The sequence below is a fragment of the Vigna unguiculata genome, chromosome 3, assembly GCF_004118075.2.
Source record: "Vigna unguiculata cultivar IT97K-499-35 chromosome 3, ASM411807v1, whole genome shotgun sequence".
NCBI lineage: Eukaryota > Viridiplantae > Streptophyta > Magnoliopsida > Fabales > Fabaceae > Vigna > Vigna unguiculata.
Genome location: NC_040281.1, coordinates 19,173,817 through 19,245,905, shown reverse-complemented (window position 1 = coordinate 19,245,905; position 72,089 = coordinate 19,173,817). Strand labels below are relative to the sequence as shown.

General features: G+C 31.1%; 3 protein-coding genes and 1 non-coding gene across 7 annotated transcripts; 3 read left to right on the top strand and 1 right to left on the bottom strand.

The window, feature by feature from the left end:
* The first annotated feature begins 2,583 nt into the window (after nt 1–2,583).
* On the top strand, nt 2,584–10,541 carry LOC114178028 (histidine kinase 3). The gene is made up of 10 exons (XM_028063702.1): nt 2,584–3,879; nt 4,208–4,489; nt 4,921–5,090; nt 5,438–5,650; nt 5,973–6,159; nt 6,246–6,297; nt 6,413–6,642; nt 6,754–6,852; nt 7,111–8,243; nt 9,495–10,541. Exons 1-10 carry the CDS (start codon nt 3,388–3,390, stop codon nt 9,721–9,723), a joined length of 3,087 nt encoding a protein of 1,028 aa, XP_027919503.1. The 5' UTR covers nt 2,584–3,387; the 3' UTR covers nt 9,724–10,541.
* Nucleotides 10,542–20,397: 9,856 nt separating this feature from the next.
* On the top strand, nt 20,398–20,479 carry TRNAS-UGA. Its single transcript has one exon. It is a non-coding gene; the product is annotated as a tRNA-Ser (tRNA).
* A 26,340-nt stretch (nt 20,480–46,819) lies between these two features.
* On the top strand, nt 46,820–49,313 carry LOC114178183 (nuclear transport factor 2B). The gene is made up of 2 exons (XM_028063942.1): nt 46,820–47,155; nt 48,969–49,313. Exons 1-2 carry the CDS (start codon nt 46,859–46,861, stop codon nt 49,041–49,043), a joined length of 372 nt encoding a protein of 123 aa, XP_027919743.1. The 5' UTR covers nt 46,820–46,858; the 3' UTR covers nt 49,044–49,313.
* A 535-nt stretch (nt 49,314–49,848) lies between these two features.
* Nucleotides 49,849–66,873, bottom strand: LOC114178182 (calmodulin-binding transcription activator 4). 4 transcript variants are annotated; one of them, XM_028063937.1, is made up of 13 exons: nt 66,580–66,873; nt 65,890–66,021; nt 65,639–65,754; nt 64,583–64,671; nt 64,264–64,309; nt 55,053–55,512; nt 53,598–53,746; nt 53,385–53,484; nt 53,075–53,301; nt 51,989–52,665; nt 50,946–51,522; nt 50,491–50,778; nt 49,849–50,172 (listed from the first exon to the last, which is right to left on the bottom strand). In XM_028063937.1, the coding sequence occupies exons 1-13, from the start codon at nt 66,587–66,589 to the stop codon at nt 50,080–50,082; spliced, it is 2,964 nt and encodes a 987-aa protein (XP_027919738.1). In that variant the 5' UTR covers nt 66,590–66,873; the 3' UTR covers nt 49,849–50,079. The 4 variants fall into 4 exon arrangements, with proteins under 4 accessions (XP_027919738.1, XP_027919739.1, XP_027919740.1 ...); XM_028063938.1 differs by having other exon boundaries at nt 53,075–53,298; XM_028063939.1 differs by having other exon boundaries at nt 53,385–53,481.
* Between the last annotated feature and the right edge of the window lie 5,216 nt (nt 66,874–72,089).

Below are 72,089 nucleotides of genomic sequence, written 5' to 3'. Positions count from 1 at the left end.
TTCTCACTCTCCTTTCTTTCAGCATGTTAATAATTTCACCTTAAACAAATTAAATACTTAATTTAATATGTGTGTGTGTTAAATATGAGTTAGAATCCTTAATTATGACTCAATATCTTCTGTGAAAAGTATATGCGTTTTAGTAATAAATTTACTTTTCATGAGACTTTTGGTAAAACTTTAATGAAGATATAATAATTTCTTAATTGGACTTTAAATACTTTTAACTCATTGGATGCTTTGGAAGAAAAAACTAAGCTGAATACAATTTATCTCATCCTAACAATATGTTTTAGATAGAAAACTTCAACATGATAATTTACTTCTATAAAAAATTTGAAACATTTTATAATAAAATATACTATTTTGATAACAAAATTTAAAAAATTGAAATATAATAAATTTATGAGTAATTTAATTACTTAAAACTTTATAAATTCAAGTTCAACTTTTTAGGTAAGAATTTAGAATCATTCAGATTTTATCATTTTTCTTCTCTTTATATTTTTTTTTTCGATTTGACCAGTGTCATTGGTTTATTTTTATTTGGACATCTTTGAATAATTAAGGTTGAAATATCATTAACCTAAAATTTTCTTTTATTGATGTGTCAATAAGAGCTTTATTTATGTTAAACTTGACCAAAACATTTTTCTATCATCATTATTAATATTTGTTATGATATACGTCAATGGTATGTTTCTACTAACTTCAATTAATTAATTTCTTTATCAACATCACTAATGATTTATAAATGATATTAAACATAATATTTACTAACATTAATCAAGTTTTTCTGGACCAATATTGATAGAATTATTTCTAACTAATGTCTTTCAAGGTTCTTTTTATCAATGTCAAAGAAAATAATTGTTTTTCTGGATCTTGAGGTAAGAGAGTTAAGATTTTAATTAAGTGCTTCGAACAAAGAAAGTATAAAACATGAATACACTTTAGATGATACTTTCAAATAGATCATGTGAGGTGCGAGTATTAATATGCCTCATGAAACCTGATAAGTTGATCAATAATTGAACATAGTATCAATATAGACATAAATTTTTTTTTTTAAGTGTGTTTAAATTGCATGCTTATAAAACCCTTATGAAAAGAATGAGAGCTTTTAAAAACTAGAATTTTAAAATCAGTTTTTGACAAATTGTTTAACACGTAAACAATTTACGTCTATCATCACTTACCAAACGCAACAACATTGAGAAAATTTTGAAAAGTTGATACACAATTTAACCTTCAATTTCTTTTTTTGTAGTTGACACATAATAATATCAATGAGGTTATTTTTCAAAGGATAAAACCATATTTTTTATTAAAATTTTCTACGGTTATTTTTTTTATTGATGTTGCAAAACTGATTTTATACCGATGATACTAATGGTATTGTATATAGTAATTTTTTATTTATTGATATAACTAGTAAAATTAAATTCTGTTTTCTAAAAAGTATTTCAAGAATTAAATAATTTAAAAGAAATCAGTTCAAATTTAGTTTATTAAACCTTTTAAAAATATAAAATTCTCTTAAAATAACACGTTAAACTAAACACGGGTACACATTTATGAAGAAAGAATATTGTAATTGGAGATTTTGTCCACGTAAGTTTGCATTGAGTTACAGTTGTGAAGTTTGGTTTCAATATTGGTAATAAAACAAAGCATCTAATTTTGAATGCATACACGTTGACGCCATTTTTGGTGGCCTAATAAGCACCTTTCAAACATACGCATTGCACATAAAGTTAAAAAACTAGGAGAGACCACAATATTAGGAAAGGGGAAAAAGAGAACAAACTCTAATAGGTAAAGTGACAAATGACCTAAATTCTCTCACAGTGCTCCCATTGATTCATTGGAAGAATTAAATATTGGGAGAGGGAAGTGGGAAACACTCACATGCCTAGAGTTTAGTTTGCAAAATTAGATGCGGAAGAGAATTTCAATTTCAATTTCAATTTCAATTTGAGAATTTAATGGTTCAAATATCTGAAAAAATATTGTATATGCAAAGTGTTATTAACCTAATTTTAGAAGTGTAAGAAAAGATGATCTCTCTACAGTTGTTTGTTCTACTACTACCTACTACTCTTTTTTTGACTATGGGTCCTGCAATGGCAATTTTGATAAAGTACGGGGTATCTAATGCCATTCTGAGAAAAAAGGTTATGCTGATTGTTGAAATTTTGGTTCCATGCAGGGGTACTTTTGGAAACACAAAAGTACAGCTAAACAAACAGACGCACGCACGCACACAGCTAACGACTTAGCGTGAGGAAGTTGTCTACTGCCATGGATGGATAGGGATGTGAACACAAAGCAAACCAAAGTTAACAAAGCCTCTCATTTCTGCTCAGTGGAACTATGCCTTTTCTGCACCCATTTATTCATATTGCTATTATAAAATTCTGTTCAAAATATGCAATAACTTACTTTCTTTTTATGTCCATAATAAGCGTCTTAAAATAATCTTTTTATTTTTATTATTATTATTATTATTATTATTATTTTATGAGTGGATAGTTTGGAAAGAGATAATGCCCTATAATAATATAGAAAACATTTGTGCTGTGCTACCGTATTCTTATCATCTCGCCTTGCCAAATTCTCCTATCACAGCTCGATGAACTCGTCCTTTTAAGCCTTTTTAGCTTCTTCCTTTGAGTTTAGTTGTTGCCTTGCTATTTTTTTTTTTTTTTTACAGTGTGCGGTTCTAAGAATAGGAAATCTCTCCAACACATTCACGTGCTTGTGTTGTTCTTGTTTGGTTCTAGGGCCATGAAGTGCAAGCTAGAGCTTCTTTGCTGAGTGATAGTGAAAATCGAATCTTTTGTAGGTTTAGTTTTGGCCCTTCCTTTTTGTTCTGCGTCTTGGTTGGTAGCTGCTGCTAGCTGACAAGATAATAAGGAGTATCAATTTCTGTTTAGAATTAGAAACCCAGAATCTTGTGATTCTTTTATTCTTTAAAGGGTATTTGAATTTTCTTATCTGCCTCAAAATTTCAGTGTTCATTTGCATTTCTGAATTTTAAGCTATTGGGGTGGATAAGACAGCATCTTATCAAGGTCACATCCCTTATTATTATTATTATTATTATTATTATTGTGTCCTTTTTATTTTTTTTCTTCCCCTTCAACCTTCTTGTTTTTAGGAATTGGGTTTGTGCTGTAGTTCTTCAAAATCTTAAATTTCCTTCAGTCACAAGCCTAAAAAGCTTTTAGTGAATAGGGATGCATGTGTGTTAGCGTCGAGGGGATTCTGTGGATTTGACAGTGGTTCTCTCCTCTCACACAAGCCTACCTGGAATCAGCTAGTGTTGACGCCCACAACCTCTTGGAACTGTTTCTTTTTTACTTGTGTTGGTTACTGTTGTGGATGAGTTTGCTCCATGTAGTTGGGTTTGGTCTAAAAGTGGGGCATCTACTTTTGGTGCTATGTTGCTGGGTTGTATCTGTTCTTTACCTTAACTGGTTCATTAGCAGTGGAATTATGGACACCAAGATGGGGTTTCCAGGTGGGGGTGGGGGTGGAAAGATGTGGCACAAATGGTGGGAGAAGATCTCTGGGCAGGGTTGCAAAATCCACCAACAGTACTACCAGTATATTGGCTCTAAGAGAGTGAAGAGAGCGTTGTGGAGGAAGCTTTTGCTGACATGGGTGGTGGGTTGGATTATAGTATCATTGTGGATCTTGTGCTACTTGAGCTTGCAAGGTATTGAGAAGAGGAAAGAAACTCTGGCAAGCTTGTGTGATGAAAGGGCTAGGATGCTTCAGGATCAGTTTAACGTCAGTATGAACCATATCCAAGCCATGTCAATTCTGATCTCCACCTTTCACCATGCCAAGAACCCTTCAGCCATCGATCAGGTACTACTCTTTATTTGCCCTTGGAAATCAGGACCTAATTCCTCACCTTTTACTTTTTGTTCTCGTTTATTATGCTCCAAGGAGATATGTTAGCAGAATTTTTACGCACACGGGGTTATGAGGAGTTGTTTCATTGTCATTAATTAGGGTGTGTAACAGCATTCCCCAACCTCCCCGCCCTCTTTTCTGGAAAATATTGGGATTTTAATTTTATCTTTTGCTGCCAAGGTTGTCGAACTTGTACTGCTAGAAAAGATGGAATAGATACCGATTTCTTTTGACCTATTGTCTCACCTCTGCTAATCAATCCAACTTCCAAAACTTGCAGAAAACTTTTGCGAGGTACACAGAAAGAACAGCTTTTGAGAGGCCTCTTACAAGTGGTGTTGCATATGCTGTAAGGGTGCTCCATTCTGAAAGGGAACAGTTTGAAAAGCAACAAGGTTGGATTATCAAGAGGATGGATACTCTAGAGCAGAACCCGGTTCATAAGGATGATTACGTCCCAGAGGCATTGGAGCCATCCCCCGTCCAGGAAGAATATGCTCCTGTCATCTTTGCACAAGATACAATTGCACATGTGATTTCTGTTAATGTGCTCTCTGGAAAGGTAGGTTTCTTATACTCGTCAAAGTTTAGGTGGAGCTCATCTTATGAGCCATATATAGTGATTTATGAAAATGCTATGCAATTGACTTGGTTGTTTTGATGATAATTTTAATCCATCCATTCTAAGCTCTTTATTCCTGGTTGTACGGTTTTTGACTGCTCTTCTAGTGATCATTCACTATGTTATGCGAGAAAACTTTTGAAGAAGAACTATGTATGCTCCCTGATCGTTGTTTTTGTATCCTTATTCTTCATTTCTCTTGGCTGTCCTGATGGGACCGTTCCTAATGGAGAATAAAATACGTGGATAGTGTCTAATTTGATGAATATCACAAAGCTGAGTTTACACACGTTGTTCCTGTTCCATACCTGAAATCTATTGCAAATTTTCTGAGTTATGGTTGTCTCAGTTATTCACCTGTTTTTCAACAGGAAGACCGTGAAAATGTGCTGCGTGCGAGAGAATCAGGCAAAGGAGTTTTAACTGCACCCTTCAGGCTGCTCAAAACAAATCGTCTGGGGGTAATCCTGACATTTGCCGTCTACAAGAGAGATCTTCCATCAAATGCAACCCCAAATGAAAGAATTCAAGCAACTGATGGGTGTGCCGAAACTTTTAATTTTTTTGCATTACTTTCATTAATTTTCTCTGGTCAGTTTTTTAATCAATCATATAATTTAAATTATTCCCTTCTGGTCATCTAAATCTCTGTAGTAACTAGTCTACTAAGTATCTAATCACTGTAATTAAATTTTCAGAGGGAATATTCATGAACTCTATTAATGTAAGAAAGGTGAACAGTTATTGGTTCTTTCTTGTGATGATTAAAATTTTTAAAGTAACAAATCTACTTTTAAATTCAATAAAGCTGATATCAAAAACAGAAAAAGATTATGAACACAATTAAAATGATAGCATTTTTATGTCTTCACTGCTGCTTGCTGGCAGGTATCTTGGGGGCGTCTTTGATGTTGAGTCATTGGTGGAGAAACTACTTCAGCAACTTGCTAGCAAGCAAACTGTAATTGTTAATGTGTATGATACTACAAATCATACTCATCCAATTGCCATGTATGGTTCAAATGAATCAGGGGATGAGTTCTATCATGTCAGCACTCTTAACTTCGGAGACCCTTTCAGGAAGCACGAGATGCACTGTAGGTAAGAGTAATGCCATAGAAAGAGTCTAACATCTCCGTCATCCTTATTGCTCAGTGTAGTTTGTATGAACAGCGGTGCCACCTTGAAATAGGTAGAATATATATTAAATACAAGGTGTATTAATGTCATATGAATTAATAATTCACAATCTTGTGCTGTGGTTTTTTCTGCTAGCTGTACTTAGTTTAGAGTTCTTTTATCTTGTCACACTTTTTTGGGTGCATTGATTCTAATGGCTTACATAAATATTACAACGATTAAAATTTGCTTGGTGTCAAAAGACTTGAGCTATTCATGAAATTTAAGTTTGATGCTATCACAGGTTCAAGCAGAAACCACCATGGCCATGGTTGGCAATAACTACGTCATTTGGTATTCTTGTTATTGCATTCCTTGTCGGATATATTTTCCATGCCACTGTGAATCATATTGCCAAAGTAGAAGATGATTGCCGTGAGATGATGGAACTTCGGGAACGAGCTGTGGCAGCTGATATTGCAAAATCCCAGGTATGTAACTGTTTTTAAAATATACTCTTTCCTTGTTTTGGCTTAATTTATTTTGGTCATGTGGGCTTAATCAACTATTACTGCAGTTTCTTGCTACTGTTTCCCATGAGATCAGAACACCAATGAACGGTGTTTTAGGTGAGTTGTATTCTATCTATGTTTTAGTCTGCAATATCCAATGTTTAACTATAAGCATTTCACAAAAACGAAGAGCTTGTTCAGCCATGACCCTGCTCTAAATTTGAATTTTCAGGGATGTTGCATATGCTCATGGACACAGATCTAGATGTAACCCAACAGGAATATGTCAGGACTGCACAGGAAAGTGGAAAGGCTCTGGTGTCACTTATAAACGAGGTTTTGGATCAAGCTAAGATTGAATTTGGTAAGCTAGAGCTTGAGGCTGTGCTCTTTGACATACGCGCAATTTTGGATGATGTTTTGTCACTATTTTCTGAGAAGTCTCAAGGAAAAGGAGTAGAGGTAATATATCTCTTGTCTACTGTTGCCTTTTTATTATATGATTGGATTTCCAAAATGTGTGTAGTCTAATTATAGTTAATAGCTTTTTGTAATTTTTTTTGGGAAGCACAGTTGGCAGTTTATGTGTCAGATCAGGTTCCAGAATTTCTAATAGGTGATCCAGGAAGATTTCGACAAATAATTACCAATCTCATGGGTAACTCAATTAAGGTAAGTTTATAGGTAGAGAGAAGAGCATTATGCATAACTGAAGTTGCTTAGTCTGGTGCCCAAGTGTATCATGAAAGTCATTAAGTGATCTTACCTTGTGCTATATCCTTGCCTAATAGGCATGCTACAGTTGTTATAGTCTCATGAAAAAAAAAATCTTCTATTAGTGTTCTAGCAAACCATGACTATTAGTGTAGCAAAAATTGTTGTGTATTTCTTGAAAGTATCATCGAAACTGATTCTGAAATTGTTTTGTAGTTCACTGACAAAGGACATATTTTTGTCACTATCCATCTTGTTGAGGAGGTTGTCCATTCAATAGAGGTTGACAAAGAATCCAACTCAGAAAATACATTGAGTGGCTCCGTTGTAGCTGATAGTCGCAAGAGCTGGGAAGGATTCAGGGCTTTCAGTCAAGAGGGACCTCTTGGTTCCTTTTCATCACCCTCGAATGATCTTGTCAATTTGATTGTATCTGTTGAGGATACAGGTGAAGGCATTCCTCTTGAATCTCAGCCCCGCATCTTCACCCCATTCATGCAGGTAGGTCCATCCATTTCCAGAAAGCATGGAGGAACAGGTATTGGCCTAAGCATTAGCAAGTGTTTGGTTGGTCTCATGAATGGAGAAATTGGATTCGTGAGCATACCCAAGATTGGATCCACATTCACTTTTACTGCCATATTCACCAATGGTCACCGCAGTTCAAACGAGTGTAAAATTCAGCAAACAAACAACCAACCTCGGTCTGCATCTTCAGAATTTGAGGGGATGACTGCATTAATTATTGACCCAAGACCTGTTAGAGCAAAAGTGTCAAGATATCACATCCAACGGCTTGGCATTCATGTTGAGATGGTTTCTGATTTAAACCAAGCTTTGCTAGCCATAAGCAATGGGAATATAGTTATTAATATGGTCTTGATTGAGCAAGAGGTTTGGGATAGAGATTTAGGCTTGTCATCTCACTTTGTCAATAATACAAGGAAAATTGATCACGGGGTTCCCCCAAAGCTGTTCATTCTTGTTAATTCTAGTAGTTCTTTTAAAGCTATTGTAAACCTGGGTGCTGATAATCCTACTGTCATTACTAAACCTCTTAGAGCAAGTATGCTTGCTGCCTCACTACAACGATCCATGGGTGTCCAAAACAAGGGAGCTCCTCGAAATAGAGAACTCCAAAGTTTGTCTCTTCGCCATCTTCTTTGTGGCAGGAAAATTCTAATAGTAGATGACAATGCTGTGAATCGTGCTGTAGCAGCGGGTGCATTGAAAAAGTATGGGGCAGACGTGGTTTGTGTAAGCAGTGGGAAAGATGCCATCTCTTCCCTGAAGCCACCCCATCAGTTTGATGCCTGTTTCATGGATATTCAAATGCCAGAAATGGACGGGTATGTATGCAACTGGAATACTTTCTTTAAGAATCTGATAGAAAAATAGAAAATAGTTTTTAATTCTTTTATAGATCTCAGATAATTGCAGTATTTACTGAACAGTTTACATCAAAGGAAAACATTTTGCGTTACAAAATTGTGAAACAAACTAATTTATATTAGCACACAAGGTTTTTGGAGTCTAACTTGCCACTGCAATATTATAATTCATTTGACATTTTCTGTACAAAAGCCTGTCCCATTTAGTGAGGTCAGGTACACAGATCAAATGATGCCATGTATAATTTCCCTTAATGTGCTTCTAGACCTCCCTCAATCCTTTTTTAAAAGGACTAAAAACCATGCAATGTACTCTCCACATTGTGCCTCTATTGACCTGTACATGCATCCAAACAATCTTAATCGATTTTGTCATTTTCTTCACAGTCTACGAATATCTCCCAGTATACAAGAATTCAGTATCTTGTTCTTTCTTACGTAGTCTCTATCTTCAAGTACTCATTTTTGTTATTCCCACTTTTTTTCTCTTTATGTGCTTTTAAAACTCAACCTTTACTACCATAAAGTATATTGATCATATAATAGTGGACTGAAACTTCTTTTTAAACTTGGTAAGCACATTGCAGTCATAAATAACCCTCAGAGGGCATTTGGTACCAGAGAATAAACCACTGCATTCGATTTCCAATCCTTGACCACAATAATAGCCACAATCATTTCCCCCCACCCTATATACCGAAATATAAATTTATTAGTGTCTAATTCCTTTATTTATTCTTCAACCCATACATGATGCGAATTCTTCGAGACTTATCCTCTAATGTTCCAATATTCCAAGCATGAAGTCTAATCAGGCACCGCAAGAGTAGTTGCTTTTACCCACATTTGTAAAGAAAAATGTGAGAACTCTTGTTTATTGAACATTACATTTGAGAGTTTGATTTAGCAGACATAGTTCATTTGACATTGTACTCAAGTCATACAAAGTGATATTTTCAAGTGATGACCTAGCATAAATAACCCATAGTTAGTGATTTGTGTTTTAACTTTCAACAAATTTCATGTGGGTTGTCAAGGGTCAAACACAACTCTCCTTAGTCCGGGCTTTGGGAGCCATGGACTCATAAAGGGAGATAATTCATTTGACAGTTTAAATAAAAATTATTTGAAGTATTAATTTATCTACTTTTTGTATCTAAATCCTTATCATCGTGTTAGAATATGTCAATGACAATTCTTTTCCAACAGTTTTGTAGCAACAAAGCAAATTAGGGAGATGGAGCAAAGTGTGAACAGAGAAGCATCAATGGATGAGAATGTCAGAAATTGGCATGTACCCATTTTAGCCATGACTGCAGATGTGATACAGGCTACACATGAAAAATGCCTAGGGGGTGGCATGGATGGGTACGTTTCAAAACCTTTTGAAGCTGAACAGCTCTATAGAGAAGTCTCACGGTTTTTCCAGTCATCTTGAAAAGAAAAATACAGTGCTGATCTAAAACAGAGGATTACTGATAATGGAAGCATAGCCGTCTGTACTCCATGACACTCTGAAGTGGATAAATAGGTTCAGAAGTCTCTTGAGAGTGTTTTAATACTTGACCTCAAAGTTTGGTGGTTGGTCACTAGATACCGAAGAATGCTATATTATCTCATCTGAAAGAAAAGGAAAATGGAACAAAGCGGGGAAAATATTGTAGAAGTTCAGAAATGGTTCATTCTACCTTTTTGACCTATTTTGTTGTTATTTCTGCTGTGTTTTAAGGTCCCCGGTTTAAAACATTGTTTTTGTGGCAGGGAGTGTACATAGGAGCCAAGTTTGATTGGTTGCAATTGAGTTGTAATTGGTTGTTAAGGGTAGTATTAAAACCCATTATTCTTCCATGTAAATCAGTCGAAACGATGGAGGCTGATTAGAAGACTAGGGTGTATTGTAATACGGTTCTAGAGTCTCATCCTTGTGTATGTAATAATACAACTTATAGTAATCTAGCCTAGGCACGTTACATTTTATGTGTATTGATGCATGCATCACAAGGGCTTGATTCAGGTGAAAGGAAGAAAATTAGCTTCTTGGCATCAAGGGGAGGAAGTGCACCATCAAATCTTTGTACATGACTCACAATAAAGATGGTGATTGATGTATCACACCAGCTTGCTTCCTTATGTTCTTAACCGTGCTGGAATTAGGCTTGCAAACATGTAACTGATACATTATACTGTAGTGTTTGAATGATCCACCATTTTTTGGCCGATTTGTACAATTTCTAATTCTGAATTTCCTTTGCCTCACTGCTTTGGTTTGCCTTAACACTTCGTGGAATATCTTTTCTTTTATTTTCGATCTTAATTGTAAATTTTAAAGCCCCATGATGTTAGGTATATCACTCACTGGGTTTACAGGTAACAACTTTATTCGTCCTTCAGATTTAACACAAATTCTATTATTCTTCATTCACTGGGAGAAGCACAATTGGGCAAAAACAGTGTTCTTTCTTTTTGGTGGCTATAATCGATGTCTCCCAATTCCAGCTACTCCGTCTGTTTATTGGTCAATCCAGATAACTACACAAAAAATTTAAAAAAAAATATCAATATAAACTTATTTTTAATATATCAAGTTTTGGATAATGACTAAAAAGTAAATAAATAACAAGCCAAAAAGGAAAAGATTCTATGAAAAGGTTTCCATGAGTTGAGTAAGATCAACAGGACATGAACTGTGACTTGTGAGTGAATAGTTTTAACTTGTCGCCTGAAAATTTTCTCTTAGTGAAAAATAAAACAAAATTCCAAAAAGGAATACAAATTGTGAATCTGAATGACTAAAAAGTTGAGAACGAACTGTAACGTCAACGTACATCGGAAGTTGCAACACCTTCACAGTGAATGCAACAGTTTGATACCAATGCCAAATCGTTTGAGTTCGAAATTCGATAAACTAATTGTTAGAAAATAATTCAAGGCATTCGCATCTCCAGAAAGTTACTTGAGTACGTTTCACTGCAATAGAACTGATATTTACATTGACTTTTTCTCCGAATGATGCAAGTTCCAGATACTTGATTCTACAATAATTAACACGCCTACATCGATGAGCAAGTCAGAAGCTTTTCCTCTTTCCAGCAGCAGAGACTCTGACAACATAACACAAATTGTAAAAGTTGCATCCTTTGAACAAATATATGCTAAATTGATTCAATTGTTGAGAATTTGATTTTTTGAAATGTGATGGCATGATAGATATGTAGCAATAATTGGATAATAATTATAAGGGCACTTGATTGTTGGGTGGACAAGACTGGAGACTTACACATTTCAGATATCGTATGTGGGGCTCACTGGTTCTGTCAATTTCGCAATAAATATTTCCACCGGTTTGTAAATACTTATTGGCCAGGAAATGGTTATTTCATTACCTGGAGCAACATGTGACGTCAACGTTGTACACGGGTCACAAGGAAGGGAAATTTGTTCCAACACACATCAAAACCAAATGCAGAACCAATTATCAAAACTTCAATGCTCAAATTCAAAACCACGACTACAAAATCACGTGGTCTTACTTTTACGCTGTATTCCGTGTCAAGGGAGTTTTTATGTATACATCTATTATATTCATTGAGCTTGAATTATCAGATTGTTTCCACTGCACCTGCTTGAAAATGATATTATTATTATTATTATTATTATTATTATTATTATTATTATTATTATTATTACACATTTACCTTTTTAATTCTACATAATTTCTTATATTTGTATCTATATTTTCTACGGTATCATTAATATGGATGATTTATATATCAAGATCGGTGATACAAGATAAATAAAATTGTTATTGTTTTTAGATGAAGGTAAAAGCATTGGACAAAGTGTGGAATGAATGAATTTGTTTTTGGATTTGTGAACTCTTCATTGTAAGTAAAAGTCCATTAAGAAGTCATAGATCAAATGGATGTCTTGCATAATATTCTTTAATGGCTTCGATAGATCTTGGTAGGGTGCTTCTAAGGATTGAAACATAAGGGAAGATTCATCCGCAAAAACTCTATGACGTTCAAGTCAGTAAGAGAGTGAGGATCTTGTATAAAAGAGAATGAGTATATAAGAGTGTGTATTTCTTGGTGAAATACTATGTGTATTTATAGTATCTTTTGGGTCTTGGATCCATGTGATAAAATAGGTAATGTAATATTAATCAATATCAATAAAATAACAACTTACTCTTAAGTAAATAATAATAATCATAATGTGAGACCTTACCCAATATACTAAATATTTTGTATTAAGGGTATCAAGAAGTAATCAAACTACCGAGATTTGTCACAATTGTCGTTAATATGTGAATATTTACCCCAATAGAAGTGTCTTAGTATATTTTGTAGTCTTTCTGGAGATGAGGCTCACTGGGCCTTATTTGGCCACACATTATTTAGCATCATTTATTGAGCTGGGTAGGTACATAAATCCCTAGTCTCGAAAATTTGATTGACATATAAGGCGTGCTTGATGCGACGATGATTGGCATCTTGGTTGAGCTGTATCCAACTTTTACAATCTTGCATGTGGATGGGCCATTTTGCCATATTAGATATGGTTGTCTTTGACTTTACAGGTGGACGAGCCAATTTGTCCTACCAACGGTGAGCAAGACCCGGGAAATTATCATGGAATTATGTAGATGTTTTTGGAGCGTGGCGTCTTTAGGCGGGCTCAACGCTCAAAATTTGTGTTGCCAGGTTGAACAACTTTTGTTAGGCGTTGTCTTGTTGAGTAGGCTTTAAGAGGTGTTGTCGTATTGGGCAGACTTTATGAGTGTTGTTATGTTGGGCAGGCTTTATGAGGTGTTGTCGTGCTGTGTAGTGACATGCTTTATTGCGAATCGTGGAGCATTAATGAGGGATTTTCTTCTGAAGCACCATTAATGAGGGGTATTCTTCTGAAGCGCTACAATGATTGTGTTGTCTTGTCACTCTTAAATATGTGTCACATGGCAGCATTAGAGTAGTTTGAATCCAGGGAACGAAGCGTCGTGGGCTAGTACTATTTTAGGCCCTAAAACTTCTTCTTTGAAATCTTCTTCTTTTGAAATCTTCTTCTTCTGATTCTTCTTAAATCTTCTTCTTCTGAATTCTTCTTCTTCCTCTGAAATCTTCTGATTCTGAAATCTTCTTCTTCTTCTTCTTCTTCTTCTTCTAAAAATTCAACTTATTTCCAAGTCAAATCATGTGTTGGTTTAGATCAGCATCACTCAATCACTCAAAATTGAATCACGAGTTCTTTTAGCAGTGAATAACAAAGAACATGCTGATTAATCAGTTAAAAATGAAAAGAAAACAATGATTTTATATCAAAGAACACGTTCACAACAACTGTAATCATTAACATGAAAGAAGTAACTTACAAACAACTTGAAAAAAATTAAGAATACATGGCAGAAAAGTGCAAAAATGGTGAAAAAATGATGCATAAACAACAACTATGGTGTGGTGAAGAGAGAATGGTTGCGTGATGGAAGAAAGGAATGGTGGTGAGTGTTGTTCGTGATGTGCGTGTGTTGTTTGAATCTATTTTGGCACCTAAATAACACAAAGACCAAACTTGCTACTGCTTCTACGGGTCATTAACTAACTAACTACAATAAATTTGCCTATCTACTTTGCAATTTCCACTTGGAACTTAGGTGGCAAGTTTCCCAATAGTTGTGCCAACTTACTCCAGGTCACTTGCCCATGTTTGGTGATGCTTCCACATCCACAAACTGCTTTCTCTTGGTCAAACTTTGGTCAACACTTGCACCAAAAGTCAACTCTGCTACTTTTGAGCAAATTGGTTTGGTCAACTTTCTCTTTATGGCTTCTTTGAACTCTGAGATAAGACTCTAGGTCTTCCTTATGCATTTCACTCAAAAATTTAAGAAAACAATGTTAGTCATATCAAACTACTTCTAAAAACTCCTAAAACTAGACCAATTCTACTTCTAAGTTTAACTATCAAACTAGAACTTACACTAATATGCCATTGTGGATTTATGAACCTAAATTGCATGCTAAACTTAACCAAACTAATAAGACTTCTAAGGATTACACTAAAAATGAATTAAAAGCACCTAATTAAGCTACTTTTCTAAAACTAGACTAGAAACCTAACTAAACTAATTTTAGACTAATTACTCCTAATTAACCACTTAAACCTACCCAAAATAATGCAATTGCCTAAGAAAAACTCTAAAGATTAGGGACTTATCACTTACCAAGTAACCAAATAGGAACAAGGGAGAGCCATAACTATTCTTCCACACGAGAGAATAGAATAATAGAAAATCAAGAAAAGGTTCAAATTATAAATAAGGACAACAAGAAATGATAGAGTTAATGGACATACTTAAAAGAATAACCAAGGAACGACAATCAAGAATTTGCATCTTTTAAATGCTATATTTTCATTCCTTTCATCTAAATCAAATTCAAAATATTAGGTTTTGAGTATTTTAAACTTGTTCTTGCAAATACTAATTCTAGTATGGAACCATGCTAAAACTTAGAGAATGCATAGTAATCAATTTATCCAAGTGATTACACAATGAGCCTTGGACGGAAAAAACAAGAATCAAATACACTTAACTCAATTTTTGAATTATGATTTAGCTAACCAGTTCTCATGTCTTTTTTTCTTCTTTTCAAGTTTTAAATCACAATTTTGTTCATTTTTTATTCCGTTTACTTGATGTTATTGCTTCAATATGTATTTCATAGTATGCTCTAAAATTTAGATTGAAGTTCCTTCCAATGAAAAAATGACAACTGAACTTAGGTAGTTAAAGTAGGTCTATTTGGTTGTTAGCTTAGATTAGGATTAGATCTTTACTCGTTCTTTTTGTGCAATTCAGCATTCTAAACCTCAATTATTATTGTGTTATATTAGGTTGTAAGGTTGGATTACTATTCAAACCATATTTACACATGTTCTCATGTTTACACACATAGACATCTGTTATTGAGTAAATTTACTATACTAGTCTTATAGGATTTGGTTTTTACTTATGATTTTGATGTTATCTATCAGTTTTAAATACATATTTTGTTTGATTTTAGTATTTGAATCATGTTTGTAGCATTTGCATTCCATATTTTGTATTCATAACTCATATAGGCCTTTTTTTCAAACACATGTTCCTTTAAGGGTTTCTTGTAGGCATTTTATCAAACAGTTATGTAATTCACAGTTTTACAACATTTTAATCTATTACAAAGATAAGAACATGTTATATATCATTCATACATGCTAAATAATTATTCATTCATGAATTCCATATAGTAGCATTTATTCTTAGAGTTAGAGACCATTGCATTCATATTTTTAAGCGTGCATTATGTGTCGTTTAGAATCAGAACTTAGAATAGTTGCATTCATCACATATAGAATTTTATATTAGTTTATATTACACTAGATCAATTTAATACTTTTCCCCATTGTTCTACATTAAAATACAACTATTCATTCTAATTTTGCACTCTCCTTAAATACTTCCGTTGAATTTCTACTATATTAAAAGGAAAATTTAGTTTTTGCATGAACTAATGCGATTAAAATATGTTCGTCAACTACCGCTTCTCTCTTCCATTCCCTTTCTCTTTTTCATTTTTTACTTCATTTTCTAGCTTATGTGTTACTATGTGTTGTTCTTTGTTTCATTGTTTTTGTCTTCCTTTTAGTATCTTGAAACCATCTTCTCTTCTTCTCTTTAAGCTTCTTTTGAAGTAAAGTTTCACATCTAAATAACATTATCTTAATGTCAATGAGAATATTCTTAAGACTTTCTTAAACAACTAGAACCATAACACCTAATCTATAAAAAATTATTAAAATGATTTTTATCATGTGCTCCTATAAATTACTATGAATCTTAATAAGTATTTAAATAGAATACTTTTCTGTCTAAGTACAATTATGAACAATTCCTTTTTTATATTAAATGTTTGAAAATGCAACTAAATAAATAAATAATAAATATTTATTTTTTAGTTGAATTTTATAAAAAATATTTTTAAACAATTATCTATCACTAGCTTTATCATGGATCACTGTTCTGAATTTTGGAATTTGATCTTCGTCAGATAGATTAACTCTTCACTTATTCACTATGAGCAATGAGAAAATAAATATAACTTGTGTGACAAGTAGCAATAAATAAAAGTAACTATCAACCTACATAAACCAAATTCACTGAATTACTTAGTAACAAAATTATTTAAATTTAAAAAAAAAAGTTAAATTAATTTAATTTTTATTTACTACTAAATTAATTAATGAGACCTTCTTTATTTTATTTATCTATATATAAAAATAATTACTACTGTATATAAAATAATTACTTCCTATATATCTTACTTTTCAATATTTCATTTAGTCTTTGTCACTTATTAAGTTTTATTTGTTTTTTATAAGTTTCAAGTTTTTTACTCTCCTATATCCTATTTTTTTTCTCTCTCTAATAAATTACATATAAAATTCCGTTCATATTAAATTTTAATTTTTTAATAATGTCTTCAATTTAAACAAAATAACATAAAATAAATAAATCATATAATTAAATATGTATTCAAAATATATCTAATTTAAAATTAATATACACATTAATATCTAAAATAATGATAACTATTACAAAAATTAAAGACTAACACAAAAAAAAAAATTGTAAGCACACATATTAGTTTCAATAAAACTAATGTATTTGTAAAATATAATTTTTTAAAAATGGCCTATAGTTTCTTTTTTTTATAAAATTACATTAAAATTAAAAGAAAATGGAATATAGCTTGTTTAAAAATATGTGTGAAAATCAATAAAAACATAAGGATAGTGAATGTGTTTTAAAGGCACATATGAGTATTGTGCATTAAGACAATAGGTTTAAGTAAGTGAGACAAAAAAATTTACAAACTAAGTTTTAAAAACTTCAAATTAGGCCAATAGTTATACCATGCACTATAATATATTAAGGAAGAAGTACTTACTCAATTTTTTTATAGTGGTTCATCTGATATGACAAACTATATTTAGTTCTTGACCAACTAGCCAAATTATAGTAAGCAAACTATTATTACAAAGTAAAAACAAGTATCTTTTGGATTGTAGTCACTCCTAACCTCTCAAGTATTCTTTAATACTTAGTACCTCTTACTAAAAACTCATATTCTTTCGACTTGCAACCATTCTTGACTAATCTTGTTCAAGTACTATTCCAACTGGTTACTATTGGCTTAATCCGATTATTCTTCAAACAACAAGTCACTCGTGGCTTGAGACAAGAAAAATGTATTTGTGATCAATAAATCATAATTTACTCTCACTATAAAGAGTAGCTTCTTTCGATGTTTACACCATTAAACTTTTGCTAAAGATAAACACAAATATTATTCTTACAAAGCTTTAGAAAACAAAGAAAAATCAACAAAGTTTTAAAACTAAACTTGCAAATAAAGACTATTCTTATATATTTTTCTTCTTTGAGGAGTGACTTTAAATAAGCAAATGAGAAAGTTGTTGTGATCTTTTTTTTTACCATTGAGTCATTTTGAACATATATTTTTTGTTCTTTTATTGTCGATCAAGCTTGATCATTGAGAAGCATTGAATGTGCATTATGTAACATTAATTGTCTTTCTCTTCTTCACACAACATCCTTAATAACTAACAACATTTATCTTTCTATGTTGCATAGTTTTTGTATTGGGCAAACAACTAAGTCAAGGTTGAAATAAATTTATGCCAAGATAGTTGAAGGACAATGCAACTTTAGCTCAAACATCAATTCAGCGGTAGAGGTTAAAAGAGGCAGGTGGGGGCCACAATCCTCCTTTCCCAAATTTTTTTATCTATTTTTACATTGTTTATATTTTTAAATTTTTTAAATTATATAAATTTTTAACCTTTTTTTAAATTAAGAAATGGTTTATCGAAAATTAATGAAAATTAAATTAAGTATTTTTTCTATTTATTTTATAAAGTACAACATTTAATGTTAATCAATAATAAAACATAAAATCAAATATAATAAAGAAACAAAACTATTAAGATATTTTTTTATTTTCTCTCTCATTGTCTTCTTAGTTATTCATATATTGTACTCATCTCTCACATTTATTTATTTTCTTTTGTTACTAAAATAAAGTTAGACAAAAAACTCATCATTTTTGTCCTCATTTTTTATATCTTCTCTTCCATTCTTAAAGAAATAAAAAAGGTAACTCTTTCTTGTCTTACTTGATAATGAAACATTTGTTTAATATTTAACACTATTTTTTATCTTATGATCTTTTTGTATATTCATTTTTTATGAGTATAGAAAAAGTAATGTAATATGTGATTTTTCATAGCCAATTTTTAATTGTGACTTGATTATCATAGTTTTTTTAAATAATTATGTCTCTCAAATTTTAATTAGATTATGATAAATTATTTTTTACTCTTAAATTTCTTTTTTAAATAGGTAAATTGATGAAAAACAAAAGAATAAATTTATTTTTAAAATTGATAAGAGAGAAACTACCGGTGAAGATAAAAATAGGATAATGTGGTTGCTGCATAACAATGAAATGAAAACTTATGAAAACTTTTGAATCAAATGCATGTTAAAAAAATGGAAGATGAATATTTTGCAAATAATATGGTTTAAATTGAAAAGAAAATAACTGAAAATTTTAATTGTGATTCAATTATCATGAGTTAAAGAATATGAAAAAACATATACATTCCTTTAGATATGTGTAATTCCTTTTGTAATTATAAATATACTATATTATGTATTCATTTTTATTGGATCAGTGACAATAATATTAAATATATAAATTTTGAGTATATTATTTTGGTTCACCCAAAAATTTTGATTCTCCAAAAAAATTTTGGTGTAGATCCATCATTGCCTCAATTCATATATGAATGAAACTTGTATCAGACACAAATATTTTTCAAGATAAATGGTTCTATGCATCATAGAATTAAGCTTAAAGAATATCGTTTACATTGACTTAATGTTTATTTGTAATTTTTTTTTGTATGATTTGTACGTCTATCACATGTATTTTCTTCATGATTTAAACTTTCTTGGATTAAGAACTTAGTAAAAATCATAGGGTGTTGAATTTTGCTCTAACAATTGTAAAACCTTTCAAAAGTTAAGTTAGATCAAAATGAGGGTTATTTGATCATTTTGTAAATATTTTCACAAGCCTTTTATAAGGGAAAAACCATAAGATTATACACGAGTAAAATATAAAAAAAAAAAACAATAATAAGAAATTTATTCTAGTTTGCCTAATCAAGGCTATGTCCAATCATCTAAAACTAAACAACGATAGGTTACATTACTAAATATAAATTGCAAGAATTACTATCACTTATGACTTCATCTAATCATGTAACATTGATCTTCTTTTTTGAAAAGAATAGTCTAATATAATATTATCTTATTTATTTTAGTAACTCATCTAGAACCAAAGATTAACTCTTTATTATGATCATAATAAATATATTTGACACACCAAAATCACTTTATTTATTATCACCAAAACTTAAATATTAAACAAGAAAACTTAATAAACGTAAATATTAAGCAAGAAAACTTAATAAACTTAATCTAAATATCATTTGCTATAATGTTAATGCTACCAATTATTGGAATTAAGATTTCCAATGCATACCCACGATAGAATTCTTTGATATATATATATATATATATATATATATATATATATATATATATATATATATATATATATATATATATATATATATATATATATATATATATATATATATATATATATATATATATATATATATATATATTTCTACAATGACGAAAGCAAGTTTTGATTGGGAGGAAACGGAGTTTGTACAAAATAGTCTCTTTATTTTCTTTTCTAAAGTGTATCAACTATAAAATATTGTATAATGTTTTACGTTATTTTCCGCCTAGTTTTTTGAATAGAAAATAAAATATTAGAAGAAATATGTACACAGACACAGAACTTAGTATAAGTACGTATCTATAAAATTAAAATTACGAGAATAAACTTAAATTTAAACTTACAAAAACGCTTGTTAGAAATTAGTAATTACTAATATGCATTTAAAAACAAAAGTCGATATGTCCGAGTGGTTAAGGAGACAGACTTGAAATCTGTTGGGCTTCGCCCGCGCAGGTTCGAACCCTGCTGTTGACGAAATTTTTTAATTTTTATAAAAAAAAATTTATTCAGAAAAAGATTTCCGAAATTCTTGATCAGATTAATGAATTTGTTGTAACGTGTTAGAATCCTGTTCGTGAAGAACCCAATTTTGAACTTATATTATCTGATTTATTTCCCCTTTTTTTCTTAAACCATTGTCTGAAATTTTAAAACATTTTAAAAAATATTAATTTTAATAATATAAATATTAATTAAAATTTTTAATTTATTATTATTAGTGTTGAAGTATTTGAAGTTGTAAAGTTTTTTTATCAAACAAAAAAACCATTACTAAATAATTGTTAGAATAATTAATTATAACAAAATTTACAACTTTTATAAATAAAACCATCACTAAATAATTGTTAGAATAATTAATTATAACAAAATTTACAACTTTGATAAATAAATTTTAATTAATTATTTAAGTTAATTTCATTTAAACTTTTTCCCAAATATCACATAAAATTCTTCTAGAATTCCACAACTACACCCTTCCTATAATATCACAATTTCTTTTAGAATCCCACTACTACACCCCCCCTTCCTAGTTTATTTACCCAAAATCACCTATTTAATTTATTTAATTTGAAGTAAACCTAAAAATGGTTGTGCATGTGATCAGAATGTTGTCATTTAAATTTCAGTTAGGGTGACAAAATAAAACGGTCCAACTTCATTTAACCCGACTCATTCATGATCTGTCAAAAATAAGTCGAGTTGGGTTAGTTCATCACTAAGAAACAAGCAAGAAATTGCAACTCGGCCCAGTCAAAAGGTGGCTCAACGGGTTGACGGGTAGGTTCGTCACTTTTTTAATTTTTAATTTAATTTTATTTTATTTTTAAATTTATATTTATATAATTATATATATATATATATATATATATGTATATGTATATATATGTATATATATATATAGGTATATGTATATATATATATACATATGTATATATATATATACATATACATATATATATATATATATACATATATATATATATATATATATACTTATAAATGAATATTTTAAGCATATTAAATCATATAACTATTTTCTAAGTTTTTAATTGATTAATTAATATTTTTAATTGGATAAATGAAAATAAATATTACACGTACATGTTAAATTACTCTATTATAACTAATAATAAAATTTAATTTGTAAGTGCTAATGATTTAAATTATAATAGTATTGCAATTTACATCTTTACAAAAATATAATACAAAAAACTTCATCTTTTTAATTATTTTTAATTTTAAAAAATTAAAAGAAAAGTTAAATTATATTTTTGTTGGAAAATATCAATTTGGTCCCTATTTTGAAAACTTTGATGCAATTATGTCATTTTCGTTAGTACTGAACTAACAAGTTAAAGATGTGTAACGTGTTAGTTCGTGATTTTTTTAATTTTTTTTTAATTTTTTAATTTTTATTTATTTAAAAAATATTAAAATAAACTAAAAATTTGTCACTTGTAAAGTTTACGTCATGCCACATGGCAATGGTAGTGTGATGCGGTAGTAAAAGTGGCAATGCCACGTGTCTCTACTACGTCATGTGTCATTGTTTTAGTCTTAATTTGGTTCCTGTATTTTTTAATTTGTCTCAATTTAGTCCTAAATTTTTAAAAATTGAGTAATTTCATCTCCCTCCAACTTGAAACAAAATTTAATTTTTATATAAATGTTATACAAATATTTTTATTAAAATTGATATTTTTATTATATATTTTTAACAAAATTAAATTGATTTAAATTTATATATTTATTAAAAGAGTTGAAAAAGTTGATAAATTTATTTTATTTTATGAAATGCAATTGATAAACAAATTTAACATATTTGTTAGTTGAAATTAATTTTGATTTTTTTTTCCATTAACAACTTAAAAATAATATAATACTATATAAAAATAGAGAACTAACAATCAACAACTTTTTAATAAAATATAATATCTACAAAATTTGCATTCAATTTTTTTCCACTAATAGAAAAAACACTAATGTGTCACTCATTCTAAATTTTGTACCATAGAAAAATAAATCAATAATCAAAATTCAAAACCTCATAACCTAAACCTACCTCTCATCATTCAATCACAAAACCTCATAACCTAAACCTACCTCTCATCATTCAATCTTTTGTCGAATCTTTTCTTCTTCTGTCGAATCTTTTCTTATTCTACAAGATGTACGTTCTTTTGCACGGTTTTTTTTTTCTTTGATGAATGAAGGTTTTCTGGGAGATGGATGAACTCTTTCAAGAAGGCAAGCAAGGTACAAGCTTTTCTTCTTCTCTCTAATCTTTTCTTCTTCAAACAAATGCAAGTAGTTTTGTATGTCTTTTTTCCTATGATGAATGAAGGTTTTCTTTGAGATGAATGAACTCTTTGAAGTACACAACAAAGGTACAAGCTTTTCTTCTTCTATACAATCTTTTCTTCTTCTACCAGATGTAAGTACTTTTCTGTGACTTTTTTCTCTCTAATGAATGAATGTTTTCTTTCATATCAATGAATTTGTTTGAAGAAGACAACAAAAGTACAAGCTTTTCTTCTTCTCTCGAATGTTTTCTTCTTCTACTAGATGTAAGTACTTTTGTATTGCTTTTCTTATCTGATGAATTAAGTTTCTATTTGAGATGAATGATGTGTTTGAAGAAGACATCAAAGTTACAAGCTTTTCTTCTTTTCTTGAATATTTTCTTCTTCTATAAGATGTAAGTACTTTTGTATGTCTTTTTTTTTCTCTAGTGAATGAAGGTTTTCTTTCAGAGAAGTTTGAAGAAGGCAACAAAGGTATAAGTTTTTCTTCCTCTCTTCAAGCTTCCTCGTTTACATTTTGTTTGTCTTCTCTCTAGTTAACACCATTTGTCTTCTTTCTCTTAAGGGGTGTTCTTCTCCTATCATTCTTCATCTTTTATTGTTGATCTTCTTCTTTCACTCACTCAAACAAGCTTCTAGTCCTCTACAACGCAAATGATATGTGTGCACTCACATTTTTTTGTCTTTTTGTTCTTCTTTTTCTTTTGGGTTACATTTTGTTTAACTCATTATTTTTTCGTGTTCTTCTTCTCTTTTGATTTGTTCTTCCAAAGTTTTTTGGGCTACCTTTTTGTTTAACTTGTCAAAGTTGAGGTTTTTTTCATTATTAGGGTGTTTCTTTGCATCAGATTCTACTCACTGTTTTTCATGCTCTTCTTCTTCAATCTTTTTATTTTCTTTTTGTTTTCGGCTACGATTTTGTTTAAGAAGTTAAAATGTTTGTTTTTTCTTTACATCATATTTAACTCAGCGTTTCCTTTTTTCAACATATTCAACTTACTGTTTTTTTATGTTTTTCTTCTTTTATTCTTTATCTTTTTATTTTGGGCTATGTTTTTGTTTTTAAGCAATTAAAGTTTTGGTGTTTAGAATTTACATGGGTATAACAAGTTAAAGTTTTTATTTTTTCTGTATTAATTTTTGCATTTTTTTTGTAGATGGGTGAAGTTTGGTTTTTTGTATTAATATTGATTCAAGTAATGTGTATCATAATACATCTCAATGTTTGTTCTCTCAAGTTGTACACGATAATGCAACCTTACACACGGTTTCAATAATAGACTCTTACGCTCTAGACACTTCTATAGTGAGTATAATAGGTGTAATATCCCGGCCGGATATTACTAATTTTAAATGAAATAAAACTTAAAGAAAATTAAGACTACATTTATTATAAAGTCTTTCCAAAAATGCGAAAAATTGAAATCATTTATTACATCGCTAATAAGCCATAACCATAAATTATAAGGATCAATTACAATTTCCAAGTATACTAAGATAAAGGTTTACAAACGTTTAAAAATCCATAGAAGAGTAAAACTTCATAAAGGTTTTTCCCAAACTAGCCCATCTCCGGATCTATGCCTTACCAGTATCACCTGCAACATCATTTACTCTTGTGCAACGAATTACACGATCATCGCCAAACACAAGCAGATAAGGTGAGCTAACAGAAAAAAATTATATATACAATTTAAAATATATATATATATATATATATATGCATACACTCATCAAAGGAACTTTATCCTCTGATTCCATGCCACACGACCACCACCATGTTATACATGTTCTACGTCTTTAGATGATAACCTCAAGATACCCTTTGTTGCCTCCACCTACAAGCCACAACTTATAGAACACGTGCGGGAAACCTATTACAGACCACACTCTGTAACGCTAAGTGAAGTTCCCAATATGAACCATAGTTCATAATTGTCCCAAGACTACCAAACTCATTGGCTAACGTCGAAGAGGGCAATCTTCTTGGACCCATCCGTACAAGCCATAACTTGCACACTCACACCGGCAACACTCGCCAATCCGTGCCATAACTCAAGGACTGCTCATGTCCATCCGCCATCCCGAGCCATAACTCAATGAATGCCCTGTGTTTACCCAATATACCGAGCCACAACTCAAGGGATACCATTCTGAGCCACAACTCAAGGAATGTTACAACAAAGTTCATCCTTAAGGTATGACCCCAAAGCCTTGTAGACCATGCACATCCAAATCACACAAGCAATTACTCGACCATAGACCCAGGATATACATGCTTCCACGAACCTGCCCGCTCCTGGTCACGCCTCTACGAACCTCCTCGCTCATAGTCCAACTATACGGTCCAACACACATGATCCAACAACTATGAACCTCCTCGCTCGCAATAGCCCTCAAGTGTGAGCATGGAACATACGAACCTCCTTGCTCGTATCTTCACGCGAGAGCATCATAATATGAACCTCCCCGCTCATATTATCATGTGTTCACCACTAGCCATGAACCTACCCGCTCATGACATAGTCAAGCTTCTCCTGGTCCAAGCCCAACATCACAAACACGCAAAACACAAGCCAATAGAACCCAATGCTCTTTGCATTATCCCCTGGTGTTGCCTAAGCGTCGCCAAGCGTCAAGCCAACACACACTACTTGCAGAACCCTTTCGTCGCCAAGTGCCAGACACAAATAGAGCCATTGTCTTAATGGCTATCGCCTGGAAGTTCACTCCTCACTACCAGGTACCACGCGTTCCAGGGACATCCCTAGTACTCCTATCACTCGGCTGCCACCATTGTGCCGCCTGGTGCTATACCAGTAACGACCTGTTGCTGGTTTAGCACCCCAAAGTAGGTTATATTCAATCCTACTCTTACAATTATGCATGTCCACAATCGAGAATATATATATATATATATATATATATATATATATATATATATATATATACTTCCATGAATCACATGACTCAAATGCACAGTTTTAACTTAGATAGCTTTAACATACTTGTACACAAATATCACATATTAAACATGTATTTCACTAACCATCATTCATATTCATGGAACCACTTTAAATAGTAGACACACTCGTGCTCCTTAAAAACATCACAATCCAATCCAACACACACATTATTTTCCCCTTCTCATTTTCCCAACCCTTTGCATGCATACAATTCACACACACTACATAAGCCACAATCAAAGCTATATACTTATTTTGCATGTCCGCGCAATTCCATTACATATAAAGCATGATTATCATGTTCCCATACTTGCCCAAAACCCATAATGATCATGCAACACTCAGTCATAGTGATATCATCCATACTAGCCTTTTTCACATACTTATAACATCATACATTAGATCTAACATAAGTAGATTTATATATTCAACATGGCTCAGTAAGCACTATCAAAAACATACTCATCAATCACGCACACACGCACACACACACACACACACACATATATATATATATATATATATATATATATATATATATATATATATATATATATACATTCACCAATCAAGGTCATACCAGCACTTAAGCACACTTAAGCATCCATTACTAATCATACTCTTAGGGAATTCAAACAACAAATCATGAGTGACGTATATCTCTAGTTACATACATCTAATTCAAATCTCCACCGCTCAAAGTAAAGAACAATATGTTATGAATCACTTCTCAAGTTTTCACCTAAATCGAACGGTTAATGAACCGGAAAACACAGTTTTACGAAAACTGCGAAGACTAGAAAAACATAGTCGCCCAACGATTAGATCTTTTTTAAAATGTGATGTTTTATTCTTTTTTTTTGTCTGTTCTTTGAAAAAAAATGTAATATATTATATTTTTTACATTGTGGTTCATCATTTTATTATTTTTTTTCTAGCAGGTGTGTTTGGATCAAAATTTGTGATTGAGTTTATGTGAAATTACCAACTAAAAAAATAAACACTTCAAAATCATACATTCAAATTTGATGATCATCAAATAATTCATCAATAGATCAATTTGTTTTGAAGATCATATGGAAGATTTCAAAGTTGTACTTTGATTAGAAATTGGTTTCTTTATTTTTAAGTTTTTTGTAACTACAAGTGCATTTTTAACATTGAGTTGTATTTCATAATTGTAATTTTAGTGTTTTTATTTTTTGTGAACATACTTAATACACTACAGAAAAAAGTAGTTTTTAGATTCACTTATTTAGTGGCAGTTTAATTGAAATGCCACTAAGTTAAAAGAAATTAAAAAATTATATAAATTTAAAGTCAATTCACAATCGATGAGATATTTTAAATGTGTATACTGTAGCAAGAGTATTCGGCACCTAAATCATTTTATTGGCGTGTTTTCGTTGCAAAGTATTTCACATAGCTAAATCTCTTCTTTACCTAGGTCATTTTCTTCTGCATGAAAGTATCTAATTTCTCTCTAGAAGTCATCTTCTCTCCCATGGAAGCCGTTTGTAAATCTTCTTCTTCTTCTCGTGCAATTTTCTTTTCTGAAGTGTTTTTCTCCTCTTAGTAAGTTTATTTTTTCTCCCGTAAGTTATTTTTCTCTTCATATTAGATTTTCTTTTGAAGTTTTCATAATCCCTAATTTCAATCACTATGTGTTTTTGTATTAGATTCAGGACAACTATTCCAGCAAGGTTAACCGCAATGGCATCCAGTGGGTGATTTGAGGCACATGGATAATTTTCCCCAGAAGCTTGATGTTATATTGTCAGATGCCGAATTGAGGTTCAAAGATTTCAACTATGGTTATTCCAGTTTATGGAAAAAAGTTTATCTAATTGGATTGCTTTGATAATAGTCAAGATTTAGTGATGAATTTTAGACATTAATTGAAACTTAAATTATGTTGATAAATAAATTTTCGTATTGACATCATCTATTGTAATCTTAAGCTTTTCTACATCAATATTTGATACTCCAAGAATATCAAGCAATATTGGTATTATTCACAAACCATATCTTTGATGTGAAAGGTTCACAAAGGATTGTTAGATATTGTTGAAGATATAGCTAGACTTAGATTTTAAGCATATCTTATATGGCAATGGAAAATGCTTCAGTCACATTGTTTGCTCCCATAGTTTGTATGTGGCTATTCTGCATCAATGCCATTGGTCTATAAAGCATTATAACTTTTTCACTTCTTTACCATTTATAACTTTCATTTAGTTTGGTTTATGTCTAGTTTACATGGCAAAAATGTTATTACAAATTAGATTATCTGATTTATTTGATGAGATTCAAACATATACAGATACTATTGTATTTAATCTGTCAAGAATATTCATCTTCAATGTGTTGGGATTCAATGGTCACTCTTCATTTCAAATTGCTTGGTAAAATTCCTTAAGTGATGCAAATTATAATGTATATAAATTGTACTTTTTTTCTTTGTATAATATTTATCAATGTGTCTAACAGACAATTATACTAAGCAGTAAATTGTATACTTTGGCTTATGTAGTGTGAATAAAATTATTCCTATATTATGATTAGACATTCTCTTTTTCTTTCTTTTATTTATATTAATTATTTGTTCACAAGCATGCCACTTAACACCACTTGATTTTTCAGGATTTAAAAATCAGTGGGAGAATAAAAGTTCTACAGGATTTAGTTCTAGGGTGTAATAAGGTACTCATAATATTTTGTTGGACCATTGCAAGTTTAATGTTTCTATATTTCCCACATAATTTGTTATTTATTATTTATTTATTTTTAATGTTCAGGTAATTAGTAAAGCACCGTTCTTAAATGAGATAATCAATTTCATCTTTCCATCACCTTTTAGTTTTTTCACTCGATGATGTTTCCTTCTTAACTAGCAATGTCATTTTGTATCCCAAACAAATTGAGTTTTGTAGTTCCTTTCTATGAAGCTTGAAGCAAGTTAATTCAAGGATGAACATGAGCCTTAACATAGACGGGCTTCCTTTAAAAGATGTAAGTCTACCAACTTTGATGATATCATATTGACTTCTAATATTCAATTAATTTCTAATTGCATAAGATTTAAACATCATGCAAAATTGTATGTGTTGGTTGTTGTCAGCTTTTGGAATAATGTTGAATACATTTATCCTAATGCTTTGTCTGGGAATTGTGTCTCAAATTATTCTTCTTAACTACTTCTATTTGAAAAGTCAAAATCTAATAAGATAAAGTGATTTCTATAACTTGTAAGTTTATGGATCTGTTTGTGACATTGTTCTCAATATCAGTTAGCAAAGATTAATTGAAGTCAAGTTGGTATGGAAGAAGCAGACAGGGAGAAAAGAAAGAAAGGAATTCATGGAGGCATGCAAAACCAATTTTGAGTTGGGAAACAAATAGATCAGAATGGAAAAATAGAATACCAAAAGATTTCTTTTTTTTTTAATTAATTTTGCTGGCGGTTGTAAGTGCCGCTAAATATTAGATGATTTTTAAAAAAAATAATAATAATTTTGTTGGCGGTTATAATTGTCGTTAAATATTAGATAGTTTTTTTTAAGAAAAAAAAATTATGATTTTGCTAGCGGTTATAACTGCCGCTAAATATTAGATGAATTTTTTTTAAATAAAATTATGATTTTGCTGGCGGTTATAACTGCCACTAAATAGATTATTTTTTTTTAAATTATAATTTTGCTGCCGGTTATAATTGCCGCTAAATATTAGATTTTTTTTTAAAAAAACATATGATTTTGCTGGCGATTATAACTGACTTTAAGAATATTAGTGACAGTTATTCTGACGGTTATATTAAATCGACACTATAATACTTTTGTGGCGCTAAATTCTACGTCGGTTGATTAAGTGACAGAAATAAAAATAGTGGCGGTTAAAACTATCACTAAACCTCACACTTAACTTACACTAAAAATCAAATTTTTAGTAGTGATATTCTTGGTCTTGTGTGACCTATATTCCAATTTGGATGTGATGTAAATGGTTGAATAAGTAATTCAATATTTAAAATTATATAACTAATGTTAATTTCATTCAAAGCATGATGTTTAGCCAAACCACATTTTATAGGCCAAAATATAGATATCAATTTGAAAATTTAAAAAATAATAATTGATGTTGACAATTTTTTTTTTAATTTTATTTAGCTTCTTCATAATATGCTTTGCTTTTTTTTCTTCTATACACTTGTATCACTTAGACCTATTCTTTCTCACAATCATCATTTCAACACTTATTTTTTCCATTTTTCCTCACTAACGACACGACATTTTTTTGCTTTGTGAATGCATTGGCAATGTGGTCTTATCTAGGGATGTCAACGGGACGGGTAGAATACGAGTAATAGCTCCCTCATACATTACCCGTTGAATAAATATTTGCCCTGTATCTGTACCTATATTCGTTGAGTATCTTTTATGGGTTACCTGCCTATTTTTTTCATATTCGCAGGTATCCATGGATACCCGCGAATATTTACAAAATTATTTAAAAAATAAATATTTAATCATAAATTCAAATAAAATAAAATAAAATACATCACTGTCATAAATTTTAAATAAAGTTCAAATAAACTTAAGTTCATACAAGTCCAAATAATTATAGAAGTAAATATAAAATGACGTTCAACACAATGGAAATTCTTTAATTAGTGCTTTGATCAACAAGCCCACTTTCTCCGATTGATTCCTTAAAAATAAACAAAATAAACAAATAATAAACCTTAATTGTCACGTGTCAAGTATTCTTATTTTGATTCCATCCTTTAACAACAAGCATACCATAAACATCATTGTCTATATAGGGTTTGATGTATATGCTCAATTTCAAAGAAAAGAAAGAGAAGAATGTCAAAGAGTGTACTGGAAGAAGACAACGTACCAATTCTTGAAATTGGAAGAATGAAAACAGAAAACAAGATATACAACTTAAAAAAAATGTCAGAATTTTTTACTAATTAATATATATATATATATATATATATATATATATATATATATATATATAGATATACATATATATGTATATATATATATATATATATGTATATATACATATATATATATATATACATATATATATATATATATATACATATATATGTATATCTATATATATATATATATATATCTATATAGATATACATATATATATATATATATATATATCTATATATCTATATAGATATATATATATATATGTATATATATGTATATATATATATATATATATATATATAGATATATATATATATATATATATATATATAAAAGAGTATTTTTGTGAATTAAAGTTTAGCACGTACAGGTATCCACGGGTACAGATACTATGACACTCGTACTCGTCCCGTTAACATGTGGGTATTAAAAATATTCGTACCCGCGAGTAACGAATATGCATTTTTAATATCCGTTTCCTATCGGTTACGAGTTTTATCTGTGGCTACTCGTGAGTACAGATTTTTTAACATCCCTAATCTTATTCTTCTGATATCTCATAAATATAGAAATGTAATGTACCAGTTATTTTACTCAATTACCCTTATTTAAAATTGTAACACATGTTCATGATATTATTGTAACACTTGTGAATGCTTTTTGAACGTGAAACCATTCTTATACAGCTTCCCCGCCTTTGAACTTATTCAATATCTCATAATCACTCTTTTATCTCTCATCTAACTCGTCCATCACAATCATATTCAAAAAATTTATCATTTTCCATAACCCTCTTCCAATCTTCTCTAGTCTGAATCATATTCAAAAAATTTATCATTTTCCATAACCCTCTTCCAATCTTCTCTAGTCTGAATACTAAAAGACACTCCCTTCTATCAACCACAACCTTTAAAATTTTACGTTTCCCGACGTTTATGCAATTGCAAGACTTGTAGTTTATTAAAGGTAAGATCTTTGGATTGTAAACCCTAAATACGTCATTTTTTGTTTTTTGTTTTTATTTTGTGGTTGTATTTATTTTTGAAGGTTAACTTTTTTGAAGCTTTCCTTTTTAGTTTTTGAGGGAATAATTTTTGTATTTTGTCTACCCTTTCAAGTTTTTTAGGTTCTTAAAACTAAATAGTTAATGTTATTGAATTTTCTTTTAATTATGTGTAGAGAACACTGTTTTTTTTAAAATGTTTTTAGCATCTTTATTATAGTTGCATTCTTTGTTTTTATAATTTTGATATTTAAATTATTTTTTGGACTCTATTTTTTATTGGGATTCTAGATTGTAATAAGTCTCCTCTTCAAAAGAAGATTGTCCTTCAAGTTGTATTTTCAGATTCATCTTTTTGTTTGGTTTTTTTTTACTGTTTGAAGGTTTGTTCTTTGGTGATTGTTTCATATTAAGCCAGAACGCTCTACATTTGGTGCTTGGATTTTGATTGAGATATAAAGTATGTCATGAACTAGGTAACTTTTTGGGATTAAGGTTTTTGGATATTAAGCTAGAAGCTCTACATTTCATATTTACTGTGTTTAACTTTTAGCACATGATTCCCTTTTTTAATCAAGCAATATTATGCGAATGTGGATGATACATATTGGAATGTGAATTTTAAGCCTTTAATAGGGTTTTGTTTCTACCATTGTTGCAGTGTACAATTGGTTTCAGGGTCTTTCTTCCTACACCTCTAAGCATTTCTTCTGCACCTCCAAAATTTCTTTAAATTCCTAAAATACCCTTTGGCCATTTAAAGAAACTCACGGACATCACACCGCAAAAATACTTCCAGATGTCGACTTCCGAAAGTCAAAATATACAACTTCCAGAAATCAAAATATACCACCGAAAGTCAACTTCCGAAAGTCAAAATATATCACCGGAAGTCGACTTCCGGAAATCAAAATATATCACCGGAAGTCGACTTCCGAAAGTCAAAATATATCACCGAAAGTCGACTTCCGAAACTCAAAAATCATTACCGGAAGTCAACTTCCGAAAATCAAAAATCATCACCGGAAATCGACTTCCGAAAGTCAAAAAACATTACGAAAGTCGACTTCCCTATATAAATAAAATTATATATTTTATTTTATTTTATTTTTTAAAACACATATTAAAAAGTAGAAAACATATAAATCTTTTAAAAAAATTACTTTAAAAAATAGAAAAAAATAAGTAATAAAAGTACTAAATAAAAAAATTAAAAAATAATTTAAATTCAAATAATAAAACTTTAAATTAAAAAAATGAAAATATATATATATATATAGCCAATCGACTTCCGTGTATATATATATATATATATATATATATATATATATATATATATATATATATATATATATATATATATATATATATATATATATAAACGGAAGTCAAAATTCATTTATATATATATATATATATATATATATATTTTTTTTTTTCTTTTCATTAAATTTTTATTATTTTAATTCGAATTATTTTTTAATTTTATTTTTAATTTTATTTATTTTATTGATATTATTATAACTATTTTATTTATATATTTTATATATATTATTTTATATTTTATTTGAATTTTTTAGTTTTGTTTAAAATTTAAATATTTAATTTTAATCAAATTTTTAATTTTTTTTCAATTATTTATATATTTTTTATATAACTTTAAAATTAAAATATAATAAAATTTTGACTAAAAGTTTTATTTATATAAAATTTAAAAAAAAAATTAAAAAATTAAAATAAAATAATATAAATGAAATATATAAATAAAATAATTATAATAATATTAATAAAATAAATAAAACTAAAAAAATAATTTAAATTAAAATAATAAAACTTTAAATAAAAGTAATATACATATAAATAGATTTTGACTTCTGTTTCTATATATATATGGAAGTCTGACTTCTAGTTATATATATATATATATATATATATATATATATATATATATATATATATATATATATATATTATTTTTTTAATTTAAAGTTTTATTATTTGAATTTAAATTATTTTTTAATTTTATTTTTTAATTTTTTATTTAGTACTTTTATTACTTATTTTTTATTTTTTAGAGTAATTTATTTTAAATTTATATGTTTTATAATTTTTAATACATGTTTTAAAAATAAAATAAAATAAAATATATAATTATTTTTTATACGGAAGTCGACTTTCTGATTTTCGGAAGTCGACTTTCGGTGATGATTTTTTATTTTTGAAAGTCGACTTCTGGTGATATATTTTGACTTTTGGAAGTCGACTTCCAGTGATATATTTTGACTTCTGAAAATCGACTTTCAGTGATATATTTTGACTTTCGGAAGTCATATATTTTGATTTCTGGAAGTCGACATAATTTTGGAGGTGTGGTGTCTGCGGGTCAAAGGGTTTTTGGGAAATTTAAAGAAAGTTTGGAGGTGTAGAAGAAATTTTGGAGGTGCAGGAAGAAAGACCCTTGGTTTCATCGTGGAGACAATTGTACATAAAAGTAGTCCAAGAGAGACCCATTTTTGGCTTGTTGGGCCACCTTAGAAGGTCCTACCTCTTTGTTTTTTCAATCAAAATAAGACCTTGATTTGACTGTTTCTCCCTGCACCTCCAACAATTTCTTGAGCACCGCCAAATTTTACAAAACTACCTAAAATACCCTTTTTAACTTTGACCATCTACATCCAAAAAATAACATTACCGGAAATCGACTTCTGCTTATATATTTTGACTTCCGGAAGTCGACTTCCGTAATATATTTTGACTTCCAAAAATTGACTTACGGAAGTTCATTTCCAATAATATATTTTGACTTTCGGAAGTTGACTTCCGGTAATATATTTTGACTTCCGAAAGTTGACTTTCGGTAATATATTAATATTCTTATTTTTTATTTTTTTAAAGCATATTTTAAAAATAAATAAGTTTGTAATATATATATATATATATATATATATATATTTCTCCATTTTTTAATTTTTTAAAGTATTTTGTTAAAAAATTAATGTTTTTTAATTTAATTTATTTGAAAATATTATATTAAGAAATATGAAAACATAAAAATTAAATAAAATAAAAAATAATAAACTAAAAACCATAGAAAATATAAACTTTAAATAAATTTAAAAATAGTTAAAACAAAATTAATATTTTTTTATATACAGTTTAAGTATTTTTAATTTAATTTATTTCTTAAGTATTTTTAATAGATATATTTAAAAAATAAAATGATATATATGTATATAAAAGTTTTTATATAATGTATTAAAAAAATAAACTAAAATTAAAATTTAAAAAGAAAAGTTTAAATTAAAAAAATAGAAACGAAAAAAAAAATATTTTGACTTCCGAAAGTCGACTTCCGGTAATATGTTTTGACTTCCGGAAGTCAACTTCAGTAATATATTTTGACTTTCGGAAGTTATTTTCGGTAATATATTTTTACTTCCGGAAGTTGACTTCCAGTTATATATTTTGACTTCCAGAAGTCAACTTTCGTAATACATTTTGACTTCCGGAACTCGACTTCCGGTAATATATTCTGACTTCCGGAAGTCGACTTCCGGTTATATATTCTGACTTCCGGAAGTCGACTTCCGGTTATATATTTTGACTTCCGGTAATATATTTTGACTTTCGGAAGTTGACTTCCGGTAATATATTTTGATTTTCGGAAGTTGACTTTCGATAATATATTTTGACTTCCGGAAGTCGACTTCCGTAATATATTTTGACTTTCGGTAATATATTTTGACTTCCGGTTATATATTTTGACTTTCTGAAGTATTCTTAACCGGAAGTCGACATCCAAAAATAATTTTGGTGGTGTGATGTGCGTGACTTTAATTAAATGGTCAAAGAGTATTTTTAAAATTTTAAAATTTTTTGAAGGTGTAGAAGAAATTTTGGAGGTGCTGAAGAAAGACCCCTTGATTTCACTAATGTAATTCACAAAGTTCTCGGAATACATGTATTATTTATGGGCTAATTTATAATATCACTCATGTATATATCTATATTTGATAAAACTCTAACAGATTAGGAGCTTTATTTGCATTTTTGACAGGTATCGAGTAGTTTCTAGCAAGGATGTGTATTATTAAAGTGAAAATCTTGTGTTTGGTTACATGTGGGGAGGATATGTTTTGAAACAAGTTTTGTTTTGCAGGATGATGATGATATTGTTGAGGCTTTTATTAATAAAGCATCCTAAGAAGGCTTTTATTAATAAAAATAAATGAATCATGTTAATTTTGTTTAATTTAGTTTTAATTTTTATTATTTTTGTTAAATTAGTTTTAATTTTGTTTTTTTTTAAATTGATCAAATTTAATATATATAAATGTTATGTTGAAATTTTTATTTCTATTAATATTTTAATTTACACTCAATATTTCTTTCACTATTTTTAACCCAACCATGATTATATTATTGGAAAGAAATTATTATATTTATGTTTGATGTTTGCTACATGTAAAAAAATAGGTTTAGAGTTGGTTTTAAAATAATAAAAAATTTTCCTACTAATTTTAAAAATAATGAAAAACTTTCCTTCTAATTTTAAAAATAATTAAGAATTTTCCATATCATTTAAAAAATAATAAAGAATTTTCCTTCTAATTTTAAAAATAATAAAGAACTTTCCTTGTAATTTTAAAATAATTAAGAATTTTTCTTATTATTTAAAATATAATGAATAATTTTCATTCTAATTTTAAAAACAATAAAGAAATTTTCCTCTAATTTTAAACTAACTTTAACCATATTTTTTACATGTAGCAAAAATCAAACATAGATATAAATAATTTCCTTCCAAAAGTATAGTTAGGTTTAGTATAAAAATAATGAAATAAGTATTTAAAATAAATGTGAAAATTAAATTTGGTCAATTTGAAGAGACAAAACTAGGACTGAATTGAACAAAAAAAAATTGGAACTAAATTTAACCAAAGTAACGAAAATTTGGACAAAATTGAATATAAGTCTCGAGACACTGACACATGGTAATCACACTAACTTGACACGTGGTAGTGATACTATTATAGTCATATTATTATAGTGATATTATCATTATTATTAGTATTATCAGTTATTATGGTTAGACACACATCTTACTTTTATTTATTACGAGATCATATCTCAATTACTTGCACTTTTTATTTATTTTATTGTTTATTTTATCTTTATATTAGTAAAGGTTTAATTATGCCTTTGGTCCCCATTTTGGAGTTAAAATCTCAAAATGGTACCCAAATTTTTAAAAGTCTCAAAATGGTCCCCTTTTTTGTTAAAACGTCTCACGTCTGCCCTTTCCGTTAAGTCAAGGTTGACACCGTTAGAGAGAGTGCCACGTGTCAGTTCCTCGATTTTTTGAATTTTTTTATTATTATTTTTTTAAAAATCAAAAAAATTGCCATGTGTCAAGCTGTCATCGTGCCACGTGACAATGACAGAGTGACGTGGCAGTAACAGTGACACGTGTCAGTATTATGCCAGATGTCATTTCCTTAGTCTCAATTTGATCCCTTTATTTTAATTTGTCTCAATTTAGTCCCATTTTTTGTAAAAATGTAGCAATTTTGTCCTTCTCCAAATTGAAATCAAATTTAATTTCTATATAAATGTACACAAATATTTCCATCAAAATTGATATTTCAAGTAAATATTTTTAACCAAATTAAGTTCATTTAATTAATATTTTACATTGAACTTTATTTAAAATGGTTTAAAAGTTGTTAATAGAAAATAATGTTAATAGAAAAAAATTCATAAATTAACTAGTTCATGTAAAAATAAAACACATATAAATTTAAAATTTGAAAACAATTTTAAGTAAAGTTGAATGTGAAACATAATTTTAAATAAACTTAGCTATGTTAAAAATATATAATAATAATATCAATTTGAATAAAGATATCAAATTTAATAAAAATATTTGTATAACATTTATATAAAATTAAATTTGATTTCAATTTGGAGAGGGACAAAATTGCTAATTTTTTATAAAAATTGGGACTAAATTGAGACAAATTAAAATAAAGGGACCAAATAGAGACTAAGGAGATGACACTTGGCATAATAATGACACGTGTCACTGTCACTGCCACGTCACTCTGTCACTGCCACGTGACACAATGACAACTTGACACGTGGCAATTTTTTGATTTTTTTTAAAAAATTCAAAAAATCGAGGAACTGACACGTGACACTCCCTCTAATAGCATCAACCTTGACTTAACGGAAAGGACAAACGTGAGACATTTTTAACAAAGAAAGGGACCATTTTGAGACTTTTAAAAATTTGGGTACCATTTTGAGATTTTGACTCCAAAATGGAGACTAAAGGCATAATTAAATTAAACCTTAGTAAAATGATAAAACTGACAATTAATATTTTATTATGAATAATTATTTAAATTTAACAAATTATAATTAACAGGATAAAATTGTAAAAACAAAAAAGAACAAAAAATGTGTATCTTTTGTATATTTAGTTGTTGTATTATTATTATTAACACTACGAGATGTTATTATAATGGTATTATTATTATTATTATTATTATTGTTATTATTATTATTATTATTATTATTATTATTATTACAGTTAGACACACATCTTAATTTTATTTACTACAAGATCATATTTCAATTAGTTGCCATTTTTATTTGTTTTGTTGTTGATGTATATCTTTATATATAATTATAGATTATTATTATCATTAAAATTAGCCTTAGTATTAACATTGACATTAATATTTATAGCATAAACATTATTATTATCATTAGTTTGTATTATTGGTATCATTATTTTTTATTATTATTATTATTATTATTATTATTATTATTATTATTATTATTATTATTCATAGTGGTGTTATTAATATAAGTTTTTTTAATTATAAAAACGTTGTTATACTAAATACTTTTGCTAAATAGATTTTTAATCTTTTAAAATTTTTAAAATTATTATTATTATTATTAATGGTTAAATAAATATAATAAGAATTATATTATTATTCTACAAAGATTTGAAATAAAAAAAAAAACGTGCGTACACGCTCGGGTCTAGGGATGACAACAAGACGAGGCAGAGATGGATTTTGCTATCCCATACCTATCCCCATCAAAAAAATTCATCATCCTCATACCCAACCCAATGGGTATCAAACTTTTGTCTCATCCCCATCCCCACAAGGTAACGAGTATATACTTGTACATATATCCGTACCAACTTTCTTACTGTTTTAATATTAATTAATTGATTTTTATAAAATAATAAAAAATTATAGCAAAGGAAACCTAATATTATCAAATATTCAATATTAAGAGGAGGGTTGTTTCTCCAATATCAAATATTTATAAAGAAATAATGTTATAATTGTATATATTTCAAATTAGAAAACCAACTAAAATTTCATGAGAACCAAAACTTTTGTTAAATTTGCAAACATTAATGAATTGTAGTTGATAAAATTTAATTTGTTTAAAAAAATATAATTGGAAAACAAATATTCAGTTAAAAATATATGTTAAATGTATCTTTACTTCCATTTTATTTTTTAAATTCTAATGAATCTCTTTTTTATATACTAATAAAAGTTATAATAAATCACTTGACCCAAATAACGCAAAGAACAAATATTAAACTAATAATAATAAAGTTTTAATATAGATATTGTATATTTTGAACTTCAATATATGTTGGGAGTGGTAAAAGGAAATTCATGACAATCACATTAAAATTTTATATTATAGTAAATAAAATTTATTTATACAATTATAATGACAAAATAAAAGTATGATAATGAATTAAAAAATAAAAGATAATTATATAAAATATATCAAAATAGTATTTTACATTATGAAAATAAAAATATTAAAAAATTATCAAATGTATGTCTTAGAAACAATTTGAGAGACCATTGAATGAAATCACACGAAGGAAAATAGCTATATAATCAAGGGTGTATGATAAAATGAAAAATACTTTAGAGATCTAAGAAAACTTTTTAAATATCAACATAACCATCGGGTTCGGGCAATACCCACGGGGGCGAGTTTATTTGTCATTCCTAATTGGGTCACAAGCTTGTTAGTTTTGATGCACCAATATTTCACAACCAAGAAGGGATGAATTGGTTTTTCAAACTTTTGAATTGTTCTTACACTTGAAAAACAACTTTTATGAAATCTTTAACCAATTGATAAAAGGAGTTTAAGAATGCATATTGTTCAACCTTTATACCTAGTAAAAATTAAAAGAGAATGAAAGAGAGCACAAGAGACAACAAGATTTATACTGGTTCGATTCAAATGAATCTACATCCAATCTCTAGTTTTCTTCACTAGAAATTTCACTATATCAACAAAAGAAGGAATACAAGAAACACCTATGTAATTCCTAAACTCTAAAACCACACTTTCTTGAAAACATCCATTCAAGAATAGTTCAAACTGTAATGCTCCAAGCAATTACACACAATTACCACAATCACAGTGATAACACACAAAATTTCATATTCAAGAACCTACAAGAAATTGATACAAAAACTAATACAAAATTTGATACATAACAGTGACAGTAATGAAACAACAACACCTGATTTTGTACATTGTTTTAGTGTCAATATTACACTCTCTTCACTTGATCTTGATGATCAATCTTGATGAACACATAAGCCCTTGCTGCAATATATTCTCCAAGAAGATTTCCATCTCTCTTTTCAGTTTCTTTCTGGTTGAAAAACTCTCTTTTCTGAAGGTGCAGATTCTGTTTTTATTTTAACAGCTGATGTCAGGACGAGCCTAGTCGACTACATTAGTTGGCTAGTCAACTACATTATGACAGGGCCCAAATCCAAGTTCTAGAACTAACCTACTTAACTATATTAATAGCCTAGTCGACTATTAGGACAACAGATTAACATTTTCAGATTATCGCATACATATATTTATGTCTTGTTCTGATTCCAATCATTCTCATGCTATTATGGACATCATAAAAAACATTAGAGATACACTTAATCAGTAACAATCTCCCCCTATTTTGATGATGGACAAACTTGCATAAAACAACAAACCTTTCTCCCCCTTTGGACATGATCAAAAACATGGATAAAAAAGAAGAAAATAATGTAGAAAATAGCCAATCTCAATGAAGTATATAACTAAAAGCATTCAAAACCATGGGTTACCTTTTCTCCCCCTAACTTGAAACCCCTTATATGATGAATAGGCCAATGAAATCATAGAATGTCATAACTATAGAATGCATGTCATTATATAATATGGTATCAAAGTAAAATGCAGATGTGGATAAGAGAAATTAGAATATTAAAGTACAAGCAACATTGTCAAATCAAGTACTAAGAAAAGAACAACATGGACTTAATGGGCAAACCAAATACAACAAATTTTATCATATGGGCTCAAAGTACAATCAATCACAAAAGAACAATCTTGATCCCAAAATCTAGATGCATGGTTACTCCCTCTAGGAACAAACACCCAACACCTATATGTACTTTCTTATCATAGATTTTCAAAGATTAAAATGTAAAGAGTGTTGGTGAGAGATGGATTATCAAAGCATCATGTAATCAATTTTGCAGAAGATTAATTGATTTGGATCTTGGCATAAACGAATATCATATAGCAAAAATATAAGCACAACAATGTAGAGAAAATAATCTTTTAATCATTATCTAGTTGATTATTTTATGCAGAAAAATATAAAAACTGCACATTTTACCTCAAACAAGTTATGTTTAGTATGTCAAAGTCATTGTTCTTCATTTTTAGTGAACAAGCATGCAATAAATCCAAAAGATGAGTTGTCAAAAGCACAATGAATGATACTAAGAAAGTTATATTCACCATATGTCTTTAGCAACTATTTAACAAAGTGGTGTGAAACTCCCCCTTTTTGGGCAATAGCAAAATAAGGGTATGAAAGAAGAAATATTCAGTACCAATTTCACAAATGTGGATCAGACAAAGAAGTGGCAAACAACACATACAATAGAGAAGTAAAAGATGTGACCTATATCAGTTGTCAAATTAGATTGGGCATTATACAGATTAAAACCAAATTAAGCGAAAAATGAAAGCAAAAGGAGAAAGATAGAAAGATTACAACCCCATTAAATTGGATATTTCAGCTTGCGAAGATCCTTCCTCATTATCAGCAGTGGCGGCAACAAATTTCTCTTCTTCCTCCTCAGACGCATATGAAGGTTGCGGGAAGGATGAACAACAACAACACAATACAAGGGTTTTAAAGAGATTGAGAATTTTGAAAACAATTAGAGAATGGGGATTTAGGGTTCTGATCTTATTTAGGGATTTTTATGGCTTTTGAAATTAATTTGAAAGTTATCTAAAAAACTTTACCAAATCATGTTTGTTGCAGACATAGTTAACTAGGTTACTAATCTAGTCGACTAGCTTTGAAATGTGACACAAAGAATATGAAAAATGCGTGACTAGTTAAATAACAAGTTGACTATTTTATGCAGAATGAGAAAACCTTATGTAGTATGAAAAAAAATAGTTAACTAATGAGTCGACTATGTAATGCAAAAACAAAAAAACTGGTGCAGTGGTGACAAGTCTGGTGTTGTATGAAAAAAATAGTTAACTAATGAGTCGACTATATAATGCAGAAACAGAAAAACTGGTGCAGTGGTGACAAGTTCGGTGCAGTATGAAAAAAAATAGTTAACTAATGAGTCGACTATGTAATGTAGAAACAGAAAAATTGGTGCAGTGGTGAGAAGTCTGGTGCAGTATGAAAAAAATAGTTAACTAATGAGTCGACTATGTAATGCAGAAACAGAAAAACTGGTGCAGTGGTGACAAGTCCGGTGCAGTATGAAAAAAAATAGTTAACTAATGAGTCGACTATGTAATGCAGAAATAGAAAAAATGGTGTAGTGGTGACAAGTCTGGTTCAATATTTAGGTGTTAGTTGATTCATAAGTCGACTATTTTAGTGCAAAATGGTAAAATTTAATGCAGATTTTTATGCTGTAAATGCGAAATCAAGTATGCATAATTCTTTAAAATGTTGAAGAATAGCAACATAAATGTAACAACACAATTTGTATAATTTGTAGGAACTCTTTTGGTAGTAAAAAAATATTTTTTGTCCTAAGAAACATCATAAAAGTGTTAAAAGTTATTTTACTCACATCATTATTGAAGCTAGGAATGATTCAAACGTATCTTTACTTGTGCAACCCAAAAATAATACCACATTGATCATTAGGCTTTTCATAAACCCTACAAAAACAAGTAAAATACATCTAGGTACCCACTTTGTATTTGGGTCCTTTCATGTTAGCAACATAGATGATGCTTTTAGCAACCAAAGATATTTTCCACTTGGAACACCAACATTTTTGAAATAACAAGAATTTGATGTATGACCATTCTTTAAACAATAAAAGCAAGATACAAAAGTTGTATTGAATGCCTTTTTAGGATCAAAGAAAAGATTTTTGAAAGACTTTTGTTTCTTTGGAAAGGAATATTCATATGATCCATTACACACTTTTGATAATTAAGAAGAGTATCCAAGTTGGATTTTTCCACTGTAAACTTTGCAAGAGTTTCCTCAAGAAATTCAACTATGTTTTTAAAGTTCTTGCAATCTTTACAATAAAAAATTTCAACTTGCAATGTTGAATTACAATTACAAGAGGAGGTTTTATGAATGATGTCCAAATTTTCCAAATCAAAATCCAAATTCTTATTTTCCTCTTCTAATTGATTCAATATATTTTCCAACTCTTGATAGTCCATCTTAAGCTTTTTGTTTAAACAATTAAGTTCATTTGCTTCTTTATGTAATTCATCAAATGTATCAAGAAGTTCATCATACTTTGCTTGAATATTAGAATTAGAAGTACTTATCTTGCTTTCTTGGGACTCAACATCAATCATAAGACATGTGTTGATATATTTACTGTTGTTGTTGCTTTCTGAATTGTTATGGCCATGTTCTTCAATGCTTTCTTGAGCTTTCTCCAAGGTTTCCCACATTTATTTTGCATTCTTACATGTAGAAACTTTGTAGAATTCTTCCATGGTGAGTGCTGAGGAGATGATGTATCTAGCTCTAGCATCATACTGCACTTTCTTGTTCTCATCTGCAGTCCACAAATTGAAGTCTTTCTCAACTTGCACAATGTTAATGGTATGCATAGGAATAAATGGTCCATTTATAATAGCATCCCAAACACCCATGTCAATGGATTCTAAAAAGATTTTCATTCTTATTTTTCAAAAAAGATAGTTTTCTCCAACAAACAAAGGTGGTCTATTGATAGAAACCCCTTCAGAAAACATTTGTGAAATATTGGCCATTTGTCAGGATCTAGTCGACTATGTATTCGACTAACAACCTCTGGTACCACTTGTTAGTTTTGATGCACCAATATTTCACAACCAAAAGGGGGTGAATTGGTTTTTCAAACTTTTGAATTGTTCTTACACTTGAAAAACAACTTTTCTGAAATCTTTAACCAATTGACTAAAGGAGTTTAAGAATGCATATTGTTCAACCTTTATACCTAGCAAAAATTAAAAGAGAATGAAAGAGAGCACAAGAGACAACAAGATTTATACTGGTTCGATTCAAATGAATCTGCATCCAATCTCTAGTTTTCCTCACTAGAAATTTCACTATATCAACAAGAAAAGGAATACAAGAAACACCTATGTAATTCCTAAACTCTAAAAGCACACTTTCTTGGAAATATCCATTCAAGAATAGTGCAAACTGTAATGCTCCAAGCAATTACACACAATTACCACAATCATAGTGATAATTCACAAAATTTCAGATTCAAGAACCTACAAGAAACTGATACAAAAACTAATAGAAAATTTGATACAAAATAGTGACAATAATGAAACAATAACACATGATTTTGTACATTGTTTTAGTGTCAATATTACACTCTTTTCACTTGATCTTGATGATCAATCTTGATGAACACATAAGCCCTTGCTGCAATATATTCTCCAAGAAGATTTCCAGCTCTCTTTTTAGTTTCTTTCTGGTTGAAAAACTATCTTTTCTGAAGGTGTAGATTCTGTTTTTATTTTAACAGCTGATGTCAGGACGAGCCTAGTCGACTACATTAGTTGGCTAGTCGACTACATTATGAAAGGGCCCAAATCCAAGTTCCAGAACTAACCTACTTAACTATATTAGTAGCCTAGTCAACTATCAGGACAACAAATTAACATTTTCAGATTATCACATACATATATTTATGTCTTGTTCTTATTCCAATCATTCTCATGTTATTATGGACATCATAAAAAAAAAACATTACAGATACACTTAATCAGCAACAAAGCTATTATAATTATTTCGTAAAATCAATTAATTGCACTATATTTGATATCAATTTTATTTATTATACTTAAAACTGAAATTATTATTACATCATTTAGATTTACTACTTACTACTTCATTACTTTAATAACAACATTTACAACAATTTACGTAATTTTCATGACATTTCGTGACATAATATTTTACTACTTAATATACAAAATAAAAAAAAATACAACCCGTGTGTACGTATGGGTCAGTCTCTTAGTTTATATGAAAATTAAATTTGGTCAATTTGGAGAGACAAAACTGTGACTGAATTGAACAAAAATAAAAAAAATTGTAACTAAATTGAACAAAAGTAATGAAAATTGGGACGAAATTGAATATAAGTCATGAGACACTAACACATGGTAATCACACTAACTTGACACGTGGCAGTGACAATGGCTTGTCATGTGTCACTGACATTGTCACGTGGATAACATTTTTAAAATTAAAAAAATTAAGAAAATCACAAAATGACATGTGATATGTTCACCATCTGTTAATGATTTAACTGGCGTATATGTAAAAAGAACCAAATTGACCATAATTTACAAAACTTAGGATCATTTTGAACATTTTGAAAAAATTAGGACCAAAAGAAACAAAGTTTACAAAAATTGGGACCATAATATATTTAAAAGTTAAATAACAATTTAGTACCAAGTTTGTCCCATAAAATTTTTCAAAAATAACTTAAGGACTTAGAATCATGATTAGATAGAATAGTTTGAAGAAGTCCATTTAGGCAAACCACTTCCTTAAAGAAGAAATTCACTATATAGAATGCTTCATCTATTATGTAAAATTATAAAATTATAAAATTTCAAAATAACAAGATCATAAAATTATAAAATTATAAAATCATTAAAATCATTAAAATCATAAAATCATATTATCATAACTTTTAAAATTATAAAATATAAAATTGTAAAATAATAAAATATTAAAATAACATATAAACGACAACTTAAAATATTATAATGTAAGAATCACTTATATCATTTTATCATCATATTATCTCGCTAACAAAAATTTTAACACAACTCAATTGAAAAATCTAAATTTATTAAATATTTATAAGCCATAAAAATTTAATAAAAATTCAATTGAAACCTTGAAAATTTAGCATAATTAAACCATTTAAATATGACTTTTATAATATGTTCTGTGTAGATTTGGAAACAAATTTAAAACCATGTCTAAGATTCAAAAATTTCATCAATGTAAAATTAATTAATAATAAATAAATAATTAACTTTAAATTAAGAACTTCAAAACATTTTCATAATAATTGTTTTTTCAAATATAGTTATAAATATATTTACATAAACACTTTTTTACGCTTATATCCCTATATTTATTAACTAATTTTGTAGTTTCCATTATCTACAAAACTACTCATAAATGTTAAAACCATTTTTATTTCATAAATATAACAGTTAATAAAAATTAAAATAATTTAGAGCTAGTTTTTATTAAAAATTTGGCGAAAATTTATAGATGCTTTGTTGAATAATTATAATACCATAAAAGTTAATAAAGAAATATTTGTGATGAATATATATTTAGGGACAGAAATTTTGACAGTCTAAATATAAATGTTGTTAATATTTTGAATTAATTATTTATAGATGATGTTTGGTGGTACGTAAAAGATACGCTAAAACGCTAAAGGGTGTAAAAAGGAGTTAAGAGTATATAAAGAGGGGAAAAGAAAGAGAGTGTGGGAGTGGGAGAGATGGATCCAGACACGTTGGCAAAGGCATTCGTAGAGCACTACTACTCCACCTTCGACAACAACCGCCAAGGCTTGGCCAATCTCTACCAGGATGCTTCCATGCTCACCTTTGAAGGCCAGAAGATCCAAGGCGCTCCCAGCATCGTCGCTAAGCTCACTTCCCTTCCTTTTCAGCAGTGCCTCCACTCCATCACCACCGTCGACTGTCAACCTTCCGGTGTCAACGGCGGCATGCTCGTCTTCGTCAGCGGCAACCTCCAGCTCGCCGGCGAACAGCACGCTCTCAAATTCAGCCAGGTCATCACTCTCTCTGTGTTAGGGTTTTCTTCACACTCCGATCCATTCGATCTCTTTTCCTTTCCTTTCATTCTCTCTTTCTCTTTCTGCGTTCAATTGCTTTTCCTTCAAAATGTTGCCTTCTTCCTCTGCCAAACATAAATTCTTAAGTTTGGGGACGTTTTAGGTTGTTATTAATGCTATGGACTGCGGAATGTTTGAGGGAGAGAATAGAGTGGATGGAGAATTAGGAAGGTTATCGAATGATTCTAATGGATTTAAATCATTGCCTGTTTGTGATTGGAAATCTAGGGTAACTCTAGTGTCTAGGTTTTCTTTTTGTGGTAATCATAGTATTGGTACCTGTTATTCATCGGGGTCCCTAGCGTACAGAATGTGAATACTTTCTCTTAATGTGGGTATTTCGGCCAATCAATGTTTGCCAAGGTGTGTTTAGAATTGAAAGTGGCAAAACAATTATTAATCTTTTTTGTATTTTCTTTTTAATGGACTTTATTAATTGGATCGGAGTTGTTTTTTTGGATGGTTATGGATTGGACTACAGAACATCTGATGGATATCCAAAGGCAACCTGGTTCTCCTTATTATTTGTCGTGCCTTCAATCACATTGTTGACAACTGAAAAGTTCCTTAAGGTCTCAATTTTCAGATGTTTTGGAAATGTTTCACGAGCTCAGCCTTTTTCCGCATGTGTTGTTCTTGTTTTTTTCGTTGATATCAATTTGCAAGAAAAATTATTGCACTTTTCTTTCAGTGCTTGGGTAGCTTATCTAAAATTCCCCTCTTGCAAATTGCAACTTAGATGGATTTTGAGTTCAATTTAGATGCTTGTGGGGGTCCTCCTCCAACTGTTTTATTTCATCAATTGCTGTTAGTTTGATTACTTCCTATCATTCTCACCAGGTTCCAATGGAATTCACAAGAATTATATATACTAGAGGCTTCAGATTAAATGAAATTTCAATATCTATATTAGTATAACTCATTCGGATCTCTCTGTAAGTTGGTGGGATTATGAGTGGTGTATTGTCTTGGTGCCGCATTAACTTTCACTCTCTCTGCCAACATTGTTTCCCTAAGAAAATAAAATCAATGATCCTCAGCAGAAAAAACAACTGGAATTTGGCAGTTAGTCGCAGATGTTAAAGCTAATGATGGAGTTTATGTGGGAGTTAAGCATTGATCCTTTCTAGTAGGTGACCTTAAAATTTGCTGCGGTCCTCTTTGTTGAGAATTACTTCTCTCTTTAGATTTAATTTAACAAGCTTTTAATTGTCACTACTTAGCTGTCACTAATATGTTTTGTTCTACCAATCAATAAATTTAAGGAGCTTATAACTTTCTGAAAAACGAAGAAGAACTGGAAAGTTTTCTGTTAAAATGATTAATAGATGGAGGGTGGTTCTCCATCTATTAAATGAATCATGAATGAAGTGGTTTTTGTTAATGATATTTTAGCGATCTTCTTTGTAATTTTAGAAAAGGATTAAGTTTAGGTACCTTGAGCTTAGAAGTGTTTGTCTCTTGTTAGAGATGAATTCATGATTCTGAAGGGGGAAATGATGGGTTGTCAAACTCCTGTTTTTACACTGAAATGTTGCCTACGTGTGGAAGTGGAATTTTGCCCAAAGTTTTTACATCCATAGCAAATTTTTATTATTTTTTTCTATACTTGTGCTCTTATATGGTAATTGTATTTATATTTTTCCTTTGTACGTAGAAATACTTTGTATTTGGGTGGGTATATCCTCTCTTTTCTTGCTCTGCTGTTTATCTAATTTCAGTCAATCACTAAATTTGTCACTCTTTTCAGATGTTCCATTTGATGCCAACTCCGCAGGGAAGCTATTATGTGTTGAATGATATATTCCGTTTGAACTATGCATGAAGATAGACCATCAAATACATGAGCTGAAAGGCCATAGAAGAAGTTTGCCCTATAGCTAGCTGTTTCAGATTGGACATTTGAAATTGAAAAAGGGATATTTTTTGTTGGTTGTGTTGAATCCTTAATTGTCTGTTGTGTTTAGAATTTTCTGTCGCGACTGATTTGAAAAAAACCTTCAAGGATAAATTGTTGAAAGATTACTGGGTATTGGAGATTGAAAACTTTAATATATTTGTGATCTGAGATATTGGATCCAAGCATCTTGATCTATTTTTTCCTTTTATTAATTAGTTTATGCTTCCAGTCATAACATAATGTTTTGTTCACCTAAGAAACCGATGACGTTTATTCAAGCATCTCTCTCACTATGCGGGCTGTTTGTCTTTTCTTTTCTAGAAGGTAATCAATTTAGATGTTGTTTGGGGTTGTTGATTTGTAAATATATTGACTTCAATAGCATAAAAGTTGAGGACCAGGTTTCAAACTTGAATGGTGGTTGTTTTCTGGACACTGGACTCTACTCTAGTTGACTATCTAGTGTTAATCCAAAATTCATTTCACTGAAGATAAATGATGCTGATCGGTAGTGTCAGAGGAGTGATATCAAAATAAGATTCACCCCTTTATCCTGCAATGTGAATTTGAATTGTATTTGCGGTGATGTCAATGAGGGTTGATGAAATCAAGTCCGTATCGGCCATAGCTTCCATACAGACTTGCCAAATTTGGGATTAAAATGAGGTAAACGAGAAAGAAAACCACTCTTTTAACATTCTAGTGTTGCTTGAGTTCGACACTGTAACAATGAGAGCAATGTTGACGGTACTACTAATATATTCATTCAATTTGAAACGCCACTCTACTTGCATTCAACACAATCTTATATTTTACAAAGCAACAGCGTTCAACGTAATTATCACTATACAATCATAACTGTCTCAAACTAACAAGTGAGCTTGTGATAAGCATCTAAAACACAGACCGTGGAAATGGTTATTCAGAAATTAATCATTCAAAAGAATGAAGATTAGCAAGGCTAGGGAAATGGATAGAAGTCATCCTCCATAAATAAGGTATTCCCCACAGGAGTTGTTGATGATGCTTCGTCACTCGTACCTGCAAGTTCAGCCTGCCAAATAATTGACAAGTTATTCATTGACAGCATAAAGCAATTGCACTCCATAGTAAAAGTAGTTGCTAGCTTTATAATATATGTTTTACTACTTTGGATCTTTTAGGATGCAAGCTAAAAGAGTTAGAAAACACTCAAGTTCTTCTAATTTTGTATCCAAACAGATTGAGTACGGAATGCCCTATGGAGGAAGCCTCATGCAATATAATGTCTAAAATTTTCCATCTAGTGGCAAACTAGGACAGATGCTGAAGAGATAGTGACCACTCTGATAAAAGGAAAACACTTGACTCTGTCGTTTTAAAACTTATTTACCTTAGCTTGACGATATTTCTCAAGCATGCGATGATATTGGTCACGAGCATCTGGTGAGTCGACCATGGACAGCACCCGTGAAACGGCCTTTTCAATTTCTACATCCACTTTCTGTTTTCGGAACACCTTGAGAATATCTTCATCTTCATGTTCATGGACGTCCATCTCTTGTCGGAAACCTCGTAAACCAGCTCCTTTTCTTCTCCATCGTAGCACAACCTTGTCCAGGATTCCAACTGCCCATATTACCTTGTAATGCTTCCTAACCTGGTAACCCCTCACATGAGCCTGCCCAAATAAATTCGAAAGAGGCCGACATTAACGGTGTTAAAGATCAAAGTATGCACGCCAATGTTTGGTTTTAAAATAAAAATTATTCACCCTGCAAAGAATCAAAACTATGCACGTAGTTCTCGGTATTCATTTGTTCCATACAAACTGTTGACATTTATTACCTGTATCTTCACTACTTTTTGGCGCAACGATAAGAAATCTCTGCGACCTTTCCAACCACGATATTTCTTCTGAATTGATAAAGCAGCTGAATTATGTTCGCGTGAGTTTCGAAAGGCAAGTTTTGACAAAGCAGAAATTTCTGGAATGCTACCAATGCCACCTATACTCGTACCATCTACACCAGCAGCTGCTTCTTTTGCTCTCCGTTTTCTAAAAGAATGTGACCGAAAAGCAGATTGTATCCGGGCAGCTGCTTGAGTTACATTTCTGACAGCAGCCAAGGTGTCTTTGAGTGACGCCTGATCCCCATTGGCAGCAAGATTTTCCTTGGAGACACTGGTCACAGTCATATCTGCCTGAAGCTGTGCAGTACTTTTAGATAACTCACACTCTTCCAATGTAAGCGATGATAGGTGGCTTGTTACAGCTACCTCTGAAAGATACCCTGCTAGTCCCTTGTTCCCATTGCTGGCTGCAATAGATGCAGCAGTTTTTCCGATTGGGTCTTGTGCAGTTGGATCTGTCACAGCTCCAGCAGATGCTCCAGAAGCGACAAGTGAAGCAACCATTTTTTCCCTACATGGAATTACAAAGCTTAAGGAAAATAACATCCAAAGTACTTCAAAATGGAACAGGTAATTATACTTTGTGATATGATCATCAGTTCTAGCAGAAGACTAGATGAACCAATTATTGTTACTAATTAGAAATTGAAGTCCACATTTGCTTTGATTGATTATACACACATGATCAACAAGGCAATAAATTTCTGATGAGAAGAATCATGATACATGCGGGTTTATTAAACCTTCAATGTTGTCATCAATTCTACATTTAATTTCCTAACACTGTTTGCTTCTCTAGAAATTCAATTTTCAGACTTGAGTATCTGAAGAACTTATCATTCATTTTTCCTATCGTTTAAGAATGCATGTTTTTCTGTATCTTTGTTAACAAGCCTTGTATAGCAATATTAACATATTTCACCAAAGCTAAATAACCCGTTAATAACACAGTAGCAAGCCCTCTAGATTTCTATTACCTTCCGAAACGGGCAGCCCAATGAAGGGCAGTCCAGCCATTGATGTCACGGAAATTTATATTAACTCCACAACTAAGAATGGGGTTCAAGGCCCACTCAAAACCCAATCCAGCAACCATGTGAATAATGCCTTGCTCTTTCTTGGACAAAGGGCAGCCTGTCTCTTCATTTCTTTCCTGAGATCTGTAAGAAAGCCACTGTTGAAGCTTATCCTTTAGAAGCTCTTCAAGAAGCCAATCAACAGTACCAGTCGATGTCCCGCTGCCAACTAGAAGAGTCTCTATAATATGGCTCCATGAATCATCATCAGCTTTCTGTTTTATGAGAGGAACTCCCGATTCTATGTTGTCATTCTTTATTGTTGATGTAGAAAGAAGCATCTGTCCTAATCTAACAAGTAATAACAGCTCTTCAGGACTTTTAGTGACGTCTGTTTTTGATTGAGTACATTGGGTGCAACTATAGGTCTTGTCACGATATTCAAACTCTCTGACTTCACTGCAGGACTCACGGTTTCCAGTAGTAATGCACAGTGTAACCTTTTCAGGAAGGTGAGGAGGAGCTTCAAAACAGATTACACCATCATGAATTATCTGAACAGGAACTTCAACATTACCAAGCATGCATGCCCAGGTAGAATCTGATGGATGACAGAGAAAAGACCCAACAATGATGACCTACGCATATAGTATGGAGCTTTAGGAATCCAATTTGGACAAAATCAACACAAAATATAACATCAAGATAAGAAAGCTGAAAGAGAAAGAGATAATCAGCTTATTAAGTCTTAACTGTACAAAGACACATGCTTGATCAACACTTCCCTAACCTAATTATTTATAAATAGACTGAGTTTTGTTTATAATTGCTTTACACTATCACTACAACAAGAATTTCATATAGATTTTAACAAAGTGAAGAATATATTTTAGAACTCTTCAGGAGCCAAGCTACGGTACAAGCACCTGTAGTTATTAACCAAAAGAATGAGCACTTTCACTTCATTGTTTAGAAGATGCCACTAATGCAAAGAGTAATAAATCGTTGCATAGGGGATGCAAGGAGTTGGGCTTTGAAGGCACAAACCTTGGTGGTCTCAGTGGCATAACCCCATTCTGGGGAGAATGTCTTAATGGTAAATTTCTGTTTTTGTGCAATAGTCAAGCTTGAATCTGCATCTAGAGGTGCTATAATTTGGCTTTGGTCAAACAATGTTTCATAGTAGCCAGAATTAGTTACTCGTGTTTCCACCACAGAAGAATATGCAGGAAATTTGACTTCATCAACCCCTTGAGGTGGTGAGAAAACGGCTGCTAACATGATTGGGGAATCAGAATTGAAGAAACACCAAAATATGCCAAAAATAGTAAATTCAAAAAGGTGAAATATATCATACAGCTTTGAGAAGTATCACTGTTGAAGTTGAGCCAGTGACTGTTTTCCTGTTTGGAAATTGGTACTTGTACCCTTCTCGAAAAAGATACTGAATTTTCCTGCTTTAACAATCAAACATTTTAAGAATTGCATAAACACAAGAGAATCGTTAAACATCTGAACAAACATAAATTTCAAAATCATATAAATTTTATGAAGTCCAAGAAACACTTACATTTTCAGCTGCCATGTATACATTTTGCGGTGGTAACTTGACAGCAGTTGAGGACTTGCATGATTCCAGCACCCCTGTCCATAAAGCCTCTTCATTTACATCTGGGTAACCATGGTCTATTAGTTCATGATAGCATTCACCACCATCACCTATTAAAATAAACACTTTTAGCATCTTTAACCTTCCCCTCTTACTAGGTGATGTTTCCACAATGAAGAGGATAAAACAAAACTACAAGGAGCTGAATTTCAGTTGAAATTTGAAATATTAAAGTTATAAATGAAGGACTTGATCAGATGAAATACTAATTTGCAAGGAAAAACTAAGCAGAGCAAAAACCATAATAACGTCATAGAAAAAACTTTTGGCACAAATATAATAACAAAGGATCCAGTGAAGTGTGTCAAAAACCAAAAAATACAACCTGTAAATTCTGAACAGGCAAGTGAGCTTTAAACAACCATAACTTTTGATAAAGGTGTTGTTAGCAAGGCCCATATGGTATCGTTAGAAAGCTCCTTTTGAGTCTCTTGTTAACATTTGAAACCCGGATTACCCTTTTTGAGACTAATTTTGAGCACACAATCTGCAGTATAAGTATATTTTGAAGCTGTTTCAGTGTTTTTCCTTGAATTTTTCAAAAAGCGTAGTATTTTTCCATGTTTAAATGTGTCCTAATTCAGGTTGGCCATCACCATACTGTCAGTATGCTGTGTTTTGATCTCTGTAGCCTCTTTTAAAATAACAACACAACCTTTTCTCTCATACTTCAAGTTTGCTTGTTATTAGTAGAGGTTTACTCAAGTACTCGTCAGCCACAGGCAATTTATCAAGACTAGTACAATTGTGTTATTTTCTTTATCAACCATAAAAATGGAAAAACACGTCATACTAACGTAACGTTCCAATCAAACCTTTATAGCCTATTCCACATTTTTATATAGTTTTATAAAGTCTACTGGAGTAATGTCAATTTCAAAGAAACCTAGCTTTGAGTAGGTTTTTTAGAACCATCTTTTTATGGTTATATAGCTCATAATAAGAATTACATTCTCTTAACATTCATATTGGGAAAGACTTAAGTCCCACAATGACTGGAGATAGTGCCGTATATAAAACGGGGGGGCAACTGTCCTCCTACAAGCTAGCTTTTATAGTCGAGTTAGTCCCAAACCACAAACTCTAATAGTTCCCACAGGGCATATAATAATTGGGGAATTAGGCTTCGATGAGAAAATTTAAACAGTTAAACAGAGACACAAAACAAGATGGCCAAGGCATGCTATAAATTTCCACCAACAAATTACAAAAAATTAGCAAGGCATGTAGCAAGCAGTTCTACCTACGTAAGTAGAAGACAATGTATGCAAACAGGTTCAATTACGATATAGATTGTGCACTGAGATATTTCACTAATTTAAACAATGTGTTATCAACATTTGAAGTTTTTTTTACCTTGTCTTCCATTATATTCATCATAAAATAGCCCTTGATCATCAGGTCCAGAGAAAGCAGCAGATTGCTCTTTATTGCTGATCACCCTTTGATTATCCAGAGGGTTTGAATCGTGGGCAATTTCATGCTTATTGCAGAAGGGAGCAATATCTTCAAAGCTGTCCTCATTCAAACTTAATTGTACCTCCAGTCGGCGCAAAGCTTGAGTAACTTCAAGCTCAGATGAGGTTCCTGATTCTGCATCGGTTCCATCCATGTGATCCATTTTATTGTTCAGAATGAATATATCAGACGTAACTTCTGTAGTTCCAGGACTGGAGAAACTCTGATTAGGTTCATATGAATCAACAAGTATGGATGTTGACCCTGGATTCTGATTAGAATAAGGGCTAGGACTCTGACTAAATGCAGAAGAGGAACTTGGTGACAATTGTGCGCCAGCTCCAGAACTGAGTCTTCCCTATAACATGAGTGCATACGTTAAAGCAATACTTGAACATGGGCTGCACAACAATGCCACTATGCACATGCTGAATAAAAGAATATGATCAAATAATTCCCATTTAAGATACCAAATGTGATTCTGAAGAAGATCTAAGAATATCATCATTTGAGAAAAGGAAAGAATTAGTGCATAAAGGCAATACCACAATGCAAATCTTCGGAATAATCACTGACTTTTCTTATATCAATTTCCCTTATCTAAGAAAGAATTAAATACCAAAGATTCGTAAGTAGGAAAATAGTTATCCAAAGCGCATTTGGTCTTAAAGTTAGGATATGGGAAGTGAGATGCAGTCCTCCATGTTGGTAAGTTCTGGTAGTTAAAGGAGCATAAAGGCATGCTCATAAACTTGGGAAATAGAAAAAGTTTCAGGAAGATAAGAAAATGCACGGAGAATGGCTTTAATTGATTGCACAGTAATTATTAAAGAGTCTAAGTTTCATGAACTATCAATATAAAGAATTTTACAACACCAATCAATTAGAAATAACCCGAGATGGTAATTACAAGGTAATTATTACAAAAAATCAACAATTTTTCTCATTCATGACAATCTATGATTAGATGATAATGTAAAAAACTTTTACACTATCTGATCATACAAATTAAATTCATTATTAAATGAACAAATGCCACTTTGGAAGCATAATTGTACATTTAAGAAAGTAGTTTGAAAATAGAAAATGAGAGAGGGAGTTAAAACACTGAAGTAATATTAATGGTAACCAAAAGAATCAAAGTACCTGTTAGGAACCTTCAAAAGAAGGTAAAATGCAGGAGAGAAATTGTATGGGCAGTCCCTCAAAACTGTATTAATTTCAGTAAACTTCCTAACACAGGTTTACAAAAGAAAATACTTCCTTTCACACAGGGCATTCCCTGTCACAAAACAACTATCTCCCACCCATCTACCACATATGAAAAGAATACATAGACTTCCTATGTAATAATCTTTCTCACCTCTTCCACCTCTTCACGTAACTGCTACCCAGTCGCCACTTACTTTCCACTGTCATTGTTCCTTATAGCAATGAACCGACACACTCTCACGGTTATACTACCAGAACTCAGGCAGCATTGCACACAAACTATTAGAATATTTCTTTCTTGTTATTATTATCAAAGACCGGGGTTTTTATAACCCCAAATAACAACAGATTTGATACAAATCAGCTAACAGAAAACTATTCTAAACAAAGGGTTATAACATTCTAAAAGAAAGTATCAACCCCCTTACCCAATTATCTGTTAATAGCTAAATAATTTTTAAATTTCCTTCTATAGTGAACTTTCCACACCTTCTCATTATTCCCCTTTCTATCATTACTCGCCCCTACAGGAACAGTCTCGTCCTCAAGGTTAAATTCTGGAAATTAGTCACAAGCTAAAAGTATGGGTGAATATATCTCTTTACGAAATGAGTGATGCCATCTAGCACCCTCTCCCACAGGATCAATTCTGAAACAGTATTTCCCTAGCACAGTTAACCCTGTGCACTTATTATGGATGCAAACACTGTGCACTTATTATGGATGCAAACTGTTTCATTCAGTGCCTCTACAACACCTCCAGAATCATCCTTAAGTAATCTCCTATGCATCATTAGTTCCAATTGTCCATCTATGATGTTGGAGCCCCCAACAGCTCTATCTACCAAAATAGAAAACTCTTTGCTTTTATTTTCAGGTAAATCCCAAAGTTGATAGGGTAATAATTTCCAACAGGTTGATTAATTTTCAAGTGCCAGTCTTTTCTGTAGTCTCGGACACGTTCAATGAAATTACAGACATTGGAGGCTGTATAGAAGGTTTTGTTGCTCGCCAAATTTGTTCTAATCTCAGTTTTAACAATTTGTATAGGTCCAACCATAAACTCAACTTCAGCATGATTTTTACTCTGTACAATCTAAAACTCTGGTATATCCATTAATCGATCTGCTGATGCACTTCATGCACAATTAGAGCTTGGAAAACTGAGAGGAGACTTCCTGTTGGAACTGATGGGAGATGATCAACCATCAGGTCTAAAAAAATATGCTCCAGATGCCAGACCAATTCCATCAAATCCTTTGTCGACATAAAATTTATGTCTGCTCTAGGGATTCTTCAACCTTGCTTCTGAGGTTGATGTATTTAGTAAGTTTCCTTACTTCACAGAATAAGTTAATTTCAAGTTTTCTAGATCCACTTTAATTATATCTCCCATTCTTTGACTTGTAAGCTGCATCTCCATCTGAAATCTTAGCTTCACCTTTGGCATATGAGACATAGTAAGTGCTAAAACCCAGTGGGGGAACATCTGTTGGAAAAGCAAGCCAGTATTTGGGTTTCACAGTTGGAAACACTTCCAAGTATGCCAGTGTGATAGTTTCTTAAACCGAGAAAAACATCAGGCATTGGCACTTGTTGACATTGGACCTTATGATATCCTCTCTTTTCCATCCCAAAAGATTGTAATCAACAACCACCAGGTTTTTCCCATTGGAGAAGTCAACTTCTGATGCAGGACAATAACTTATATTCAGAAGTGGACACTATTAAAATTTAATCTGTGGGTTCTTACATCCCGTTTTGGTTGCTTCCTCTGTCGAACAAGCAAGTGATTTTGCAACAACTTTCCCAACCTCTGTATAACGTATTAAAAAGTCATTTAGCATAATCATCAACAAGATATTTTTTGTACCAGATACTAACTAAATCATGATGTTGAACCATAGCCAAAGACTCAACCAAAGTGTCTGCTTTAGGACCTAAGGCACTCCTCCCTTTGAAATATTCCAACTGCCTTTCAAAATCAATATTGTTTTCTTCCTTCAAATCTTCTACTCAGAACAGCCGCAAACTCCTCCTAAGATGGATTCTCGGTCATTTGGCACCAAAACTTGCCAGTATGATGCAGGACTTAAAATAAAAGAAATTGTGGGACTGAATTGTAATTACAAAGAAATAAAAAAAAAGAAAAAGAAAACAATAGTTTGTTAGACAGTTATAGATGGGAGTGAGGGGCTTATATAGCTGGTGTAAAAACAGAGGTTGGGTAACCAATTTGTTGGAGAAAACCATTCTGCAACGTTTCAATATATTTTGTTCGGTATCCATTCTTTCATTGGATTCCCTACGTTGGTATTCATTCTTCGAGAGTCTTCCTCTCCTAGTTTGCTGTTACATTGGTATCAGACATACCCTTCCAACCACGTTTCCGCCATGGCTGATAACACTCACAATCAAGCTCTCCTTCACGTAATGGAAGAGCGTCTCAATTTGAAAATGAAAGAACGCTTCATGTCCATTGACGCTTCTCTCCAACAACAGCTCAAAGAATTATTTCAGCAATATGAAAACAAAATAGTTGCAGATTCTAGTAACAATACTCGACCCTATGCTTGTAATACGCGAATGGCTCGTTTGGATTTCCCTCGATTTAATGGTGATGGTGTCAAGAATTGGATCATTCAGTGTGAGACATTTTTTTCCATTGATCAAACCCCTAACGATTACAAGGTTAGGCTTGCGGTGGTGCATTTTGAGGGAAAGGCACTTCAGTGGCATAGTGTCTATGTCAAAACTATTGGGTTGAACAACTTACCTTCGTGGGACGAATACGCTTGTATTCTGTTGGACTGTTTTGGGGAAATCTGTGATGCAACTTCGGCAAAAAGGCTCTATCACAGAATATCATGAAGAATTTGATGCAATTGTATCTAGAGTGGACTTATCTTCTTCACATCAGCTTAGTTGTTTTCTTGGTGGTATGAAATAGGATATGCAAATGATGGTGAGGATGTTTCAACCAACCACAGCCATGAAGGCATTTTCGTTAGCCAAAATGTATGAGTCTGCCAGCACTCAATCTTCTCCCCAAAAATCATTTTCCAAACCACTCAAATTCAATCCAACAGTAAAAAGCCCACTGTTACCCACCCCATCCGATCAGGTTGACAAAGCCAAACCTCCGACACAAGTCACAAAAACTTTAACCCTGACCTATATGAGTGAGCGGAGGAGCAAGGGTTTGTGTTATTTTTGTGATGAACCTTTCACTCTAGCACATAGTTTGACACATAAGAAATTGCAAATTCATGTAATGGAGTTGGAGGAAGAAGTGGATTCTAAAGCAGAGACGAGTGCTGGACAGCACAATGGCACGAATGAGATAGTGGATCCTTTGATTTCTGTGAATGCTTTGACTGGTCTTATGAATTTCAGAAGAATGCGTGTGACTGGCTGATTCAAGAAGCACCCTCTCCACATATTGATTGATAGTGGTAGCACTCATAACTTCCTAGATGTGTCTTTTATCTAGGAAGTTACGATGCAAAATTGAGACGATGAATCCTTTGAATGTGACTGTAGCGGATGGAACTAAAGTTCAAGTTTCTTATATTGTTAGGACCTTTAAGTGGCATTCACAGAATACTCCTTTCCAATCTGATCTGATGTCGTTACCACTTGGTTGTTGTAACATGATGCTTGGTATTGAATGGTTGGTGACTCGCGGTGATATCACTTGGAATTTTGACAAACTGACAATGGATTTTTCTTTGAATTGTAAGAGATAGGTGCTTCGAGGGGCTTCATGCATTGGCCTCAAGACCATTTAGAAACAACAGTTCCACAAAACATTATTGTCAGGGGTTCATTTATCAATGTTGCAATTATGTCCTACCGAGAATGATGTGTTGCTTCACTCGTTGTCTCCTCATGTAGAACAAACCCAACTTCATAGTATCATTGAAGATTTATTGGCGTCCTTTCTTGATATTTTTCAGGAACTTGCAGGATTACCTCCACGAAGAGAAGGTCATGATCATAAGATTCCCTTACTGCAAGGAGCTAACCCAGTCAACAAGAGACCTTACAGATATGCCAAACAACAGAAAGACATTATAGATGGGTTAATCCAGGAATTCCTCAAATCTGCAGTCCATACTCAAGCCCAGTGGTGTTAGTTGGCAAAAAAGATGGCAGTTGGAGGCTTTGCATTGATTACCGAGACTTGAACAAAACTACCGTTAAGAATCGATTCCCTATTCCATTGGTAGAAGATTTGTTAGATGAATTATGTGGTTCCACTATATTCTCTAAAATCGATTTGAGATCCGGATATAACCAAGTAAGAATGGCAGAGAAGGATATCTACAAAACTGCTTTCAAAACACATGTTGGACATTATGAGTATCTAGTCATGCCATTTGGCTTGACTAATGCCCCTGCAACATTCCAAGCATTAATGAACACTATGTTTCACGATTTTTTGTGGAAATTTCTTTTGGTATTTTTTGATGATATCCTAATCTATAGTAAGAGCTTTGAAGATCACTTGACTCATCTGCACAACGTATTACTGGTTATGAGGGCTAATGCTATATGCTAAGAAGTGTAAATGTTACTTTGGGGGTTAGTAGAGTGGAATATTTGGGACACTTTATCACCAGTGAAGGCATTTCCACAGTCTTGCAAAAGTTGCACCTTGCAAAAGTTGCACCAGTGAGGCAATGGCCATTACCTCAATCCTTACAGCAGTTAAGGGGTTTTCTTGGCTTAGTAGGGTACTACCGAAGATTTGTGTGTCGATATGGCACCATAGCTAAACCTCTCACGGATATGTTGAGGAAAGACAGTTTTTGTTGGTCTCAGGAAGCCAAGCTTGCTTTCCAACTCCTCAAAGATAAAAAGAGTCAAGCACCAGTTTTGGCTTTACCAAACTTCTCTAAAGTTTTTGTGGTAGAGGTTGATGCTTCCGGTTTGGGAGTGGGAGCAGTGCTAATGCAGGATCATCATCCAATAGCCTTTATCAGTAGAAGTTTAAGTTAGCAACAACAAGCTTTGTCCGCCTATGAAAAAGAATTACTTGCAGTGGTATTTACGGTCCAGAAATGGATATGGCGGCATTACTTGCTACGCAAACAATTTGTCATTAAGACTGATCATCGAAGTCTTAAGTGCATATTGGAACAGAGATTTTCAACAGCTTTCCAACAAAAATGGTTGGTGAAGTTAATGGAATTTGACTTTAAAATTGAGTATAAACAAGGTACAAAGAATGTGGATGCTGATGCACTTTCTAGGGTGCAATGTGATGCTCTTGTGGTTCACCAACCTGCTTTAGATCTCCTAGACAGGATCAAGGCTGCGTGGCTAGTTGATGTAGACTTACAGAAGATCATTAGCGAACTACTACAAGACCCTCTATCTCATAGGCACTATAGTTGGGTGAGAAGGGAACTAAGAAGGAAAGGGAGGCTGGTGATTGGCAAGGATCAGGAGTTGAGAAAATTGATCCTCACCTGGCTGCACTCTACTGCTTGTGGAGGTCATTCAGGGAGAGATGCTACTCTCCAATGAGTAAAGGTCGTAGTATAGTGGAAGGGAATGACCAAGAATGTCAAAAGATTTGTCCATCAGTACATGTCAGAAATGCAAATATGATAATGCTACTTCTCATGGTTTACTCCAACCGCTACTTGTTCCACGGACCTAGTTTGGCAACACATTACCATGGACTTAATAGAAGGTCTTCCTAATTCTTATGGTAAACGAATTATATTTGTGGTAGTGGATCGATTGAGCAAAGTTGCTCATTTTATGGCGTTGCAACACCCCTACACTGCTACATATGTGGTTCAATGTTTCATGGATAACATCTTCAAATTACATGGGTTTCCAACCTCCATCACATCGGACAACGATCCCATTTTTGTTAGCAGATTTTGGAAAGAATTCATGGAGTACCAAGGGGTTCAGGTACAACTTTCTACCGCTTACCATCCTCAAACTGATGGTCAGACGAAAGTGGTGAATAGATGCATTGAAACATACTTGAGATGTATGTGTTCAGATGATCCGAAGCAGTGGTCCAAATGGCTGCCCTTGGCGGAATGGTGGTACAATACTACCTATCATAGTACTATCAAAGCCAGCCCATATGAGATTGTTTATGGTCAACTTCCACCAGCTTATTTACCATATCTGCCAGGAGAGTCTACGATTGAACTTGTTGATAGGAGTTTGCAGAAAAGAGAGGAACAATTGAAGCTAGTCCAATTCCACATGAAACGGGCTCAAGACCGCATGAAACAGTTAGCTGATAGGCACAGATCGGAGAGGTCATTTGACATTGGTGATTTGGTTTTTGTCAAACTACATCCTTATAGGCAAGTCTCGTTGGCTTTTCGCAACAATGCCAAAATAGCTTCTAAGTATTATGGCCCTTATTCCATGGTGGACAAGATTGGAACAGTAGCCTATAAGGTTCAGCTTCCTGCTAATCCCCTCATTCACAATGTTTTCCATGTGTCACAACTCAAGAAATTAGTGGGGGCAGCCACCGCTTCTGACCATTGTCCCATCATTGATGAAGAAGCAGCAATTAAAGAGCCTGAAGCCATATTGGACAGAATGACTGTGAAAAGGGGAAATCAAGCGGTAACAAAGGGATTTTGTGTCCTTGTACGAACGGGTTAACCTTTTCGTAACAATGGTATCAGAGCCTTGAAACGAACCCAATGTATCGAGTTCAAACCTTGGGGAGGAACCTACTCCAACAAAGGGGAGTTCCGAATTCACCAAGCTGTCAGGTGCCAGCCTCTGAAGGAGGGGCATTTGTTAAGGGATTTTGTGTCCTTGTACGAACGGGTTAACCTTTTCGTAACACAGTAGCTGGAGTTTCCCTCCATGTTGTTAAGGGCCAAGTGCAATCTTTTAGTTTGAGAGGTGTTTTGTACCTCAAAGAATCTTTCAGCTCGAGTTATCCATCCTAATGGATCAATTCCCTCAAACATGGGCAAGTCCACCCTTTTAAACCAAGGGTGAAGTGGTTCTTCCTCATCTTTATTAAATCTATTATTGTCAATGTCCTCCTCTACTCTTTTCTCCTCCCTATTGATTGAATTTTCACCTCCATTTGACAGTTTCTTTCTTTTCTTGATTTCAAGAAGCAGTTCCTTTATTTCTCTCATATCTAGTATGATTTCTTTTACTAGAGTCATGTTTGATCTCAAGTCTGCAATCTTTTTCTTCCTCTGTTTGCTGAGCAATTCCTTTATTTCTCATATGTCTGGTATGCTTTCTTTTACCAGAGTCATGTAAAATTTGTGAGGAAGCTTCAAAAGAAGGTAAAACGCAGGAGAGAAATTGTAGGGGCAGTTCCTCAAAACTGTATTAATTTTCAGTAAATTTCTTAACACGAGTTTAAAAAGGAAAATACTTCCTTTCACATTGGGCATTCCCTATCACAAAACTACTATCCTCCTTCCCATCTACCAAATAAGAAAAGAATATATAGACTTCCTAAATGAAAGTCTCAGCCCCCTTCCTGCAACAGCTGTTAACAGCTAACTAATTTTTAAATTTCCTTTTATAATAAACTTTCAACACCTTTTCATTATTCCCCTTTCTATCAGTATCACTTAAACAAGAAATACAAAACAGCACATGGACAAATGCATGAACCATCTACAGAAAGTAAATATTTAAGAATACAAGAAAATGTTTGAAATTTCTTGAAACAGGAAAATGAACTATATTATTTGAGCTTCACAAGACAAAGTAAAAAGGGAGGACAAGTGTAAGAAAAATAACTAATCAGAAACAGGTAAGACAGTGAGAAATCTTGCACAAAAGGGTTCCCCAAATTTTTCTGGAGGGACACTATGCACAAGGGTACAAGTATCATTATCATGTTTATCATCAGATATCGGAGACTCACCTCACTTGTGTTTCTGTAATGCACAAGAACAATATGCTCATATTCCCTGCCATGAAACAATATCAAGGGTGATTATGAACAACTACTACAGTAACGAATACAAAAGCATATCTCAAATAGTTATGAACATCAAAGGCCGATTTTGTTTCAAAGTCTAGGCTAATTTAATCTTGGCAATTCATTTAATGTTTAGTTAACCTCAAGGAGGATTTTTTACCTGAATATTGCATGTTTGTTTTAAAGGACACAACATTTTGTGATAAGCATAATAGTAATGTGTGAGGGATATGCAGGTAGATTATAACTAAAATTTACTCACGGATCCAACATCCAATAGCTCCGCCTCTGGAAACTAGGGTTCTGCTCTCCGTGTGCATAGTAACAATTTAAGGCTTCAACATTTCCAACCTATACATGCAGATTATTAAAACATTTCAGTGAAGAAATCAGAATATGAAATACCATGCAAAAAAAAATGGCGACCTAAACTCATCAGTATAGTAATAATAAGTGAACAACGTTTAGAAAACATACTAAAATGTGTCCTTTAACAAATATCAGTTATATGTAATATGTGTGTGTGTGAGTGTATAAAGAATAACTGATAGACAAAATCATTCATTATTGTTTTCAAAAGCATCTTAGAAGCACAAAATAGGAAAGCTTTTTTCGACAAGCTTCTCTAGAAATAATTATAGGAGAAAAATATACGAAGAAAAATTGAAATGACTTTCTTAATGAGCTAAAATTAGTTAATGTATAAGCTAATTTGTGGAAACTCTTTCATATGACTTCTCTAAATTCTTATTTTTAACTTGTGAAGATAATTTTAGTTTATGGAGAAGCTCATTTCATTTCTTTCTTCTTATTTTATTTCCTAGAAGTGTTTATGGAGAAACTTATCTAATACAATTGATAATGAAACTCCAAATAAGGACCATTAAATACTTTTAAATAATACTATTTGTCACTAGTCACCTGCTCGAGACATCTATTCAAAGTTTTGAATAAACTTTTTCAAACTATAGAATTGCATATGTTCTGAATGTATTGTGTATCTAATGCAGAACACACGATATGTATTTATATTATTGAATAGATCAATTACAAAAAAGACACCTAATAAATAGAAATCAATCATCCTAATTTCCCGATATTTTTCCCGAGATTATGTAAGGGTTGATTTCTTAGAAATCTATAACAGCACATTATATTCTAACATAAACAATTAAAGAAATCTTTCCTCCCTCTTACAAATTTATGGCTGCATTGCTGTAACTGAGACCCCCTCTAGACACTTGCTAATAATAAGTGTTCCTTTTTCATGGAAACCGAATAAACACAACAACACGTACACTAGTAAGTAGCTACATACCTTGAGCCGTTCGTGTGCTTCTCCCACAGCTCTTCCATCTCTTTTCTTGCGCCAGTTATGACCATCTTTCCGGAAGAAACGCAGGACTCTTTTGTTAAACAGAAACAGAGATCCACCTGTTAAGTAGAACAAATGATAATGTTGGCATTCAGCACTTTATGAGTCATTCTGAATAAACAAACAAGAATGACAAAGGTTGTCATTTTTTCTTATTTCTACAATCAATCAGAAAAAGGGAAGACGGCTGTTACTGGTTGGCTGTTGCGGGGGCTCTTGGGTGAGCTGGAACTTTTCATGATTCTGTAAAATGTACATCACTTCTGCTGGCTTCAGCCATCTGGCTTGAGCTTCTTGATGCAGATCGTTAATATCGTATTCGTAACCTGAAACAACGACAATAAATACTTCAAACAAGATATAAACCTTTCTATCCTCATCATCATCACCATCGATTTCTTTTCTACCTTTCTAACCATTAATAAGAACTTCAAATGCAACTAACAACTTAAATTTTTCTTATCTGCACAGCACCAATCAATTACTCCAATATTACATTTCATTCCGAACAAAAATGGGTTAGGGACAGCAAAATAATCTATTAAATTAAATCAAAATGCTAAAAGCATGTTACATAGAATATACTAAAATGCTTTAGTGTAACTGCGAGTGTTTATTTTTCACGGATTCCAAACAATAACAATAGATTCCAAAGCACACATGGTCCCAATTGAAAGCACCAATGACAGAAAACTAAACCAAATGCACACTCACACACACACACCAAGTCACAAGTGATGTGGCTCTTTTCAACTACCCAAACAAAGCAAGTCAAACTCAATTAACTCCACCTTAGACGCTCCAAAACATTAAACATCCCAATTTCCAGTTTCTTTTTCTTTTCCTAAAGAAACGCGATTAAGAAAACGAGAATACACGTTTACCAGATGTCATGGTTTGAACCAGAGGAATGAAAAGCTAGAAGTGGAACCGGACACCGAGCATTTTTCGAACCGGAGAGGCTTCTAGATGTGGTTCGGTGCGGTCTGCAACACACGCTCGAGTCGGTTCCAAAGAATGGATCGAGAAAGGAAGTTGAAGAAGCAGAAAGTGGAAACACACAGAGTTGGTATTGGTTGAAGGTTACAATTGATTTGAGGTTGTGATCAAGGTTAAGGTTAACCAAAGTGCTTTTATTACTCAACTTATTTTTTGTTACAAGTTTATTAAACAACTCGGACCACGACCAAGACCAACATATGAGAAACTTCATTTACAGTTACCACCTCTATGATTTGTTTTTAAAGATATTTTAAGATGTATGAGAAATATTTGCAATTATTATAAAAAGACTTGAAACTTGGAGCAAGTTTGATTTTTCTGACCAGTAAACACAAGTAGAATTCCAGGGTTTACCTTTTCTCAACATTTTCAACTACCTTTTTTAAATATTTAAAGAAATACTAAAGACAGATAAATATTTGTTAGGCGGTTGAAAATGCAACTAAACATTCCGTTATTTTTGTCTATAAATATTTTATTTCTTATTTTAATAAATATTTAAAGAGCCCAACCGAATGGATGATCTATAAAATTAAGTCTTGCGAAATAACACGGAAATTCATGCGTGTGAATATATATCCGTATTTTTATTATAGTAAAACTACTAGAAATACATGTACAAAATAAAATTAAAAATTAAAAAAAAATTATTAAAATTATTAAAATAAAAGATGTTTCTAAAATCTTAGTCGGAATTACAAAAAGTTGACCATAAAATTCAGTAACAAAAATATTTTTTTATTATTTTTATAATATTATAATTATATAATAGGTACATTCTTAATTTTTCATCAAAACAAAAATTTTGTATAAAAGATGTTATAAAATGTATTAATTTCTGTTAATATACAAAAAAAGTACTTTCAATTACATAGAATAAGTATAATTAAATATATGATTGATTGCATCTAGAAACAAATATAAAAACATAATAAAAGCATTATTCTATTATAAATTTCAACATATGTTGAAAGAAAAAAAGAATTACTTTACATTATTATGATTTTACAAAAATAATTTATTTTTTAGACGAGAGACCAAATAAAGTTTGGTATTTCATGTTTCAACTGCTCTCATTTTTAAGAAGGTGATTTTATATTAATTTATTAATTATAAGAATAAAGGCAAATAATTATTTAATATAATAAGTATTAACATGCTTTGTTTTTAGTATAATAAAAAAAATATAATCTTAATGAAAAACTTAGTTTTGTTTAAATTTCGTCAATAATTAAAATAGTTAAATATAAATTTGATATTTAGTAATTTTTACATGTATTTATTGAAAATACTAGTATGTAATCAAACTTGAAGATTTAGAGACTGTAGTTTTTTCTTATATTAAAAACAAAATATATCAATGTACTATTTATTCTAATAATTAAATAAATTTAACTTAGACAAAATAATTTACTGTTTTTTAAATGTGTGATCTATATGTTATTGAGTTTTAAAACGCTATATAGAAATCATTTAATTGTATGTATTTATGACATTTAGTTCTGTCCATGTTAATATAGTAATTATAACACCTCGAAAATTTAGATTGTCTAATGTCTAATTAAAATTTGATAGAGACAATTCTTACTAAAGAGAAGATGCAATATACATATTGATATACTAATCACAACATCATAGTCTTCTACATTCGAGTATTTAAAATTTTACGATACACTTTATATATATATATATATATATATATATATATATATATATATATATATATATATATATAGTTTTTAAAATATAGTAAGACTATACACTACAATTTATTAAGTACATTCACCTAAAAACAATTAAGGACACAAACCACTTTTCAAAAATTTTGTTCCATTATCGATTTTCTTTATCTGAACCTGCAACATTTTCTACTTATATGCCAAAAAGAAAATAAACACACAACACAAACCAAGAAAAATAGTAAGTTAATGTTATTAAGCCAAATCCAATCACAATTTATATTTTTATAATTGAAAAATCAATTTAAATTCCATCACATGATCATATCGTCACACATTTATAAACACAAGACTAAAAATATTACTAGACTCAATATTTAGATTGATGCAACCGCTCAGACACTAGAAGTTGAGCACTTGTGATATCCTTCCATAAAATATTTCCACATTTTGTAAATATGATAGCCTAAGACTGGCCTAAAATTTACCGGTCTACACACTTTTCTACGAGGTTTATTCACTATAACTTAATAGAAAAAGAATCCATGATTCCTAAACCAGCTATAGGAACCTCTTACACTTTTCACCACCAAAATATCATTCTTTATGAGTGGAGAGTTTGGTAGAGTCTAAGGATAACTTCAAGGAATATCCCTAGCAATTGCATCACACTAATTTTATCACACTATATTCTTCCTCCTTAGAAAGAACATAACCTTGCACACCAAACCATTATACAAAACAATTTATACCTTTATCACATTGAAATCCTTTCCAAAAGTTTACCCTTCATTCCCATTCTCCATATCCTAACCACCAAACATTCCCATCACATTTCTCATATAACTCAATTCATCACGCATAACATATAATTACATTGTTCCTTGATCATCAACCAACCATGATCCTCATACCCACAACATACTTTTTTATAATGGTTCAAACCACTGTTGAAATCACAAGGTTCATGAATAATTACACAATTTATAAACTTTCAACTTTTCATAAACAATCATGTCAAATAGATACATTCAAAGAATATTTGGTGATAGTTGCGATATAATCATCACTTTTGGAAATAATCACATGGAATACTACTAACTCATACAAGCATAAACTCTCAAACATCTTCTATCTAGATCCCTTAGAAATTTCTTAGAAAGTGAAAAAGATCATAACATCTCAACATAGAAATATTATTTAAACTTTAAGATTTTAAATTTTATGTCATGAAATTAAATTTTAAATTATAATTTTATTTAAATTTATAAAATGAGAATAGTATGATCATTAAATGTGAAAATTTTAATTATAATCTTATGATTGAATTCTAAAACTTTGTATTGAAAACATCTTTTTTATTGTTAAAAGTTATTTTCCGAAAGTTAAAATGAAGTTTGGATTTGTTGTTATCTCTTCAATAACTACTGGAAATTGGAAGCATTCATTGATTTTAATAATTTCTCTCGAAGTTATGATTATTCAATTACAATAACATTTTTTATTTTAATCACTTTTTTTATTGACAAGTATTTAAGATTTCGCTTACCGGATCCCTTATTTACTAAAGGAAGTATTTGGCAGAATGAAAATTTTACTGTTATGAATACCTGAAATCCGGAAAGTCTTTTTTTTTTTTTTACTTTAAATTTATCTTTTTATACAAATAACATTTCCGTTAGACAATGACTTTAAAAGTATTTTTTAATTAAGTTTTAAAAAAACATTTCCGTTAGACAATGACTTTAAAAGTATTTTTTAATTAAGTAAAACAAATTAAAAAAAATCACAGGAAGGCGAGAATATAACCTTATCAAGATAAAATAAAAAATTATCAAAAAATATTATACTGTTCTTATTAAGTCATTAATATTGTAACAAATTTAAAATTTCAGGAAAAAAAAACATATTACTCTTTAATTTTAAGAAATTTTATATGAATATTAATATTTTTTACCACCTAAATGTTACTTCAGTTACTTTTAATCATAATTTTCCCTATTTCGAGAGACTTTGGTAAATCAAAACTTTGGAAGGTGAAATTAAAAATTTTCTTTGCTAGAAATTAAAAACTTTCAGATCTTTTCAGTGGTATGCATGTGGTTGCATTTAGGTGAAGTTAATGCCTAGTACAATAAAAATAAAATAAAATAAATTTTAGTAGTGTGAATGAGTGGGTTGAATGTGTGGGCAACATCTAGAGAGAGCAATGATGGGGTCATAAAGGAAGACCTGGTCATTATTAAATACAAAAGACAAGTTTTATCTGTGTGAGTGTGATCCTTCCTTCAAGTTGAATACTATAATACTATGTAAATTCCTGGTAGGTGAAGAGTTAATTATTTGAAATTGACGTGGTATGCTTTTGACTTTATGTACTCATATTCACTTCATCCACATTTCATTTTCAAGTATTTTTTAATTTTCAAAATACTCATAAAATGATACAAGTGAAACATCGTTTAATGTAAAACAGTACAAGAAAACATAATTGAAATTGTTACACCTTTCAATATTATCTAAAAAATTGTTAAGCAAAAAGTATATATATATATATATATATATATATATATATGTATGTATGTATATATATAAAAGAATAGGATGAAGGTTAAATATTACTTTATAATGTGCATGTTTCTTACTATTTTGTATATGCTCATGTATTTGTTTTAAAGAATAATAATAAAAATAACCTTTTTTTAAATAATAAATAATAAAAATTCGAAAAAAATATAAATTTAAAAAATGAAAAAAATTATGCATATATTATTTTTAGGCATTTATATGGCATTTTGGATCAGTTGGTACCCACCAAAAATAAAAGTATGAGTATCTATCATAATAGTATATGATACTTTGTTGATTGATTTAATTATCAATTTCAACCTTCATATTTCTTTGATTAATTTAGGATTGATCTTCATATCACCTTGTGATTTCATATATTCTCTTTCACACTATCTGAACTTGATTCATCTAATGTGTATCTTTATTTTACTCGTCTATTCATTTTTCTATTGAAGTCGTCTAATGGAAGTACTCGTCTAATATGGATATTTATCATTCAACTTAATGAGTTGACTTTGACTTGTATAATAGTGATACTGGTTTGGTACCTTTGTGTGCTTGCGTTAACTCGTTTGGTCAATGATCTTGTTAATGTATGAAATTATTTAAACAAATCACTAAGTATGCATTGTTTGAGCCATATGGTGGCTTGGTTGTCTAACAATGTTAGTCATCTAATCCAACTTGTGACTCGTCTATTCAACACTTCTGATTGAGCTTGTAAGACCCATGGAAATTAATTAATTAAATAATCAATTAATTAATAAATGTGGGAGGGGGGAACTTTAATGACATTAAATGTTAATTGGCATGATGTGGAAAAGTACTAGCTCAAGTGGTTGAGAGTATTTTGTTTGTGTGAGAGGACTTGGGTTCAAATCTTATGTATGCCATTTGTGTGTTATTTGTTTTATTATTATTTTGATGATATATTTGTGCCTAGTGAGTGATAGTATAATCATAGTATTTTGATAATTATAATTGAATATGAGTTGGTTGAGTGGTTGTGAAACGAATTGGCATTGGTATGGTCATGGGTTCAAACCATGATGGACATAAACTAGACTTTATTTTTGCTAATTTTAGCTTGGAGTGAATGTGAAAGGGCAAAGGTAAACCTAGAATAAGAAGTTGTCAAGGGG

What these genes read in the sequence shown, in the direction of transcription:
- LOC114178183 (XM_028063942.1), top strand. Translation starts at nt 46,859, where the DNA reads ATGGATCCAGACACGTTGGCAAAGGCATTCGTAGAGCACTACTACTCC. An exon ending in ACGCTCTCAAATTCAGCCAG is followed by an intron (nt 47,156 to 48,968) that starts GTCATCACTCTC and finishes CACTCTTTTCAG; the next exon opens with ATGTTCCATTTGATGCCAAC.
- LOC114178028 (XM_028063702.1), top strand. Translation starts at nt 3,388, where the DNA reads ATGAGTTTGCTCCATGTAGTTGGGTTTGGTCTAAAAGTGGGGCATCTA. An exon ending in AGAATTCAAGCAACTGATGG is followed by an intron (nt 5,091 to 5,437) that starts GTGTGCCGAAAC and finishes GCTTGCTGGCAG; the next exon opens with GTATCTTGGGGGCGTCTTTG. An exon ending in TCATGGGTAACTCAATTAAG is followed by an intron (nt 6,853 to 7,110) that starts GTAAGTTTATAG and finishes ATTGTTTTGTAG; the next exon opens with TTCACTGACAAAGGACATAT.
- LOC114178182 (XM_028063937.1), bottom strand. An exon ending in AAGCACACGAACGGCTCAAG is followed by an intron (nt 64,672 to 65,638) that starts GTATGTAGCTAC and finishes CTGCATGTATAG; the next exon opens with GTTGGAAATGTTGAAGCCTT. An exon ending in TGGGCTGCCCGTTTCGGAAG is followed by an intron (nt 51,523 to 51,988) that starts GTAATAGAAATC and finishes AATTCCATGTAG; the next exon opens with GGAAAAAATGGTTGCTTCAC.